At 42.7% G+C, this 72,089-nt stretch overlaps 1 protein-coding gene across 1 annotated transcript; it reads left to right on the top strand.

Annotated features, from left to right (window-relative positions):
• The first annotated feature begins 1,739 nt into the window (after positions 1–1,739).
• On the top strand, positions 1,740–37,043 carry LOC142671116 (uncharacterized). The gene is given in 8 exon segments (XM_075847138.1): positions 1,740–1,885; positions 2,366–2,539; positions 2,624–2,747; positions 16,376–16,473; positions 19,676–19,754; positions 24,277–24,374; positions 24,527–24,641; positions 35,036–37,043. Coding segments are annotated over 8 exon segments (2,247 nt in total). The 5' UTR covers positions 1,740–1,807; the 3' UTR covers positions 36,517–37,043.
• The last annotated feature ends 35,046 nt before the right edge of the window (positions 37,044–72,089 follow it).

Raw genomic sequence — 72,089 nt, forward strand, 5'->3', positions numbered from 1 at the left:
TTTCACCTCTACGTTGATTTAATTCCTGTGAAACGTTTAAAGGGTTAAGAAACTTTCTAAATGCTGTTTTGAATACTTTGAGGGGTGAAGATTTTAAAATGGGGTGACTTTTTGGCCGTTTCTAATATATAAGGCCCTAAAAGCCGCTTCACAACTGAACTGGCCCCTGTAAAAATAGCCTTTTGAAATTTTCTTGGAAATGTGAGAAATTGCTGCTAAAGTTCTAAACCTTGTGACGTCATAGAAAAATAAAAGGACGTTCAAAAAACTATGGCAATCTAAAGTAGACATATGGGTGATGTTAATTAGCAACAATTTTGTGTGGTATCACTATCTGTCTTACAAGCAGATACATTTACATTTAGAAAAATGCTAATGTTTGCAATTTTTCACCAAATTTTGGAGTTTTTCACTGATAAAAATTGAATTTAGCGACCAAATTTTTCCACTATCATAAAGTCCAATGTCTCACGAGAAAACAATTTCAGAATCGCTTTGATAGGTAAAAGCATTCCGGAGTTATTACCACATAAAGTGAAATATGTCAGATTTTAAAAAATGGTCCTGAAGGGGTTAAAGACAAATTGGGAAAAGGTTTTATTTTATATTTAATATTTTGTAGAGAACTAAACGCTTTATTTGAATATTTTTAGCAAATTGTATTACTCCCCTGGGGGACGTGAACTAGTGATGATTAGATCGCTGGTACAATACACTGTAACACTAATGTATCGCAGTATATCGTGATTAAGATGAAGGGGTTAATAGGAGCAGAAATATGGCAGAACTTCATTACCCCCCAGGCTGCGATGACAACCATCCATACCCCGTGATCGTGTCGCGAGGGGCTGATGATCTGTCAGAGAGGACCCCCCCCCCCCTCTTTCTTTCTTACAGCTTAGATTCTGCAGTCGATATTGACCACGGCATCTAAGTAGTTAAATGCCCGGGGTCGGCGTTCCCTCAGGTCTCCGGCCTTTGCAGCAGGTGTCAGGTCTTCCCTATGTCATGTGAACAAGTCCTGAGCGGTAAATGTCCTGTGCAGGAAAGGGTTAAATGAGTAAAATACAAGTTTATACTGAATCTTATTCCACAAAACAATGTATTACTCTGCTCCGCTCCACCTGCGCTGTAATATGATGAAAAGAGATCACACTGCATGTTCCCTATATATAATGTCACCTCAGTTGCTGCAGAACCTCACACCTCATATCAAACACTGACTGCATAGTGTGCACCACGTCTTGTGAGATGTCAGCAATGTCTCCGCAGTATCCGCCATGTGTCAGGTTGTCCGGAGTCAGGTCTTCATTGTCTGGGGGGGAATTTCTTCATTTTACTCTTCTCACCTGAGAGATTTGCCATAAATGTCTGATATATGGGGGTCCCACCTCTATGTGGAGAACGGGGGTCCCCCAGCCCGCCTGGTGAGGTGATGACTACATCCAGGTGGAGAATGAATGGAGAGGTGACCACACATGTGCACGACTCTCTCCATTCACTTGTATAGGAGTTCCAGAAACAGCCGAGCACGGCCAGAGGTGGAGCCGCATCTATCAGACGTTTCTGGCATATCCTGGGGAGAAATGTCCGTGTTGGGAATACCCCTTTATTCCATGTGGTGACGGCTCTGAGAAGATGTTTCCCTCAATGATCAATAAGTGAGGTTCTGTATGTCACACATGATGTTGTCCACTGTATGATCTCCATCTTCTCCTTTCTTCATAAAGACGTCTGCAGTACTAGATCCTCCAGTTTTCTCATCTTCTCCCCCATAACGTTCCTTCTCCTGAATGACCCACCAAGGATGGACAAGGACAGGAATGAGATGAGCAGAAGAATATTAGACTTCACCTTGGAGATCATCTACCTGTTGAGCGGAGAGGTAAACTTTTCTACATTATAGAACAAGTCACACATAGGGAAGGGACAATACATAATAGGAAGAATCCGGTGTCCTGTATAACAGCGTCCAGACCTTCCAAGTGACATCAAGAAGCCACCAGCAGAAAAGCTGAAGATCAGCCACCAATATGGTCAGTTATGTGTCATGTCACCAATGCAGCAATAGTAATGTTGTAGAGCAATGAGAATGACAAGGAACCAGGAGGATCAGGACTACATCTATATAGAAACATAGAAGATGACGGCAGGAGGAGAGCACATGGTCCATCTAGTCCCCCCAATATTATTTACTTTTTAGTTTTGGCCTTGTTCTATATTCTCATTGTCTTTTTGTAGGTGAGGTCTCCAGTATTACAGATGGGGGGGTCACTAGAGCTCTATACAGCGGGGTCACAATCTCCCTCTCTACTGAGGGGGGAATACTGTGTTCAGTTCTCTAAGTGTCTCTCTCCATACACAGGAGTACACAATAGTGAAGAAGACATCGGGTGACTGTACGACTCCCATCATCCATGAGTCAGGAGGATGGAGCAGTAGTCAGAGCCCCATCACAGAGCCTCCCCCTCACTCCTGGATACATGAGAAGAAGATCTTAGAACTGATCTACAAGATGACTGAGCTGCTGACTGGAGAGGTGACACTGCTGGGAATGCTGGGAAATTCTACAGTAACAGCACTGGAGGTGTCTGGGTGATGACTGTATCATTGTGTGTGTCAGGTTCCTATAAGGTGTCAGGATGTCGCGGTCTATTTCTCCATGGAGGAGTGGGAGTATCTAGAAGGAAACAAGGATCTGTACGAGGAGGTCATGATGGAGAACTACCGGCCGCGCACATCACAAGGTAAGAAGATATAGATATTATATTTTGTTTGTTTATTTTTTGAAGTGTTAATTTCGTAATGTGCAGTATATACAGACATGTGATTCCTGATCTCTGATCATACATTCCTCGCTTTGCTGCAGTGCTGCACTAGGTTATGTTCACACGCAGAAGTTTCCATATATCTGAATGTGGTTCTTTCTGCAGTTGGTACATGAATTTTTAGTAACCACGTTCAGATAAGTTGGACAATCACAGAAATTTCTGCCACCATTTCTCCATTTGGGGATAATACAAGGTATGGAAGATCTCGGTTATGAAGAAAGACCATCAAAACTAAATGTATTTCCTGTAGAGAAGAGAAGGCTCAGGGGGAGGGGATATCTTTATATAAATGTGGAAACGTCCCTGTAAAACAATGTAATAAATTATTATTTTCATGGGCCCGCAGAGAACACGGGGTCACTGCTTACAAATAAAGGAAGTGCAATTTCATCACAAAGTCCTAAAGCCGCACATCACTGTCCGAACCGTAAAGTCATGGAACCTGCTCCCACAGTATTTGGTAATGGTACAGTGCAGAGAGATATAAGAAAGGGTTAAAGATCTTCCTTGTAAGACACAATACACAGGGTTACTGGTAGTAATGAGGAATGTGGATCCAGGGATCTGTCCGATTGTAAGTAAAACAGGTTGAACAATGTGTGTGTGGAGATATATTTCTTTATTTATTTTACACTCCGTTACATTTTATTTGAAACATTTTATTGGAATAGAGTTTCAGGGGAATCGAACTCAAGAACAAGAGGAATCCAGCAGCAGGACGCTAGAAATGTAGAAGACCTGGTCAGGGTGGTCATGGACCGTCAAACTTTACTGTTAGGGTATGTTCACACGGCAGCATCCGTTACGGCTGAAATAACGGTGCTGTTTTCAGGAGAAAACAGCACCGTAATTTCAGCCGTAATGGCATGTGCAGGAGTCTTTCGCTGCGTCCATTACTGGCGTAATTGGAGCTGTTTTTCCATGGAGTCCATGGAAAATGGCTCCATTTACGTCTGAAGAAGTGACAGACACTTCTTTGATGCGGGCGTCTTTTTTTACGTGCCGCCTTTTGACAGCGTCGCGTAAAAAAAATGACCGTCGGCACAGTACATCATAAAACCCATTCAAATGAATGGTCAGATGTTTGCCGACGCATTTGAGCCGCATTTTCGGACGTAGTTCGGGGCTAAAATGCCCGCATTACGTCCGTATATAGTGTGTGTGAACCCAGCCTTACTGTGCAGAGAGAAGCTGCCGCTCATTACAAGCCATTCTCCGTGCAGTAACACTACTGTCCGAGCTGTGCGCAGTACTTTTCCCCCTGCATGAACACAGATCCGGACAAGCAGTGAGAGGGTTAAAGAGAGACTTCCCTTGTATTATATTGTTGGGGTTCATGTGATTGGGAGTTGTGTAATATTACATACATATTATGTAATGACGGGGTAGGGAGACAGACAGGTGAGCCGTAATCTACCCGCCACTCAGTCCCTGCCTACTTGCACGGCCCGTCCTAGGCGACGGCGTACAACTGGGTGACGGTCCCTACGCTCAATATGTGCACGACAGACAAACAGACAAGGGTACACAGAAGCTAAGGGAAATGGGGCAGTTGCCCACGGCAACACCGTGAGCAACAAGAGAGGTGAACAAGCCGAGTCAAACCAGGAGTGTACGAGGTACCAACGCAGAGCAGGAGAGTAGTCAGTAAAGCCAGGGTCAATATGAAGCAGAGGTCAATAGTACAAGCAGCAGCAGAGCCAGGAAACGGGCAGAATCACAGGCAAAGGAGGAGCAGGAAATGAAGGTATAAATAGACAGAGGGCGGGAGCTAGCTCCGTCTGGCCAGGCTGTGATAGGCTCTCCCACTTCTCAGCCTCCCAGCCCGAGTGGTAGATGATCGAGTAACTCTATCAGACTTAGGAGCAGGTGCAGACTGATTAACCACGGGCGTCGACACAGAAGCTGTGTCTGGCAGATCCTTTACATATTAATTATGTGACCGCCCGCAGTTCGGTGATATGAGCTGATTCTTGGATCTTTCAGCAGCAGGACCCATGGCGTACGGCTACTCTCTGGACCAGCCTCCTTTTTGAGAAGATTTGTCCAGTTAGAAGGATCCATTTAGTGTGGATGTGTCAGGTCTCTTATGTTCCCCTATCAGAGGGCAGCATAGGATCGGGTGGGTAGACGCTGAGATCTGGGATATAATGTTTTCAATGATATCATTCAGTATTTTCATCTAAAGAACGGTATAAATGCTGCCAGGACTTCTAGAGAAAAGCTGTGAGTCCTGCTTCCCCCGCCCACACAGAATGATTTTCCTTTGTCATCCTGCTCATAAAATCTGAGAGTTTGACAGACGTTCCTGATGGGGTTAATGCCTGAGCTTCAAACAGACGTTCCTTACTTTACCTCCTGTCTGTGCTGAACATGTAAGGAGCGATACTGGAAGGGGTTAATATCGGCCCCCTGTCATTTGCGGTATGAGCTTCTAACCTTGTGTAAGGAGACCAGATGCCCTTAAGATTCTGTTCTGACTTAACTGTATTCTGTTAGGAAGTGTCTGTGTCTTTAAGATTGCCATGACTACTGATGTAGCTTCTGGGGGGTTCTATTTACTTCCGGAGTCTATCCCACTTCTCTGTCTTCTTCCTGTCAGGTGTAGGGTGGGGTATTTATACCTGGCCTCCTCCCTCTTTCTTTGCTTGTGAATTTTCTCCTTTCTTAGGTGTTGTGATCAAGCTCTCACTTACCCTGGGCACTAGAGTTTTGGACTTCTTGGAAACTGACCTCGGCTTGTCTCTCGTTAACCCCTTGTTTTACCGGTTTTGATTATCTGCTCCCGGCTGGTTCTTACCTCTGGTGTACCTGATTTCCACTAGCTCTGTTTTGGACTTGCTGTTTACCCTCTGGCTGTCTGGTTACCTGCTCAGGTGTAGCCTGCATTGCACTCCTTATCCAACACTGAACTCTGTTAGAACAACCTCGGTTCTGTACATCAAAAACCATTCAGCCTTGCGGTGGGCTCTGCCGAATACCTCAGAGTAGCCTTAGATTCTGTCGATCAGTGTTGTGACGGATTTGGGGTTGCGGTTTTATTTGCATGCTTACTCCCGACGGTCTCCAGCAGACTTTTTGGAATTGTGCAACCAGTGATTCTATAACATATTCGGGACGTACAGTTGATTTTATACCATAATTAATAACATAGAAATACATTGATATCGAAACAGTAGAGGTTCACACCTTCTAAGAAACCTTGATCAACAAATAATAACTAAGGGAACCTGTCAGTAAGTTTGAACTTAACCACTAAGCCACCAGCATACCGTTATACAACCGGGTCTAGTGTTCAATACCTGCCTACCTCATAAATAGACGTTGGGGAATAGTTAGTAAAGTAATTTACAACTTACCGAAAGGAGCTCGGGAGCGGCATCAGGCGCATAGGAAGCAGAGGACTGTTCACTGCGCATGCACAGTAAAGTGAGGTGTAGTCTCCTCGGCTTCATATGTGCATGCACCCGATGCTGCTGGACTTCTTCCGGTAAGTTGTAATTTACTTTACTAACCATTCCCTAAATGTCCTTTTTTTTTTTTAGGTAGGCAGGTTTAGAGCGCTAAACTCCAGCTTCATGATGGCATATTGGTGTTTTAGCAACTTCAAACCTACTAACCGGTTCCTTTTAAATGCTATGTACAGCTTTTTTAAGTAATTTTTTATTTTTTTTATTGTTAATTTTCTTTCTCAATGCAAAATTAAGCAACTTTCTAAATAGTCCTTTTTAAAATTTCCTGCCATTTGGCTGCTGTAGTGTTTGTATAACTCCTGTAGACAGTTAATCTGCTGCAAATTCTAACTTAAATCCGTCAGTGCACTGCTCCTGGTGGCTGACTCAAGTGCTCTTCCACCTCCATTCTTTCAGTGTTAGAGATGGCAGCGGAGGGTTGTGATCCCACAAGCTGTTAGTATCGTAGTGAAGATAAGGAGGAGAGCTCACAGGCTATCAAGGTGCTTTCTCTATACTCTGACCTGCTATGTGGCTATTCCATAGTGAAGTTCTCCTACATTTCCCTCCTCCTTTTTTTTTTTTTTCTTTTTTTTTGTTTATCAAGCAATAATGTTAGTAGAAGAGAAGAATTTCTCTTTGTTGTTTACTAAACCTTTTTTTATGAAGTGATAGAATCATGGGAGGAGGGAAATGTAGGAGAACTTCACTATGGAAGGGCCACTTGGTCCATTTTGCCTGAATTTTGAATAATTAAATTATCTTCAGAATTATTATTGAATTTTTGGATTAGAATATTTTGCTTTCTCAACACATTTCATTTTGGGTGGAGCTTTTGTTGGATATTATCTGTGTTTGGATCTAATGCACTGAGGATATGGGGCCACAACTTCTTGTTATCTTTAGTTTCAGACATTGAAAATAAAAAAGAAGTAATGTAGGATCATATAATTTACTGGCTATTAATCATGAGCGGGTGTCATTTAATGTTGTACTACTTACAGGCTATGTACACCTTTCAACCTAATTATTTTTATTGTTTATTTGGTTCCCAAATGTAAAATTAAGCAACTTTCTAAATAGTCTTCATTAAAAAGGTCCTACCACTTGGCTGCTGTAGAGTCTGTGTAACTCCTGTGGACAGCTGGTCTCCTGCAAATTCTAACTCAAATCCCTCACTCTGCTGCTGGCGGCTGACTCAACCACTCTCCCTCCCCCTTTCTTATTTTTAGTTTAGAGTTCGTTGTGGGAGTTTCATTACAGGTACGTATGCATTGTTTATTTTTCTTTTTTGTATTATGAAGTTTCTATGTTTAATACTTCATTTTATTTCATTTTGTTTAGTTTTAAACCTGTACTGATGCCGATGATGGTGTTCAATTAGCAGTATTTGTTTAGATAAATAATGCATTTTTTTTTTAAATAAAAATTTATGTAAATACGGAAATGGCTAGATGTCTGCAAAAATGTACGTATTTCTTCTCCGTTGGTATCTCATTTCTATCATGTGATTTTATATTGTGTAATCTCTGTATTTTATGTTGCGATAGATTACATTTTTATGTCGCTATTGGGATCGCAACTGTCATTTAATCTTGCTGGTTCACCTTCATAGGTTTTAAATCGCCGGAAATATAGCTCCGGCATTTGACTGCACGTCGGAAAAGGTATTTTTGATTAGAGATTCTGTATCTGGTTTCATAATTTGTCTCTACTGATTCGTTTAGTTAGATTTACCCTCCATTGGGGATATATTAGATGAATATTATTACATTGTTTTCTTTAAAGGAACAGTGTCATCACAAATTATTTTTTTATATGTTAAAGATGTTAGTGCTTTATTAAAAACGTTTATATTCATTTGTGTGTTTGTGTTTTACTTTTTCTTATTTTTACACTTTTTCTTCCCTATGGGGGCTGCCATTTTTTGTTCCATTTCTGTCTGTGTCGATTAACGACACATACAGACATGGAATACGGCAGCCACAGTCCCATAGGGACTGCGAACGGCTCCCGTCCCATTGACTTCCGTGTACGGCGTCTGTGTGGGAACTGCGCATGCGCCGCTCCCACACAGTCCAATTCGAAATTGGCGCCGTCCGGCGCCATTTTCCTGTGGGCCGGAAGTCGCGGCCGGACAGTAATATTACTACTTCCGGTCGCGGCTTCCGGATTTGTGCACTTGGACCAGCGGCAGCAAACGGAGCGGACGGGCCGGAGGGAGCCGCGGCGGCAGGAGCAGGTAAGAGATTTCAATGTATGTTCGTGTTTGTGTGTGTTTACTACTGTTTTTAAACCTACTACACTGTGTGTTAGCTCCAAAAATGGCGACACACAGTGTAGGAGGTTACACCGTTCAAACCCCTCGTTTATCCCGGCACTAGCCAGGATAAAGGAGGGGGGGATGCTGAGAGCTCACTAGAGCGAGGGCTTTTAACCCAATGTTGCAATGCTGCAATTTTGGGAATAGCTCCATCTAGTGACCAAAAATGGGTAGTATTATAAATTAGAATTAATTTATAATATTTCCTGACTCGTGAAAAAAATTTGAACAATGTTTAATCACCCACACACTAAATGTTTAATTAAAAAAAAAACAACATTTTTTTCTGGCAACACAATGCCTTTAAGAGACGGTACTTGTGTCACTGGTAATTTGTGTATCAGTCTATGACTTTTGCCTTATTTTGAACAATTCGTAGGTTCAGATTGTTTTTGTTCAGATCTTCCATTTTTTAGTTAATTTTCTTTATTTTACTATATTAATTTAGACTGAATCTATTTTCTCGTTGAGTCCATTTGGACTCCGAGATTCAAATTTGAAGATCCAAAAGGATTCACGTTTGTTCAAAGTAGAAATTCTATTATTTATTTTTGAATTTATTTGTTCGACTGGAGAAATTTTTATGTTATTGAAATTTGATTTATGGTTTTGTAGCAAATGTCTCGATAGGCTGTGTTTCAGAAATCCGTTTTTGGTATTAAAACGGTGATCATTCAATCTACTTCTCAGTGTCTGTTTAGTTCTGACAATATATTGTAGTCCACATTCACATTCAATCATATATATATATTACATGATCGGTTTCACAGTTCATAAAAGTATCTGTTTGGAATGTTTCTTTTGTTACATTAGACATAACTTCTTTTTTCCTGCATTTATACTTAAACAACATAAGCCGTTTCTTTTTCCACATTTGAAAATACCTGTTGGTTTCGGAAGATGGCTAGAGATGGAGTTGGAGGTTTTTGTCCTCAATCTACTCGGTGCCAATATATTTTTGATCGTTCTCCCTCGACGAAATGTTATGCCTGCATTTGAAGGAATGATCTTATTCAAAATTATGTCACTTTGGAGGATACCCCAGTGTTTTTGTAAAGAACCTCGAATGATGTTGTGATCATAATTATAAATTGTTATGAAATTGCTGGAATAGTCCTTCATCGGGGCTCCTTTATTGTGTTATTAAATGATCTTTTTCTATGAGACATGTTTCAGGGGAGGTAACTAAATTTTTCTGAAACGCGTGTTTGATGAGGTTTGAAGGATAACCTTTCTCTTCAAATCTTTCTTTGAGAATTTTTGATAGATATTTATATGCTTCTGTCGATGAACAATTCTTTCTTATCCTTCTGTACTGGCTATGTGGAATGTTTGTTGTCCATCTTAAATAGTGTGCACTTTTGAAATTCAAGAAACTGTTTTTGTATACATCCTTGAAATGTGTTTTTGTTGTAAATTTGTAAATAAAATGACTGATTTCTAGATCTAAAAATACAATATTTTCTTTAGATATGCTCGGGGTGAATTGAATTCCCCATGTGTTGTTATTTAAAGTGTTTACAAAGCAGTTGGCTTCTTCATGCGTACCAGACCATATAAAAAAAGAGATCGTCAATATATCTACGATAGTAGACTATGTTGTTTCTATACAAGTGCTCGTTCTCTATATTTTGGGATTCAAAATGCCGCATAAACAAATTGGCGTAGCTTGGGGCTACTCGTGTCCCCATTGCCGTGCCCCTTATATGCTTGTACAGTTTTGAGTTGTGTTTGAAGATATTGTGGGTGAGAATAAAATGTAGTCCTTTCAGTAGAAAGGCATTTTGTTTCTTTGGTAGCATGCCGTTATTTTCTAAAAAGAATTGAGTCGCCTTTATTCCAAGGGTATGATCTATATTGGAATACAGAGAAGTTACGTCTAGGGTCATCAGGATGTAGTTTTCTTTTCAATTGTACTTTTGAAGATCTCTAATTAAACTCGTGGAGTCTTTGAGATAGGATGGTAATTTGATAACAAGGTTTTGCAGGTGTAAATCAATATAATGTGAAAGTTGGCTAGTAAGTGAATTTATGCCCGATATTATAATTTTGGGCAAGTGATAGAAGAATAGTATTTCCGGATTTGTTGTTGTTAGAAATGATTTTTCTGTTTTATTTATAATACCTTCTTCGAAATGTATTTTTATTAGATTTAGGAATTCCTTCTCGTATCGATCTGTAGGATCAGACTCATAATATTTTGTGTCAGATAGTATTCTATCTGCTTCTTGAACATAAACCTCTCGGTCTTGTATCACAATTCCTCCTCCCTTATCTGCTGATTTTATTCCTATGTTTTTGTTGTTTTGCAAATCTTTCAGTGATTTATTTTTTTTTTCCTCCACTTTGTTGAGATTACTTTGACTGGGTACTATTTTCCTATTAATGTTTTTCATATCATTTGAAACTAATGTATAGAATGTTTCGAGGAAATTGCCTCTGTGGTGTAATGGATAAAAACTTGATTTGCCCTTTACTGCGTGGTGTGTGTAGGGATCTTCTGAATTGATTCTATTTTCCATCTGTTTAGGCTTCCCAGCTTCGATGGCAAAATGACGTTGTAATGTGACTTTTCTAATAAAAATTATTGAGGTCTAAAAATAATTGGAATTCATCTGCTTGTTGCGTTGGGCAGAATGATAATCCTTTGGCAAAGAGGTTTGTCTCTTCCTCTTTGAGGGTGTATTTGGATAAATAAACATTATTGTATTATCTGCCATATACATTGGCACCGTATTATTCATAGTTGATACACATCTTTTACTGGCCCATAGGATTATTTTAATACTTTTGTATATCAGAAATCTTATGGCCAAACCGTGAACCATTACCTGAGGAGTCTCACTGAACCATCTTTTTATCCTTCGTATAGAATAGCGTAGTACACTACACTATTCCTTCCAGCGGGGTCCAGTAAAAAACATGTACCCTAAACATATACTTTTTTTGCAATGGGAGCCTATAGCTGGCAGATGGCACTATATGCCATCCGTCACAGGACTCTGTTAAACGGATAAGGTGAGAAGATCCAGTGATTTAACTGAACAGTTCTCACTGCAGCTTCCCTGGGAGAACTCAATCCTTGCAATACTGTGTATCTCTGCCTCCAAGGATCGGAAGAGGGATAGGCTTGACCTGAGCTTGCTCCTTGAATAACCTTCTCTAGAACAGAGGCAATAGAGCCTGCAGTGTGCATGGTGGATGTGATCCCTTTCTCCTCGCCACACCAGCACAGCAGTATATATCGTGCCCCCGACTCATGCTTAGTCATGTCCACCTAGGTGTGCTCGTGCCGCAGACAAGAACACTCCCCACTTCCGGCCTGTACCTCATAGCTGGGCACAATACATACTCCCCGAATGAGGTGGCTGCAAGAGGGGAACAAACGACAATACATACAGCATAACAGGCATTGTTTCTATGAACTATACATAGTATATGGGGAACAAGGAGGAGTATGGAAGAGGTGAAGGCGAGGTGCGGTGATCACTGTTTACCTCTGTTACACTGACTGCATCTTCCGCATGGGAGTAGTAAAAATCACCCTTTTTCCCCTATACCGTGTATTGTTCAGTGAAGCGCTGCCTGCGGGGGGAAAGGGGCTGCATAGGCAACGTGTCTCATTGTAAGTCTATACAGTGAGATACGTTGCAGCCTTCCGTGGAAGGTATATGTTGGGAGTCCTACTGACGTGTAACTCTGACAGAAGGCTCAAAACTAGTTTTGAACAGAGCCTAAGATATACACCCATCAGCCATGACATTAAAACCACCTTCCTAATATTGTGTATTTCCCCTTCGTGCCAACAAAACAGCTCTGATTCATCGAGGCATAGAACTCCACAAGACCTCTGAAGATTTCTGTTGTATCTGGCACCAAGACGTTAGCAGCAGATCCTTTAAGTCCTGTAAATTGTGAGTCCTCCAAGGATTGGACTTGTTTTACCAGCGCGTCCTACAGAGGATCGATCGGATTGAAATCTGGGGAATTTGTCAACACCTTGAGCACTGAACACTATGAAGTTCGTGAACTCTTTGTCATGTTCTTCAAACCGTTCCTGAATAATCTTTGCGGTGTGGCAGGGCACATTATCCTGTTGAAAGAGGTCCCTGCCACTTGACAATATTGCTGCCATGAAGGGGTTTACTTGATATATGACCATGTTTAGGTAGGTGGTATGTTTCAAAATAACATCTACATGAATGCCAGGATCGAAGCTTTACCAGCAGAACATTGCCCAAAGCTTCTCACTTCCTCAGCCGCTAGCCAATCTGCAATTTGTTCTATAGTAGTTCTTCCCATAATGCATCCTGGTGCCATCTCTTCCCCAGGAAGCGACGCACACGCACCCGGCCATTTGTTTGATGTAAAAGTTAACGTGATCAGATCATGCAACTTTCTTCCATTGCTTTATGGTCCATTTCTGATGCCAATTGTAGAAGCTTTTGCCAGAGGACAGGTATCAGCACTAGGACTAGTCCGCAGTGATGCAGCCCTAAATACAGTGAGCTGAAATGCTCTTTGTGTTCCAGTTTATCGAGGGCTAGATAGCACCAGGTCCTCAGGTGGGTGCATACGTAGGGGCCCAACCCAGTATGGTATGAAGAAGGTACAATACACACCAACGGGAGTAATTTTCAAGGTTCAAGGACATTTATTATTTGCCAGTAGCGTTTCGGTCATATCCTTGACCTTCCTCAGGCACTGTAGTATGCTGGTTCCTGTGAAATGGTGCTTGTGTAGATGCTCTGGACGCAATGAGAGGCGCTTTTGCAAAATGGTGCTTGTGTAGACGCGGCTGGCCACAATGAGAGGCGCTCTGTGTGTTCCGACACCTTTCAATCATAGCCAGCATTATGTTTTTGAACAGTTTATTCTGCAGTAGTTCTCCTGTGGGACCGGGCCAGCCGGGCTGGCCTTTCTTCCCCACGCAGATCAATGACCGTGTCACCAGTTGTCCTTTCTTGGACCATTTTTGATAGGTACTAACCACTGCATACTAGGAACACCCCACAAGACCTTCCATTTTGGAGATGCTCTGACCCAGTCGTCTAGCCATCACAATTTGGCTCTTGTCAAAGTCGCCCAGATTCTTTTGCCTGCCCATGTTTCCAACACATTAACTTTTAAAACTGTTAATTTTCTTCCAAATATCTCCTCCCTTGTCAGGCGCCATTGTCACAAGATCATCAATGTGCTTCACTTTACCTGTCAGTGGTTTTAATGTTATGGCTGATTATTGTATATATTGAGGAGAACAGTGTGAATCGTCTTCATTTAACCCGTTAGTGACCGCCAATACGCCTTTTCACGGCGGCCACTAACGGGCTTTATTCTGATGCATATTCCTTTTTACGGCACTGCATCAGAATAAAGTAAACAGAGCAGGGAGCTGTCAAATCTCCCTGCTCTCAGCTGCCAGAGGCAGCTGAGGGTTGGGGGCGTCCCTGCTCTGTTGGGTGAGATCGATATTAGTATCGATCTCACCCGTTTAACCCTTCAGAAGCGGTGCGCAATAGCGTGCACCGGATCTGAGTGGTTTTTGGAGAGAGGGAGGGAGCTCCCTCTCATCCCACTGACACCCGGCGATAAGATCGCCGAGTGTCTGTCTCCAACGGCAGCCGGGGGCCTAATAAAGGCCCCCAGGTCTGCCTGTAGCGAATGCCTGCTAGATCATGCCGCAGGCATGACCTAGCAGATGCCTGCCCGTGTTAAACGGACAGGCAGTAATACACTGCAATACAAAAGTATTGCAGTGTATTATAATAGCGATCGGATGATCGCATATTAAAGTCCCGTAGTGAGACTAGTAAAAAAGTTTCAAAAAAGTTTAATAAAGTTACTGAAAAAAAAAAAATGAAAAACCCACTTTTTCCTCTTACAAAAAACAAAATAAAGTAAAAAAGTTACGCATATTTGGTATCGCCGCGTCCATAACGACCCCGACTATAAAGCTATTACATTACTTAATCCGCACGGTGAACGCCGTAAAAAATGTAATAAAAAACGATGGAAAAATTGCTGTTTTCTGTGAATCCCGACTTTAAAAAAATGAGATTAAAAAGTGATCAAAAAGTCGCATCTACTCCAAAATGTTACCAATAAAAACTACAAGTCTTCCCGCAAAAAAAGCCCTCATACAACTGCATCGGCGAAAAAATAAAAACGTTACAGCTCTTCAAATATGGAGACACAAAACCAAATAATTTTGAAAAAAAAGCGTTTTTACTGTGTAAAAGTAGTAAAACATACAAAATCTACGGTAAACTGCGTAGATTTAGGACGCAAAAAAGAGTGGCAAAATTTCCGTTTTTTTTTTTTTCTATTCCCACCCAAAAAAAAGTTAAATAATGTTAATCAATAAATAATATGTACCTCAAAATGGTGCTATTAAAAAATACAACTTGTCCCGCAAAAAACAAGACCTTATACAGCTATGTAGACGCAAAAATAAAAAAGTTATAGCTCTTGGAATGCGACGATGGAAAAACGTAAAAAATAGCTTGGTCATTAAAGAGGCTCTGTCACCAGATTTTGCAGCCCCTATCTGCTATTGCAGCAGATCGGCGCTGCAATGTAGATTACAGTAACGTTTTCATTTTTTAAAAACGAGCATTTTTGGCCAAGTTATGACCATTTTTGTAGTTATGCAAATGAGGCTTGCAAAAGTCCAAGTGGGTGTGTTTAAAAGTAAAAGTCCAAGTCGGCGTGTGTTATGTGCGTACATCGGGGCGTTTTTAATACTTTTACTAGCTGGGCGTTCTGATGAGAAGTATCATCCACTTCTCTTCACAACGCCCAGCTTCTGGCAGTGCAGACACAGCGTGTTCTCGAGAGATCACGCTGTGACGTCACTCACAGGTCCTGCATTGTGTCGGACGAGCGAGGACACATCGGCACCAGAGGCTACAGTTGATTCTGCAGCAGCATCAGCGTTTGCAGGTAAGTCGATGTAGCTATTTACCTGCAAACGCTGATGCTGCTGCAGAATCAACTGTAGCCTCTGGTGCTGATGTGGCAGATCTGCACTGCCAGAAGCTGGGCGTTCTGAAGAGAAGTGGATGATACTTCTCGTCAGAACGCCCAGCTAGTAAAAGAAGTAAAAACGCCCCGTTGGACTTTTACTTTAAACACGCCCACTTGGACTTTTGCAAGCCTCATTTGCATAAATACAAAAATGGTCATAACTTGGCCAAAAATGCTCGTTTTTAAAAAATAAAAACGTTACTGTAATCTACATTGCAGCGCCGATCTGCTGCAATAGCAGATAGGGGTTGCAAATTCTGGTGACAGAGCCTCTTTAACTAAATGTAATCATATATTTTTATTTTCTCATTCTTCATAACCGCACCAGGTAAAAGGAAACTTGGTGTTATAAAACCGTAGAGCTTCCTCCAACACCTCAGTGGTTTCCCACCCCTTGTGGAGAGAAAACTTGGAGTAGTTGTTTTCCTTAATACAGGTACTTTGTGTGACTAATAAAAGATAAGTGTCTTCACTGTGGGTTCCCTCTCTTGAAATATAGAATTCCCTAATAAGCAGAGGTGTCATTGTTCCAGGGCGTACCAGGGCACTTTTTTCTTTGGTTGGCAGGGAGCTCTTAATAAATATCCTCTGCAAATATCCTTTAAACTGTATCTGCAATTCTCAGGACGCGACCTTTTAGACTTTGATTATTTAAACATGGAATTGCAGATGTAGAGGGAAGTGTGTGATATATAGACAGATATACAGTAGTCATGTATTCAGTCACTGTGTGTTTCCAACAGATGAATCCAGTAGAAGAAATCCACCAGAGAGATGTCCCTGTCCTCTGTATTCCCAGGACTGTCCAGAGGAAAATCACAATGTGCCAGAGAATCATCAGGTAGATGGCGCTAAGCTTTCTTTAAAATATATCTATAAAGCTGCGGGGGGGGCATGTGCCCTGGGCACAAATAGGAAAGAAGGTAGGGGGGCGCCGGGCTAGGCAGCACGGGCATAGTTGCCATCAATCCTGAATTTGCCGGGAGAGTCCCAGATTTACCGAGACGTGTCCCGGCAACTGCCATGTTCAATTGTATCTGCGTCCTCAGGGCGCAGATACAATTGAATATTATGGCAGAGCAGGAATCTATCCCTGCTCTGCCATTCACTACTCCTGGAGCGGAATTCCTGGCCAGAGAGTTGCCGATGCTTTGGCCAGGTATTCCACTCCTAAAGGGAGCCCCTGACACCCCTGTCCATATATGGACAGTGACATTAGGGACTCCTCCTGGAGTAAAAACCCCGGCCAGATTGTTGAAAACACTCTGGCCAAGGATTCCGCTCTTGGAGAAGCCCCTGACGTCACTATCCATATATGGACAGTGACGTCAGGGGCTCCTCCAGACAGAGCAGGGATTCCACTACTAAAGGGAGCCCCAATGGCGCTATCTACAGGGAGGGAGTATAGCACTATCTACAAGGGAGGTGTTTGGCACTATCTACAGTGGGGAGTGTGGCATTATCTACAGAGGAGCTGTGTGGCATTATCTACAGAGGAGCTGTGTGGCATTATCTACAGAGGAGCTGTGTGGCATTATCTACAGAGGAGCTGTGTGGCAGTATCTACAGAGGAGTTGTGTGGCAGTATCTACAAGGGAGGCTGTGTGGCAGTATCTACAACGGGGGTGTGGCATTATCTACAGGGGGGGTGTTTGGCACTATCTACAAGGGGGGTGTAGTACTATCTACTAGGGGTGTCTGGCAGTATCTACAAAGGGAGCGGTGTGGTAGGATCTGCAAGTAGGGGCTGTTTTTATAGCAGTATCTACAAGGGGGGGTGTGGCAGTATCTACAGGGGGGGTAGAAAAAAAGTACTATGCACACCAATATGGAGTTATTTATCCAAACAAATTATTTATTTATAGCCAGTGACAGTGCGACACTTTGGTCAATACCATGACCTTCCTCAGGAACTATAGAATTAACAACATTTATATAAGTATAGATTTTGTAATAAGTGGTACAGAATGTCCTCAGTAACAATAAAATCAATTATGTACAGATCACAGATGTATATAAATCTTCATATGAAGCAATATCAGTAGTAAGTGAGTACTGTAAGATCTATGTGACACAGGTTACTGTAGTTCAAACAAATAATGAAAACAAGAAAGAAAAAAGTAAAGTTTTCACTGAGTAAAACACACATTGTAGATGTGTATAGTAATCATCTGAAAAGGTGGTAAAGGAAAATACAGGCAAACTAAGAGATATATAGACCAGTATATATAGTTGACAAGTAACAGTGGATGGATCTAGGTATAGAAAGTCTGGTTGATAGTATAGAGATGTAGAGATGTGTTATCAAATGAACCACATAATTATTTTTAAGTCTGCAAAAAAATTGGTAGTAGTTAGTATAGATGATATAGCTAGAATTTTTTTGCAGACTTAAAATCATTGTTCAAGGTTTCTCTGGAAGAAAAATACACTACATACCCATGTATCCTTTCAACCTGACATGGTTCCTCCTAGATGACGTACGGTCCGATTCTATATCCCTCCAATCATCTCTGAATAGATCTAATACTTCCATGCACTCACTCCTGCACTATTATCTCTCTACTACACAAACAAACATTTAGCAACAACATGTTTGAACTGACATTAATTTGTCTTACCTTCTAGTCAGCTGGTACTCCCAGCACTGTGGTTTTCTTCTCCCCGTTCTAACATAGGCAATATGAAAATTAGCCATGTGTACACACACCGGCTACGAGCAGCACGTTGCATATAGCTATGACAACTTCCGGTCTGAAAGACAACATCCGGTCATGGTGCGTTTCACATGTGCGTTCCAAGCACGCCATGTGACTGCACAGCTGGATACATAACAGAGGGGTTTTCTGACATTCCTGTAGCGCCACACTATAGCGGTTACCCGCCAAGCTTACAGCGCCATCCACGCAGGATAAAGCATTGACGAAAGGTAAATTCCCTATACATAATTATGTGGTTCATTTGATAACACATCTCTATACTATGGACCAGACTTTCTATACCTAGATCCATCCACTGTTACTTGTCAACTATATATACTGGTCTATATATCTCTTGGTTTGCCTGTATTTTCCTTTTCCACCTTTTCAGATGATTACTATACATTGCTAATTATTACACATTTACCACCAGCATTTTGTTATTGAACATTTATGTCTTGTCTGATGACCGGCAACCTCTCCTTGCAATGTAAGATTTTTTTTCTGTACAAAACGCACTGTTCTATGCATAGCTGAAAATCTACAATGTGTGTTTTACTCAGTGAAAACGTTACTTTTTTCTTTCTTGTTTTCATTATTTGTTTGAACTACAGTAACCTGTGTCACATAGATCTTACAGTACTCACTTACTACTGATATTGCTTCATATGAAGATTTATATACATCTGTGATCTGTACATAATTGATTTTATTGTTACTGATGACATTCTGTACCACTTATTACGGAATCTATACTTCTATAAATTTTGTTAATTCTATAGTGCCTGAGGAAGGTCATGGTATTGACCGAAACGTCGCACTGTCACTGGCTATAAATAAATAAATTATTTGTTTGGATAAATAACTCCATATTGGTGTGCATAGTACTTTTTCTCTATTGGATCGGGTTAGCCCCCTACTAATGCACCCACACCATTACCTAAGTCTATCCGAACCTTGTAACTACAGGGGTGGGTGACACTATCTACGAGAGAAGGCTGTTCATTATGTCACCATGTAGTCTCATTAGCCTCCGTTATACAATCTGTTGTAGTCCGGCACTGACCTCTTTAAATTATTCTATTTTCATTTATTGTTCTGGTAACTCCCTTCTAGAATTTATATCGCTTGTAAAATGTACGATGTAAAATACTCGAGTTACTTATATAAATGACACCTCATTGATTGGTAGAGAAAGCAATGATGGCGAGGTAGAAAGAGATGTTGGGGGCGGGGGGGGCAAACTGAATCTTTGCCCCGTGTGCTGGAGAACCAAACTACAACTCTGCTATAAAGTCATTGAACCCAGTTTCATTTTACATTTTTTCTTTTTTGTCTGTTTAGGGTGAAGATCTGATTCATATTAAGGTTGAAGTTAAAGATGAAGCACAAGAGGAGACGGATGTAATGGCTGATCAGCAGTGTAAGAGGGGGGGGGGGGACTTTCATTCGTTGTAAAGACAAACCTGTTTTGAGGGTCACCTAGATACTATTCACTGCCTGATAGAACGATTAAAAATAAATTTTATTATTAAATTGATAAAAGATATGGCTCAACCAGCCATTATTCCAGAAACAGGCAAAAGCAAGTGATTGGCGACAGTAGAGGTGTACCAGAGTGAACGAAGTTTCTCAAACACTCCAGGACCACCCTCCCTGCTTATTGTATAGTATTTCGCTACACCCTTGCCAATAGATAACAATCTATCCAGATCCAACGCGTTTCAGCAACACATCAAGAGTGATGCCTCATCAGGGATTACTAGATAGCAAGTTCAATTAGAATTGTTAGATTTCAAAAAGCTGGATAGCACTGTATATGTGCAGATTTTAGCCTCCAGACGCGTGAACGGCTCTGATACAATGACCGCACACGCGCCCGGGAAGCTGCAGGCTTATACGATTGAGAGCCCGCCCTCATTCCAATCGTCACCGGGGCACCCGCCAATCCGCATGTAACACGCACATTGTGACGTGCCGGAGGCGGCGCCTCACGATACAGACGACCAATGAGGGTATCTGGACGACAAGCGTCCATAGTTACTTAGGGGACGCTAGACGCGGCTCCTAAACTGCTGTCAACATCAAAAAACAAGGAATGGATCAAGAACGAATGTCCCTCCTATCACACATAGCACCGTCCCCAAACAAGCGGGGCAGTGTGAGGTGGAAGAGATATGTATCACGGGAGTCGTCAAGAGGAGACTGACCCCCAGTAATTCCATAGTTGCCTAGCAACTTATCGTTACTCTACTAGCCAGGGATCAGACTCAGATAGAGGATGGATATAGCCCATTATCCCAAGGATTCTGCATAGCAGTCCTATACGAGCATCCTCCCAAAAACGGAGGATGCCCGGCAGAGGAGAAACTCCCATACATGGTCGCTCCCTTTACTTGGGTCAAGGACTTGAATCTTTTTGCTAGAAAATTGAAATGGAAAAAGTTTTTTAAAATGCATAATAAACGACAATGTCTTGAGCTGGGCATCATGGAGGAAGATCTCCCACATTTTAGACTATTGGAGGGTTTGTGGGAGGAGGGTCACAGGGAGGAGGGCAAGGGCCCATTTACCGAATTACGGGTTCCATCTACAAAATATGCACCCCTAAGTGACAACACACCGATTTGATGTCTTTGTGAAGGTGGTTGAGGATCAGCTAAAATTGATCAACCAAAGAGAACACTGTTCTAACATTTCTAGCAATGAGATGGCTGGCCTACTATCTCTAGAAAGAGATGATAATATCATTATAAAACCCTCTGACAAAGGGGGGAATATTGTGGTGATGAATCGACCACAATATAGAAAGATGTGCCATGACATCCTTGATGATCGCAATTGTTATGGGGTACTTACCAGCAATCCTACTGCAAACTTTAAAGGTAAACTTTTGAACATCCTTGGTCCAGCGAAATCAGCCAATCTCATTAATGACAGAGAGATGAATTTTATACTTAAGGAGCACCCTCAAATGGCAACATTTTATAGCCTGCCCAAGATACACAAGGGGGTGAATCCCTTGAAAGGTCGCCCCATTGTATCGGGGATTGACAGCCTTACGCAGAATGCGAGTTTGTACCTGGACCAGGTCCTCAGGCCGTTCGTGGTGTCCCTGCCATCATACGTGAGGGACACCATGGATGTACTGAGAAGACTGGAGGGTATACGCTGCGATGGCGATGTTTTGTTGGCATCTTTAGATGTTGAGTCCCTGTATAGCTCCATCCCACATAATCAGGGTTGTAGAGCCATTGAATATTTCCTAATGGATAAAGGGATACAATATCAGGCCCATAATAAATTTACCATTGAACAGTTGAGATTTGGTCTAGAACACAACTTCTTTTTATTTGATCAGAAGATTTACCACCAGCTCAGAGGAGTGGCCATGGGTAGTCCCTGTGCACCTACCTTTGCCAATCTTTACCTGGGGTGGTGGGAAAAAGAGGTTGTGTTCAGTGACCTTATGGATAAATGGTCATCATCTATCTTACTTTGGATTAGATTTATAGATGACATTCTGATTTTGTGGACAGGGACCAGGCGGGATTTTCAGGAGTTTGTGGAGATACTGAACGCCAATGAATTGGGTCTATTTTTTACATCTGAAATCCAAGACACCAAAATTACATTTTTGGATATTCTGATCTCCAAAACTGACACAGGGATGTTACAGACGAATATGTACCGCAAAGAGACTGCGACCAATAGCTTACTGCGCTGGGAAAGCTGGCACCCAATTAGCCTGAAGAGAGGAATACCGAAGGGCCAGTATCTCAGGGCACGGAGAAATTGTTCCACCATTTCGGACTTTAGGGTATCTGCACGTGACCTCGAGAATAGATTCAGACATAGGGGGTACCCCAGGGATGTACTGAAAGGGGCATATCAAAATGCCTTGGGTTGCAACAGGAACGATCTCCTGAACCCTAAACCAAAGATAGTGGAGGAAGAGTCGATCAGAGTGATCGGTACTTTTGACTCTGCCAGTAGAGAGGTGAGGGAAGTCCTTAAGCGGTTCTGGGGCATCCTTAAGGCAGACCCCGATGTGGGGGACCTGGTAGGAGACTCCCCGCTTATTACATACAGGAGGGGACGGAACCTTAGGGACCGATTGGTTCATAGTCATCTACTATCACAGGCACAATGCAGTACTTGGTTGGAGAACAGTCTAAAAGGTACCTATAGATGTGGAACATGCAAAGCATGTGTGTCCATTATATGTAGCAGTAGTTTCAAAAGCACGAAAACTGGTAAAACATTTGACAACAGATCATACATCAACTGTAAAACGAAAGGCATTGTATACATGATTACTTGTAGATGTGGTCTACAGTACGTGGGTAAAACAAAAAGGGAGTTTAGGAGAAGGATCCGTGACCACATTGGGGATGTCAGAAGGAAGGTGGACACCCCGGTATCAAGACACGTATGGTCCTGTCACGATGGGGATGCTACTGCTCTTGGCTTTCAGGGAATTGAATATGTCAGACCGCTCGCGAGAGGGGGGGATCTGGACAAGAAAATTCTACAAAAGGAGGCTGAATGGATTTTTAGGATGCAGACCATTAATCCCCATGGACTGAATGAACAAATCTCCTATTCTTGTTTTCTCTAGTTACTTTGTGCCTCTTATTTCTCATTCCTCTCTGTCGAGCTATGTGTGCCTAGTTGTGACAAGTTGTGATTTTGGTTACTCCCAGTTTTCCCTGAGAATATACCAACATATAGTATTTTGACTGACAATGGCATCTCTGAGAATTTGGGATGTCTCTGTGAATATATCAATATATTATATTTTGACTGATAAATGGTATTTCAGTCCCTGTTCACACTATGCGGTTTCTATTGCGATTTGTGGCTGCATTGTTCTCCACTTGCTGACTTTTTTCCTTTCTATTCACTTTGTATGCGCCTTGAGATCAAGGGAGCAACCATGTATGGGAGTTTCTCCTCTGCCGGGCATCCTCCGTTTTTGGGAGGATGCTCGTATAGGACTGCTATGCAGAATCCTTGGGATAATGGGCTATATCCATCCTCTATCTGAGTCTGATCCCTGGCTAGGAGGGTAACGATAAGTTGCTAGGCAACTATGGAATTACTGGGGGTCAGTCTCCTCTTGACGACTCCCGTGATACATATCTCTTCCACCTCACACTGCCCCGCTTGTTTGGGGACAGTGCTATGTGTGATAGGAGGGACATTCGTTCTTGATCCATTCCTTGTTTTTTGATGTTGACAGCAGTTTAGGAGCCGCGTCTAGCGTCCCCTAAGTAACTATGGACGCTTGTCGTCCAGATACCCTCATTGGTCGTCTGTATCGTGAGGCGCCGCCTCCGGCACGTCACAATGTGCGTGTTACATGCGGATTGGCGGGTGCCCCGGTGACGATTGGAATGAGGGCGGGCTCTCAATCGTATAAGCCTGCAGCTTCCCGGGCGCGTGTGCGGTCATTGTATCAGAGCCGTTCACGCGTCTGGAGGCTAAAATCTGCACATATACAGTGCTATCCAGCTTTTTGAAATCTAACAATTCTAATTGAACTTGCTATCTAGTAATCCCTGATGAGGCATCACTCTTGATGTGTTGCTGAAACGCGTTGGATCTGGATAGATTGTTATCTATTGGCAAGGGTGTAGCGAAATACTATACAATAAGCAGGGAGGGTGGTCCTGGAGTGTTTGAGAAACTTCGTTCACTCTGGTACACCTCTACTGTCGCCAATCACTTGCTTTTGCCTGCTTCTGGAAATAATGGCTGGTTGAGCCATATCTTTTATCAATTTAATAATAAAATTTATTTTTAATCGTTCTATCAGGCGGTGAATATATATTTACATTTTTGAACTACATTTGCTATCTTATACACAGTGAATCACCTAGATACTACTCTCATATCATCCCATGTAAATAATCTATTCCGCCACTGCGTGTTTCCTACAGATGGATCCAGTAGGAGAAATCCACCAGAGAAATGTCCCAGTCCTCTGTATTCCCAGGACTGTCCAGAGGAAAATCACAATGTGCCAGAGAATCATCAGGTAGATGAAGCTGAGCCCTATACCAGATCTATATAGGGGGGTGTGGAGCTTTTTGGTCATGGGGTCATAGATTTTGGTGGTTTCTTATGTTGATCTGTTAGATTCTTCGCACTCTGCTGTATTGTACTGAATTGTTCCATATGTGAAATCAGGGGGAAGATCTGACTAATAGTAAAGCCGAGCATGAAGCAGAAGAAGAGCGGGTGAGGGGCGATCAACCATGTAAGAGTGAAGTGGAGGAGGAAATTCCAGGAGGTGTTACCACAGGTCAGTAATAATGATATTAGAAAGTGAATTGGGAGGTTTGTTAAGGTGGGGTTCCTCCTTAGTTCTACATTACAGTAACACGTCAGACAATGTGTTATACATAGTGCAGGACCTGAGGGAGCTGTGACTGCACATAGAAGTTCTCTACAAGGTGATGTATGAATTTGGTCATACACTAGACTTAGAGCCTGTAAAAATGACAATAATTCAATACATTAGTATGTCTGACGATCGCTGGTCCAAACCCCATGCAGGGACTAATAAAAAGTGTTAAAAATAGTAAATTTTTTTTAGTGGTGTACAAAAATAAAAAAAAACCTTTTCCCACTTTTCCTCTTAAAGTATTGTAAAAAATAAACAAAATTGGTATCACCGCATCCGTAAAAAGTCTGAATTATTACAATATAACATTATTTAAATCACATGGTGAACACCGTAAAAAAAATGAATGAAACCGCCAGAATCGCTGTTTATTTGGTCACTTTAGCGCTAAAAAATAATGTAATAAAAAGTGATCAAAAAGTCGTATGTGCCAATAAAAACTACAGCTCGCCCACGAAAAATAAGCCTTTACTCTGCTCAATCAACAAAATAAAATAAAAATAACCCGCAGGATAAAGGTAACGTGATTTATACAGAACAGTGAACACACATTTAAAACAAAATTGCTGTTTTTTGATCAGTTTGCCTAAAACAAATGGAATAAAATGTGTTTAAAAAGTTGCATGTACCCCACAATGGTATTACTAAAAAGCCCCCAAACCACTACGTCCTATGAAAAAATAAAGATATGGCTCCCATTAGTCGAAGATGAAAAAATATGCAGATGAACCGGTCCGATGGGAACTTTCCTTCTGTATCAGGAGGTGATTATCAGGGCTCTAATATTTGGGAACCACAAAGAGAAGGGCCCAAACATATCTGCTGGAAGCGAGGGCGCCCGTATTATACCAGGACAACACTTTCCCAGCAAAATTCCCCAAACTACGCAGAGGGGGATAAGTAAGGACACCATTTATCAGTGCGACACCGGCCTGTGCATAAAGGATTGCATCACAGCGTAACCCACATCTATGGATAATTGTATTATTTACCCCATTATTATACCCTCTTATTATACCCTGATGTACTCCACACAGTTTATATATACCCTGATGTACTCTGCACAGATTATATATATATATATCCTGATGTACTCCTCACATATTACATATACCCTGATGTACTCCTCACATATTACATATACCCTGATGTACTCCTCACAGATTACATATACCCTGATGTACTCCTCACATATTACATATACCCTGATGTACTCCTCACATATTACATATACCCTGATGTACTCCTCACATATTACATATACCCTGATGTACTCCTCACAGATTACATATACCCTGATGTACTCCTCACATATTACATATACAGTACCCTGATGTACTCCTCACATATTACATATACCCTGATGTACTCCTCACATATTACATATACCCTGATGTACTCCTCACATATTACATATATCCTGATGTACTCCTCACATATTACATATACCCTGATGTACTCCTCACATATTACATATACTCTGATGTACTCCTCACATATTACATATACCCTGATGTACTCCTCACATATTACATATACCCTGATGTACTCCTCACATATTACATATACCCTGATGTACTCCTCACAGATTACATATACCCTGATGTACTCCTCACATATTACATATACCCTGATGTACTCCTCACAGATTACATATACCCTGATGTACTCCTCACAGATTACATATACCCTGATGTACTCTGCACAGATTATATATATATATATCCTGATGTACTCCTCACATATTACATATACCCTGATGTACTCCTCACATATTACATATACCCTGATGTACTCCTCACATATTACATATACCCTGATGTACTCCTCACAGATTACATATACCCTGATGTACTCCTCACATATTACATATACCCTGATGTACTCCTCACATATTACATATACCCTGATGTACTCCTCACAGATTACATATACCCTGATGTACTCCTCACAGCTTACATATATCCTGATGTACTCCTCACATATTACATATACCCTGATGTACTCCTCACATATTACATATACTCTGATGTACTCCTCACATATTACATATACCCTGATGTACTCCTCACATATTACATATACCCTGATGTACTCCTCACATATTACATATACCCTGATGTACTCCTCACAGATTACATATACCCTGATGTACTCCTCACAGATTACATATACCCTGATGTACTCCTCACATATTACATATACCCTGATGTACTCCACCCATATTACATATACCCTGATGTACTCCTCACATCTTACATATACCCTGATGTACTCCTCACATATTACATATATCCTGATGTACTCCTCACATATTACATATACCCTGATGTACTCCTCACAGATTACATATACCCTGATGTACTCCTCACAGATTACATATATCCTGATGTACTCCTCACATATTACATATACCCTGATGTACTCCTCACATATTACATATACCCTGATGTACTCCTCACATATTACATATACCCTGATGTACTCCTCACATATCACATATACCCTGATGTACTCCTCACAGATTACATATACCCTGATGTACTCCTCACATATTACATATACCCTGATGTACTCCTCACAGATTACATATACCCTGATGTACTCCTCACATATTACATATATCCTGATGTACTCCTCACAGATTACATATACCCTGATGTACTCCTCACATATTACATATACCCTGATGTACTCCTCACATATTACATATATCCTGATGTACTCCTCACATATTACATATACCCTGATGTACTCCTCACATATTACATATACCCTGATGTACTCCTCACATATTACATATATCCTGATGTACTCCTCACATATTACATATACCCTGATGTACTGCTCACAGATTACATATATCCTGATGTACTCCTGACATTACATATACCCTGATGTACTCCGCACATATTACATATACCCTGATGTACTCCTCACATATTACATATACCCTGATGTACTCCTCACAGATTACATATATCCTGATGCACTCCTCACATATTACATACACCCTGATGTACTCCTCACATATTACATATACCTGATGTACTCCTCACATATTACATATACCTGATGTACTCCTCACATATTACATATACCCTGATGTACTGCTCACAGTTTACATATATCCTGATGTACTCCTCACATATTACATATACCCTGATGTACTCCTCACATATTACATATACCCTGATGTACTCCGCACATATTACATATACCCTGATGTACTCCTCACATATTACATATACCCTGATGTACTCCTCACAGATTACATATATCCTGATGCACTCCTCACATATTACATACACCCTGATGTACTCCTCACATATTACATATACCTGATGTACTCCTCACATATTACATATATCCTGATGTACTCCTCACATATTACATATACCCTGATGTACTCCTCACAGATTACATATATCCTGATGTACTCCTCACAGATTTCATATATCCTGATGTACTCCTCACATATTACATATACCTGATGTACTCCGCACATATTACATATACCCTGATGTACTCCTCACGTATTACATATACCCTGATGTACTCCTCACAGATTACATATACCCTGATGTACTCCTCACATATTACATATACCCTGATGTACTCCTCACGTATTACATATATCCTGATGTACTCCTCACGTATTACATATACCCTGATGTACTCCTCACGTATTACATATACCCTGATGTACTCCTCACAGATTACATATACCCTGATGTACTCCTCACATAGTACATATACCCTGATGTACTCCTCACATATTACATATACCCTGATGTTCTCCTCACATATTACATATACCCTGATGTACTCCTCACATATTACATATACCCTGATGTACTCCTCACAGTTTACATATATCCTGATGTACTCCTCAGATTACATATACCCTGATGTACTCCTCACATATTACATATACCCTGATGTACTCCACCCATATTACATATACCCTGATGTACTCCTCACATCTTACATATACCCTGATGTACTCCTCACATATTACATATATCCTGATGTACTCCTCACATATTACATATATCCTGATGTACTCCTCACATATTACATATATCCTGATGTACTCCTCACATATTACATATACCCTGATGTACTCCTCACATATTACATATACCCTGATGTACTCCTCACAGATTACATATACCCTGATGTACTCCTCACAGATTACATATACCCTGATGTACTCCTCACATATTACATATACCCTGATGTACTCCACCCATATTACATATACCCTGATGTACTCCTCACATCTTACATATACCCTGATGTACTCCTCACATATTACATATATACCCTGATGTACTCCTCACAGATTACATATATCCTGATGTACTCCTCACATATTACATATACCCTGATGTACTCCTCACATATTACATATACCCTGATGTACTCCTCACATATTACATATACCCTGATGTACTCCTCACATATCACATATACCCTGATGTACTCCTCACAGATTACATATACCCTGATGTACTCCTCACATATTACATATACCCTGATGTACTCCACCCATATTACATATGCCCTGATGTACTCTTCACATATTACATATATCCTGATGTACTCCTCACATATTACATATACCCTGATGTACTCCTCACATATTACATATACCCTGATGTACTCCTCACATATTACATATACCCTGATGTACTCCTCACATATTACATATATCCTGATGTACTCCTCACATATTACATATACCCTGATGTACTGCTCACAGATTACATATATCCTGATGTACTCCTGACATTACATATACCCTGATGTACTCCGCACATATTACATATACCCTGATGTACTCCTCACATATTACATATACCCTGATGTACTCCTCACAGATTACATATATCCTGATGCACTCCTCACATATTACATACACCCTGATGTACTCCTCACATATTACATATACCTGATGTACTCCTCACATATTACATATATCCTGATGTACTCCTCACATATTACATATACCCTGATGTACTCCTCACAGATTACATATATCCTGATGTACTCCTCACAGATTTCATATATCCTGATGTACTCCTCACATATTACATATACCTGATGTACTCCGCACATATTACATATGCCCTGATGTACTCCACACGGTTTACATATGCCCTTATGTACTGCACAGATTACATATACCCTGATGTAATCCTCACATATTACATATACCATACTACTACCAAGCCAAATCCAGGCGCCAAAAGACGCTGCCTCAATACTGAGCCCTACAGTGTGCCCAAACAGCAGTTTACTACCACATATATGGTATTGCTATAACCAGGAGAACCTTTTAACAATTTTTGGGGTGTGTTTCTCTAGTGGCACAAGCTGGGCACAACATATTGGACTCTGAAATGGCATATCTGTGGAACAATTGCAATTTTCACTTTTTACCATCCGGAGCACATTCATTTCAGGAAAACACCTGTGGGGTCAAAATGCTCTACACTCCTAATAGGGATGCACGATGCATAGAAACTTCGATACTGTTCATCCCCAAACGGTTCGATACCGTTATTTCGTGTATTTCGATACTAAGCTCTGCGGCCGCACAGCTCAGTATAGTAATACATGAATGTATGAGAGCGGGGCTGCGGCTGTGTAATACAGCCATCGCCCCGCTTTGAGTCCTGACAACAAGTGCGCGCCGTCAGGATGATGTGATGCTGCCGGCGCTGTACTAATGATTGCCGTCAATGAAGACCGAACATGGCGGGCGCACTGCAAAACACCCCTATGTTCTATCTTGAGTGCCTGCACCGTCGCTCATTAGTGCAGCGCCTGCCGCATCACTTCATGCTGACCGCAGATGCTTTTAATGTCAGGAGCGGGTCAATGCTGTATTACACATCCCCGCCGGCGGAGATCAGGGAAACCTCTTATCTGCACCGTTATTCACCTGAATGCTGCAATCAAAGCTGACTGCAGCATTCAGGGAAAAATGAGCAGGGGGGATGCACTTTGGATCGCGTCACAGGGAATTCCTGTGACGAGATTGAGGGACATACCATATATAGGCAGACAGCCCAGGGTCCATTGAAGGACCCCAGGGCTATCTTACCATATTTCCTGTTGTTAGGACATACCTCAGTATGCCCTAACAACTGCCTGTGTACTATCCGTACACAGGCTAATGTACTGGCATATAGATATATGCCAGTACATTAAAGTTTAAAAAATAAAGTAAAAACATAAAGTAATATTAAATAAAAAAAAATACATACATTATTTTTACAATAAACATTCAACTAAGTCTCAATACATAAAATACACATATTCGGTATTAGCGCGGCCGTAATAACCTCCTCAAAAAAAAATTCCGTCATTTATTATGTGTACGCTGTAAAAAAATAAAATAAAAACTGCTTTCTTTCACTTATTGTGGGGCACGAGGTGTGATGAATTTAACCTCCATGTTCCTCACATTACTAGTAATTAACCCCATCATGTACCTCACATATTAACCAATTATGACTGCGAAACATGATGGGGTTAATTACTATTAATGTGAGGCACATTCAAAATTCAATAACACCTCATGCCTCACAACAGAAAATGGAAGAATTTTTTATTTTTTTAATTACTGTTGGCAAAGTATCGTTTTGGTATCGGTATCGAAGTCCAAATTCAGGTATCGTGACATCCCTAACCTCTGATAAATGTCTTAAGCGGTGTCGTTTCCAAAATGGGGTCACTTTTAGGGTGTTTCCACTGTTTTGGTCCCAAAGGTGTTTTGCAAATGCAACATGGGGCTAGGAAACTAATCCATCAAAATCTGTGCTCCTTCCCTTCTGAGCAGTTTATGAGCACATATTGGGTATTTCCGTACTCTGGAGAATTTTCCTTACAAATGTTGGGGTGCTTTTTCTCCTTTATTTGTTAAGAAAATGAACAATTTCGAGATAAAACTACATCTTATTGGAAAAAATGTGCTTGATTGGGTGGTGTGATTGCTTATTTTTTGTGGGGCGATAGTTTTTATTAATACCTTTCTGGGATACATGTGTATTTTTTTTCACTTTCTATTAGATTTCTTGGGGTGACAAAAAGACAACAATTATGGCGTCTTTAATTACAATTTTTTATTCTTCGTACTGCGTTCACCGTGCGGGTTAAATAACATTAGATTGTAATAGATTACATTTTTACGGATGTGGTAATACCAGTTATGTTCATTTTCATTTTTGTTAACATTACTTTAGAGAACAGGTGGGAAAAGGTTTTGGTTTTTTGTAACTTTTAGTTTTTTATTTTTTACAGTTTATTTATTTTTTTTTTTTTTTTCATTAGCCCCCCCGCCCCCCTCCAGGGAACTTGAACTAGCGATCACTTGCTGTGTATACTGCAACGATAATGTATAGCAGTATATCATTTATTCTTACAGGCATCTGGCAGGACTTCGTGGGAGTACAGAAATGGCAGACCTGGGCGCCTTCATTAGGCCCCCAGGCTGCCATGACAACCATCAGCTTCGTGCAATCGCGTTTCGGGAAGACCGATGAGGTTTTTGAGCTGGCCGGACCCTTTTTCTAATGCCTTAGATGCTGCAGTCGCAATTGACTGCGGCATCTAAGGGGCTAAACGGGCGGAATCAACTGATCTTGGATTCTACCCGTTGCAGTAAGGTGTCGGCTGTATTACACAGCCGACATCCGTTGAGTATGGAGCGTGCTCTGCCCGTGAGCGCGCTCCATACTTCCCCTTAACGCTTTTTACGTACATGTAGGTGACCATGCGTTAGGGTAGGGGTTTATGTGTCATTTTTTCTTCATTTTTGTTTATTTTTTAACTTTTATTTTTATGGCCTTTCCATCAGAAAAGACATTTGGGGAACTTTTATTATTTCATTTTATTTTTTTTACACTATACTTTTCCTCTGTAACTGGCGCTTTACAGCAGGGGAGATCAACCCTGTTATCGTGACTATTGTCACTGATAGGGCTGTGCTGGGTCTAGTTAGATACAGCAGCAGCCTCCTACTACCGGCATCTCGGCGCTCATGTGACTAGTCACATGACCACCGGCATCAAAAGAGGCCGCAGCGCTCATTGAGCGTTGTGTACATGAGTGCAGAGAAGACAAGTGGTAAAAAACAATTTTTGTCTTCTTTTCAGGGTCCCTGGCTGTCTCTGACGACCGGGCACGCGACATTTAGCTGCTCAATCACTCAGGCAGCAAACTTAAACCTGCAGCATACGTACACAGTGGGCAGTCCTCAACTGGTTAAACATCATTTTAAGAGTCAATCGAAATGAAAAAACACATACATTTTGGTCATTTCCTTTATACTTTTGTTATTTATTTGGTTCTTCCATTACAAATCTTGTAATAATAACCGCTGAGAAGAAAGATCCTCATTATAGTTCTATATTTAATATGAGCCTGGGACAATAATTGAGGAGCTATTAGAAAACACACAAGGTCCCCATGACAAATCTGCACACATGTCACAAGGGGGCATGTTGTCTTCAGGATATTTCCGTAGTACAACCTTAGGCTGCAATATCAAGCAATCAGATCTCCACTGTAATCTACTATACACTTTTTGGAACATGTTTTCTTTAAATGGACCCTAACTTTTCAAACAACTTGTGGTATCTAATAGTATTCCTGATATATATCAACTTTGTAATTCACTTACTGTTATAGTTTAGCTGTTTTATCCATGAAAATTTTATGTGAAGTTAGTGCCACTAGGTGAGAGACACACAGACGCTGCTGCTTATAGAAGTCTATGGGAAAGGAAGGGGAAGCAGAATGAGGGAGCAGGAGCACATAGACACAGATGCTGTTGTCAATAAAGGACTTTGAACAGGAGAGGGGGAGCAGAAGCAGAGAGAGTTGACATAGGCCTCTGGTAAGAGTTATATGTCACCTCTGTGCTGGATTTTCCACTACACTGCTCCTTACTGCTTGCTGTATGATGTGCTCCATGCTGCTGCAGCTTCTAAGGGTGTGCTACAGAGAGATAGTAGACCAGGGTGGCTCTCTGCTCTGTGTGCAGTGTATAGAAGACATGATGGCAGTTAAGCTACACCCACTACCTCAGGGAAAACTGAGAATTATAGATCGAGCCTGCAGAGGGAAAACTGCTAAAAGAATGCCATATACAAGTCATGTAATGGCCAGAAATAGTGTTATTCCTCCTGTACACACATATAACAGATTATTCTGAAAAGTCGTCTTAAAATTAGGTACGCTTTAAAGGTCTTTAAGAAGTTTTCAAAGTGGGTTTAAAGATGTGGTTTTTATATTGGATTAAAAAATATATCCATGATTATTAGAAAGCACCTATTTTAACCAGTTGCTGACTGCCCATAGATTATAAATGTCCTGGTGGTCCACACCTATCTCTGCAAGGACATTTTAAAACATCCTGCTGAGTTTTCTCCTCTCCGACTCTCCCACTCCATCACAGTTAAATATATCACTTATTGTATTACACAACGTCGAAGCCCTATATGTTTTGAGAAAAACAAGACCAAATACATATAGGTTGGAGAGAAATAGAACGACAATTTGCTATTAAGTTGTCACATGACTAAAACTTGAATGAGGCCACTTCATTTCATTAGGTTCACATTATCAGTACTTGATAGGACACTCTTTCCCCTTACAACAGCCTGAATTCTTAGTGGAATGATATTACTATGTACTGGAAACCTGTATTACAGATTCTGATTATTAACTTCACTCTGTCTATTCCACTACATCCCAAAGATGATCTATAAAATTGAGATCCGGTGACTGTTCAGCCATTTGGATATGCAGACCTCATTATCATGTCCATGAATTCATCCTTTGATTTGTCTCATGACACATTATCTTGTTAAATGTAGACTGTGGGCAATATTAGACTGTAACAATATTAAGTTAAGATTGTGTATGCCTTATTAGTATTTAAAAGTCCAAATGTGTTAGCAGAGAACAGGCTTCATTACCAGACAAGGTTCTGCTTTTTCCCAAAAATTATTTTATTATGTCGAGCTTTATGTAATAAATTAATAGTGGAGAACTGAGTGTAGACCAGAATCCTGGACTGTCATGTATTGTTATACAAAGCGTTATAAGGCTGGAATGGAGTCAAAAGGCTTGGCTTAAACTTCTTCCTGCTTGATACACTTCTGACTTTGGCTCAAAACACGGCATGTGTGTTTCCAGCCTAACACAAATGTTATAAATTTGTCATCTTTTCTATTGTGAAACAAAATCACAGTTTGTTTTTTTAATCCTAACAGAAAATCCCAGTAAGAACTCTGAGGGAAACTTCACGTTATTGCTAAATTATAAAGTAGACGATGAAGATATCATCCAGCGCTCTTCAGGAGAAAACCTCATTACCCTTAATATACATCCAGGACTTCACAGTAAAGACCTATCATATAATTTCACTAATAATGAGGAACCTTCTACCCAATCACAGATTGTTACCACAAGTACAGCCCAGAAAGGGGGTAAAAGGTTTCAATGTGGTAAACCGTTCAAAAAAATCTCAGGTCTTTTAACAAACAGAAGAATTCACACAGGAGAGAATCCGTATTCATGTGCAGAATGTGGGAAATGTTTTACAGATAAATCAAATCTTGTTATACATGAGAGAAGTCACACAGGAGAGAAACCGTATTCATGTTCAGAATGTGGGAAATGTTTTAAATTTAAATCAAATCTTGTTAGACATGAGAGAATTCACACAGTAGAGAAGCCGTATTCATGTCCAGAATGTGCGAAATGTTTTACAGATAAATCAGGTCTTGTTATACATGAGAGACTTCATACAGGAGAGAAGCCATATTCATGTTCAGAAAGTGGGAAATGTTTTACACATAAATCACATCTTGTTATACATGAGAGAAGTCACACAGGTGAGAAGCCGTATTCATGTGCAGAATGTGGGAAAAGTTTTAAATTGAAAACAAATCTTGTTAGACATGAGAGAATTCACACAGGGGAGAAGCCATATTCATGTTCAGAATGTGGGAAATGTTTTACAAATAAATCACATCTTGTTATACATGAGAGAAGTCACACAGGAGAGAAGCCGTATTCATGTTCAGAATGTGGGAAATGTTTTACAAATAAATCACATCTTGTTAGACATGAGAGAAGTCACACAGGAGAGAAGCCATATTCATGTTCAGAATGTGGGAAATGTTTTACAAATAAATCAGCTCTTGTTACACATGAGAAAATTCACAGAGGTGAGAAGCTGTATTCATGTTCAGAATGTGGGAAATGTTTTATAACAAAATCCTATGTTGTTAAACATAAGAGAAGTCACACAGGAGAGAAGCCATATTCATGTCCAGAATGTGGGAAATGTTTTACAGATATATCAGGTCTTATTGTACATAAGAGAAGTCACACAGGAGAGAAGCCATATTCATGTTCAGAATGTGGGAAATGTTTTACATATAAATCCCATCTTGTTATACATGAGAGAAGTCATACAGGAGAGAAGCCGTATTCATGTTCAGAATGTGGGAAATGTTTTACAGATAAATCAGGTCTTGTTAGACATGAGAGAAGTCACACAGGAGAGAAGCCATATTCATGTCCAGAATGTGGGAAATGTCTTACAGATAAATCAAGTCTTGTTGTACATAAGAGAAGTCACACAGGAGAGAAATTATAGTAGTGTTCAGAATGTGGGAAATGTTTTACTACTAAAGCAAAGCTGAGGGCTCATCGGAGAAACCATACAGGGGAGAAGCCATTTTGATGATCTATATGTGGAAGATATTTGTTTTTTAAAATAAATTTACATTTTGGAACTTTGCAGAGAATTCACATGAAGTAGAAACCATAATCTCGTTTAGAATGTGGGAAATGCTATAAGATAAAAAAAAAAATATTTGAAACACATCAAATTATTCACAGACTTTAACCCCTTAGTGACCCGCCTATTTTAGGCCTTAATGACCAAGCTATTTATTACGTTTTTTCCATCGTCTCATTCAAACAGCTATAACTTTTTTGTTTTAGTCGACATAGCTGTATTAGATCTTGTCTTTTGTAAGGACAAGTTGTATTTTGTAACAGCGCCATTTTGTGGTACATGGAATTTTATTGAATAACTTTTCTAAAAAAGCATTTTTGGGGGGAATCAAAAAAAACAATTCCGCCACACTTTTTTGCATCCTAAATTTACGCCATTTATCGTGTGGTATAAATAACACAATAACTTTATTCAGCGGGTTGTTATGATGGCAACAATACCAAATTTATATTGATTTTGTAGGTTTTACTATGGTTACACAGTAAAAAACAATGTATTTTTTTTTTTTTTAAATTATTTGTGCTTGTGTCTCCATATTTGAAGAGCGATGTCTTTTCTTTTTTTTTTTTTTTCCGCCGATGCAGTTGTATGAGAGCTTTTTTTTGCGGGAAGACTTGTAGTTTTTATCGGCACCATTTTGGAGTACATGCGACTTTTTGATCACTTTTTATCAAATTTTTTTTTAAGGCAGGATTCATAGAAAACGGATTTTTGCATGTTTTTTTTATTTTATTTTTTTATGACGTTCACTGTGTGGGTTAAATAATGTAATAACTTTATAGTTGGGGTCGTTATGGACGTGGCAATACCAAATATATGTAGCTTTTGAACTTTTTTTGTTTTGTCCTTTTAATAATAAAACATTTTGTATGGGGAAAAGGTGTTTTTTTAATTTTTTTCAGGTATACGCTACAGGCAGACCTCGGGGCCTTTATTGGGCCCCCCGGCTGATATAGAAGACACCGGCACTCTGCTATCATGCGCAGGGTGCTGGTGGGGTGGGAGAGGGAGCTCCCTCCCTCTCTCCAAAAACACTCAGATACGGTGCTCGCTTTTTGGGTGACGTATCTGAGGGGGTTAAACTGATATCGATCTGACCCGTTCGAGCAGGGATCGTGAAAAGGCGTATTGGCGTTCAGTAACGGGTTAAACAGCCAATAAGAGTGTTTGTTTATTTTTTGGCTGGAATTAGCCTGGATCTGCCAAACACCCAAATTATATTTACCTGTGCTCAACTGTGACCGGAATCTATGAAGAAAAAGTACTGTGGATATAAAGAAGAAAAGAAGTGCCTGGTTTACTTACAAAGCAGAGAAGCTGAATTGCCACCATGAATCTCGCTTCTTATTACTGTATTCATAAATTCCCCCACACTGAAGGAGAATCCAGAGTGACCGTAAGGACAATGTAAACGTTTTTGTTTTTAACATATATGGACATTTTATATTTGACTTTCATTAAAACAGCATAAAAAGATGAAGGTGATGGAATAGAAGAAAAAAACACTAACAAAGTAACTATCTAATTGAATAATTTACCGGCTAAATCGCGTGTCCATTCGCCACCTATGTGGCTATGTTGTGGTTGCCTTTCCGTCTGTTCTTACCCTCAGGGTAGATTCACTTGTGGCAGATTTCTAGTATAAATTTCTGAAACTGTAAATAGTTCCATACATCTAAGTGGGTTGTTTCTGTAGCATCCAACTGCATCTCAAAGCCAGAAGTGGATCCAGCCGGAAAGAAAAGTCCTTCATTTATATTTCCCAATTCTTTTCATACACTTTTTAATTTGCCTAAAAAAAACCTGTGTGATTCCAGCCTTAGACAGGATCCAGGAGGAACGTGTCTCATTTAACCCCTTAATTACCAGGCCATTTTGCATGTTAATGACCAAGGATTATTTTTTGTTTTTTCACCGTCGCATTCCAAGAGTCGTAACTTTTTTTTTTATTCCGTCGACACAGTTTTTAGATGCTTATAACATATTGATTAACTTTTATTAACTTTATTTTAGGAGAGAATTGAAAATAAGCAGCTATTCCAGCATTGATTTTCACGTTATAAATTTACGCCGTTTACTATGCAGCGTAAATAACATGTTAACTTTATTCTATGGGTCGGCACGATTACGGGGATACCAAATATGTAAAGGTTTTATATGTTTTCCTACGTTTGCACAATAAGCCTTTTAGAAAAAAATAACTTGTTTTTGCATCGCCGAATTCCAAGAGACGTAATTCTTTTTTATTTTTCCGTCAATGTGGTCGTATGTGGGCTTTATTTTTGCGGACCAATGTGTAGTTTTCATTAGTACTATTTTGGGGTACATAGGACTTATAGATTAATTTTTATTTAATTTTTTATGGGGGGAATGGGAGAAAAGAGTTTTTTGCGTTTTTTTTTTACGCCGTTCATCCGGCGGTTTAATTAATGTGTTCATTTTATTGTTCAAGTTGTTACGATCGCGGGGATACCATATATGTGTATGTGTTATTTGTTTTGACACTTTTGATTTTCACTAATTTAATTTTTTTTTTCACGAACTTTATTTAACTGATTTTACATATTTTTTTTTTTTTAATCCCACTAGGGGACTTCACTATGCGATCTGCCAATCGCATATATAATGCTTTGGTATACTTTAGTACACCAAAGCATTATTGCCTGTCCGTGTAAAACTGACAGGCAATCTATTAGGGCATGCCTCCGGCATCGCCTCACAGGCATTTGCTGAAGGCAGACCTGGGGGTCTTTGTTAGACCCCGGCTGCCATGGTAACCCGACGGTGACCCGTGATTTCTTTGCCGGGGCAACGATGGGGTGACAGAGGGTGCTCCCTCTGTCAAACACATTAGATGTCGCTGTCACTATTGACAGCGGCATTTAATGGGTTAAACTGCCGGAATCGGAGCGTGCTTCGATTCCGGCAGCTGCAGCAGGAGCCAGGCTGTGTATAACAGCCGTGCTCCTGCCGCTGATCGCGTGGGTACACTGTCAGCACCCGCACCATCACAGGACGGATATATCCGTTCTCCTGCGCGAACTAGCATCTGCTGAGGACGGATATATTCGGCGTTAAGGGGTTAATCCCCTGATGTTTGGTTTCCCTTTGTTATTGAAATGTCTGGTATCACTATGCCGAGAACCGTAGCGCTCTGAGGCCTTCAGAAAGGTTATGGATGTCTATGATTCAGGAAAGGGAAAATGGCAAAACTATTAGATGTCAATCATTCCACTGTCCAGAAAACAATCTGCATGTGGAAATTTCAGACAACTGCCAATTTGTCCAGGCCAGTCTGTCTCAGTAAGATCAGCCTGAGAGCAGAACACAAGATTCTGAGAGAAGTTTCTGAGAACCCCAGAATTTCTTTAAAGATCTACTGCAGATTTTGATTCTCTTGATGTCTACCATTCCAAAAATGCGGCAAAAATTAAAGCTACATGGGGTGCTCCAAAGCAAAACCTTAGTTATCCAGAAAAAAAACATCAGATCTAGACTTTAGTTTGCTCGTGAACAGCTAGGCAAATAACATGACTTCTGGAACAGTCTGCTATGGAAAGAAGAATCAAAAAGTAATTTGTCCCCCAGTATCAGAAGACATGTTAAATTATGAATATTATAAATTATAGACTGGGTTTCACGAGAAAGAAACCTGTAAATTCCTTGAGATCATGGTGGAGGAAATGTTATGGTTTGAGACTGCTAAACTGCATCAGGACCTGGGCAGCTCATCCTCCTCGAGTCCACTAGTAAAGTGCGATTTTGCTGATTATTATGGTTTGGTCAATTTTCTTTGTGCATTGTTTTGTGTTCTGTATAAAACAGAAGTTAATTATTTGTGTTACTATACTGTTTATCCCATTTAAAATTGTGCTCCATGGACAATGCTACCAGGTGTGTCTTGTGCATGTATGTGTGCCTTGAACAGCCGTTTGAGGGTGAATATCTGTGCACTAGATGCGGCATGTTGTGTATTTGGCAGCCCAGGTATTGGATCTAAATATTCAACGTGCAGCAGTTAGGAGCATTGTAAACCTGGAGAGGAGTTTAGAGCTCACTGAGCAAGCACTGGCTGGGGATTATGGTTTGTATCTGATCGTTGTAGTATAGTTAGTTTATATACATGTAGGAATTTGAGTCTTATATTGACTTTTTTCCAGGTGTATTTTTATGGTATATCCCGTATGTAATTCATCCATACATTTTGTGGATTAATCACTGGTCTTTTTTATCTATTTTTCCACAGATATTCACTTACTGTGAAGCAAATTGGACGTTAGTTGCAAGGGAGCAGAGGCCGTTGATTTCTTTGTATGGTATTCTCCAAAAAGTGGGGTATTATGTCAATATCCATTTCTTTTCACTTCCCCTTCCCTAAATTTTGAGGACACATGTTTATTTATCATTAGGAAATATGATTGCTGTGCATAGAGAGGTTTATTTCCTTGAACAAGTATATGTGGCAACCAATGAGGTTATGATACATACCAGCGGAATTGACTTTACGTTTAAACCTTAAATTCTTTAGGATTTTGTACTATTGAAATCTCTAGGTTTAGAGCTGATATTGTTCCTAGTTGTTGTCACACCACCGTATTTGACAGTTTGGATGGACAACCTGGTTTGGGACATAGTTTCTGTTATGTATCTTTATCTTCATTGGTTTTGCCTTTTGGGATTATCCCCACTGTGTTTTGTAATTTTTACAAACACTTTGGTCCTAGCTGTGATATATATGTCATGCTCCACCGATTTCAATGGAGTATGACATTTCTTTGCAGTGATTGTCCTCTCTCAATTATGTATGTAGAATTAGGGAATTAGCGTCATATTTAGTGCTGGAACGCAAGCGCCGTCGTGCACATGCGCGGTGGTTCTCCTATGACCTGATGCGGTCCATTCAGTCGACCTTCCGGTTTGGGCGCCATCTTGGAGAATGCGCGGTGGATGCGCACAGACGCCACGAATTTGGAGCATTGCAACTCGGTACTGTACTATTCTGAAATTATTTATGTATATTAATTGGCCTCTGCCCCTTTCCAATTATGTCCTGATAGCTGATTATACACTTTTACAGTTGTTGACAGTATATATATATATATATGATTCAATTGTCATATGGTGTTTTATTGTGTATTTTGTACACTTCATCTCACTGACTCTGTGGATGGGTTAAAAATGTAAAGATTTTGTATTTTTATTCACTAATTATACATATAATAAGTATTGATCAATTAGTGTACGGAACAAACAAGTTATAGGAGCTGCACTTTTTGGATTTTTCTACTACATTTGAGTGCTGCCTCTTCTCTTGGATTGTGATTAATTATTGTATGTACTTCCTATATAAACTTGACACTTTGCATTATGTGGTAGCTTGAGAAAGGTTCTGTCTTGAACCGAAACGTCTCTCACTTGAGGTGAATAAAGCAACCGTTTTTCATCTTCATTGAAGTCCTGGTGCCGTTCCTTTGTCCTATGTCTCTCTCTCTATCTATTTATTTATCTATCTACCTATATATATATATATATATATATATATATATATATATATAAAAATTATTTATCTTTATTAAAGCTCCACTGGTATTGGGGGTGGGGTGTTAGGGCATTTTATATGTCTGATTTGATATGTAATGTCTTTTATTGAAAAATACAGAAAAACTTAATGAAGCAAAACCCATGTGGGTTTTGATAATAAAAACAAAGTTTGATAAATGCCTGAAGTTGAGGAACTGACACAAACATTGTAGCTACATATGACTTTCATTAGAAAAATAGAAGTGGAAAAACAGACAATTAAGACTCCCGGGCTCTTAGGGTATGTGCACACGACCTATTTTCAGACGTAATGGAGGCGTTTTACGCCTCGAATTACGCCTGAAAAGACGGCTCCAATACATCTGCCCATTGCCTGCAATGGTTTTTACGATGTTCTGTGCAGACGAGGTGTAATTTTACGAGTCATTGTCAAAAGACGGCGCGTAAAATTACGCCCGCGTCAAAGAAGTGCAGGACACTTCTTGGGACGTATTTGGAGCCGTTTTTTCATTGACTCCACTGAAGAACAGCTCCAATTACGTCCGTAAGAGACGCTGCGAAAAACGCGAGTACATGCAAAAACGTCTGAAATTCAGGAGCTGTTTTCTCCAGAATACAGCTCCGTAATTTCAGACGTATTTTGCACTGTCATGTGAACATACCCTTATATTGGAACTGTGACCTGGATATAGCGCCGGTCTAGTACACAGGATCCTGAGTTCATGTCTCAGCAGTGCCTTGTCCTTTCCATATGGTGAAGATGTTCTAGTAAATAGATTTATATTGGTGTCAGGTGACATTTGTCAGATCAATGTTTACATGTGACAGGTTCATTGTCTGCCAAAAAATCATGTAACGGGGAAAACCCTACTGGAATTGTATTAGAAATCATAAAGACGTTTCACTACTTATTCAGGTGACGTCTTCAGTTCTACTAAATTGTAGTAAAGATTTATCTGCACACGTGTAATATAAACCCTTATTTAACCCGTTAGTGACCGCCAATACACCTTTTCACGGCGGCCACTAACGGGCTTTATACTGATGCATACGCCTTTTCACGGCGCTGCATCAGAATAAATCTGCAACACCGGGAGCTGTTAAAACTCCCTGTTCTCAGCTTCCTCCGGTAGCTGAGAACTTGGGGCATCGCTGCTCAAGCAGGCGGATAGAAATCCGCCCGTTTAACACCTTAGATGCGGCGCTCAATAGTGTGCTCCGCATCTAAGTGGTTATGCAGAGTTGGAGGGAGCTCCCTCTCTCACCCCACCGGCACCCTACATGTGATCGCAGGCTGCTGGTGTCTTCTATGGCAGCCGGGGGCCTAATAAAGGCCCCCAGGTCTGCCTGTAGTGGATGCCTCTGTCATGGTCTAGCAGATGCCTGTTTGTTGTAAACGGACAGGCGGTAATACACTGCAATACAGAAGTATTGCAACGTATTATAAAATCGATCGGACGATCGCATAGTAAAGTCCCCTAGTGGGACTAGTAAAAAAAAGTTTAATAAAGTTATTAATAAATAAGTGGAAAAAAAAAATGAAAAAACACTTTTTCCCCTTCCAAAATGCTTTATTATGAAAAAATAAATAAAAGTTAACAAGTTACACTTATTTGGTATCGCCGCTTCCATAACAACCCCAACTATAACGCTATTATGTTATTTAAGCCACTTGGCGAACACTGTAAAAAATAAAAAAACAAATAATGCCGGAATTACTGTTTTCCAGTACATCCCTCATGACCGCACCACAGGAGGTTGCCCTATTGACCTCTGTAGGGACAGGAAGACAGAGAGGTTAAGAGGCCCCTGCCACCACCCACTTGCCAGTATTCTTCCTGTCCCTACAGGGTCAGGAGCAGAGAGACGTCGCTCCTGTGTTACTGCAGGAAAAAACTCGGGCAGGGGGCAAGATCGGGGTGTCCGTGCACTCCCCCTTCTCTTCCGCCTAAAGCCTAGGCTAACACCCCTGGAACAAGAGGTCCCTTAGCTCCCAACCTAAGACACCTACCGGAGGAATCCTAGGCAGGGTTCCGGTAGTGTGTAGGGTTCGGGATTCCCAAGCAGGCTTCGGCCTGGCCGCGTGACCAGGCGGGGACCGGCAGCTTCATAGGTTTGGACGCACCGGCAGGGATCCTCGCTGCGTCGCATAGCAAGCCTCAGTCGCCGGCTATGAGCGGCTGCACCTCATCGAATAGCCGACCGCAAATGACGTCGGGCTACTTCCAGTCCGCGGCCATCTTGGAAGGCGGGAAATTCAAAACGCCCGCATTTAAAGGGACACGCACAGGTATGTAGTTAGAGCTGATACCTCTAACTTGGATTGATTTTGTGGATTGCATATTGCATTGCCTGTTACCTGTCGCGGTATGGAACTTCCTCGTCCTGAAGGAACTCCAGATATGTCCCAGGGTCACGTGAGTCTCACCCTTGGGGTAAGGGTTATGACTCCTTATGTATGCACACCATACTTTACCTACCTTCTGTTTTCTCTAGGATAAAGATTCCTCTCAGAGACGAACTGATAAAAAGAAGGTTAAAAAATGTGTGACTTGTGCAAAAAAATTGGCAGAGTCACATAGGAAACAATTGTGTCAGGATTGTATTGCAAAAATACTAAAAGAGGAACAACCAACGTTTATGTCTGAACTTAGGGTTATGATTCGTGAAGAAGTGAGTCAGTCAGTAGCCTCCCTCGCCCCTCCTCAAGAAACTCCCTCACACTCCCGGGCAAAAAGACTACGGATGGAAGTGGATCAAAAATATTGTTCTCCCTCTCAGGGGTCTGACTCGGAGCAGGAGTGTTATTACCTATCAGAGGGTGAGTTAGAAGAAAGAGAGGAACTCTTGCCTTCAACTTCTTCCACTCAAGAGAAAAAAAAATTCTTCTCTTCCGAGATGTCTGATACCTTAATTCAGGCAATACGGGAAACCATGGATATTCCCGAAGAAGACCAACCACATACCATCCAGGATGAGATGTTTGGAGTTCTAACGGAAAAGAAAACGAAGGTTTTTCCGGTAAACGAAAAACTCAAAAGAATGGTGACAACTGAATGGGAAGATTCAGAAAAAAGGCTCTTCATTTCAAGAGATTTTAAAAACAGACTTCTCTTTGATCCAGAAGACACTAAACCTTGGGATGAGATCCCAAAAGTAGATGTCCCAGTAGCCAGGGTTGCTAAAAAAAAAACGCAATCCCATTTGAAGATTCCTCGCAGTTGAAGGACGCCATGGACCGAAAGGCAGACGGGCTACTGAAAATAGCGTGGGAATCTTCCTCTGCTTTGATCTCGACTAATATCGCAGCCACATCAGTAGCAAGAGCAATGTTTATATGGTTAAACCAGCTGGAGACCCATTTGATGATGAAGACATCACGACAAGACCTATTAGAATCTCTACCCTTACTAAAGACTGCAACCGGACTCTTGATAGACGTTTCAGCGGAATCTATTAGATTTGCTGCCAGGAATGGGGCTCTCTCAAATGCTTCTAGAAGAGCATTATGGCTCAAAATGTGGTCAGTAGATACGAAGTCCAAGAACAAATTATGTTCTATCCCGTTCACAGGGTCTCTGATGTTCGGTCCTCTCCTGGATAACATGCTGGAGAATGCAGCAGATAGGAAAAAGGGGTTTCCTGAAGAGAAACCAAAAAAAAAACCCTCAGTTTGGGAGGTTTCGCCAACAGAGGGAACCTACCTTACAGAACTACAGCGGGAAAGTGAAGTCCGGTCGCTGGAGTTACCCCAAAGGAAGAAGGGGTCGAGGATATCTCCTTAACCTCAATAATTCATTTCAGCCCTCAAAGCAATGACGCCAAGAGCGTGGGAGGAAGACTCCTACAATTTTATCCCAAATGGTCGGGAATAACCCAGAACCCCTGGGTTCTAAAGATCATAGAAGAAGGGTACAAAATAGAATTTTCCTCCATTCCTCCAGAGAAATTTCTAATAACCCAATACCAAGCAAAAGACCTTCATCAGATCCTTATCCGGGACGTCCAGAAACTACTCAAATTGAGAGCCATTACTCCAGTTCCCCACAACGAAAAATTCAAAGGCGACTATTCAAAAATCTTCTTAGTCAAAAAACCAAACGGTTCCTACAGGACAATAATCAACCTGAAGGTCCTAAACAAGTGGGTGAAATATCGAAAATTCAAGATGGAGTCTATCAGATCGACTATTCCTCTAATAAGGGAAGAGGCATCAATGTGTACGATCGATTTTAAAGGATGCGTATTATCACGTTCCTATCCACCCCACTTACCAGAGATTCCTCAGATTCGCGATTCAGAACGGTCCTTCCATTCTCCACTTCCAGTTTGTCTGCCTCCCTTTCGGCATTTCCTCCGCCCCCAGAATTTTTACAAAAATTATGGCAGAGATCATAGCATTCGTAAGAAGTCAGGGCATAGTAATTATCCCATATCTAGACGACTTCTTGTTGACGGCAGATACTCAGGCAATGAGTGAAGGGGCAGGGCCCTTCTTATAGTCCAGGGTGATCATGGTCAGCCGGGACTGATCTCTCGCACGCTCCCTAGTGGTCACAGCAGGCCAGGACGGGCGCAAATGCTGGCATCTCCGTAGAGGAAGGCGTCAGCAGGTTGAGAGGAGTCTGCGACCGCGGACTTTACAGTATCCCCCCTCTTACACCCTTCTTCTTCTTGGGACCATAGCGAGAGAGGAACTTCTTAATGAGGGTAGGTGCATTGAGGTTCTCCTCTGGCTCCCAGGACCTCTCCTCTGGACCAAATCCCTTCCAATCCACTAGATGGAAGGTTCTTCCTCCTACATTTTTGGTGTCCAGGATCTCCTTAACTTCAAATGTATCTGATGAACCGCAGGAGGTAACTGAAGGACCAGCAGTCCTGGAGTAGCGGTTCAAGACCACAGGCTTCAGGAGGGAAAAATGAGAGGAGTTGGGGATCTTGAGGCTAGGAGGCAGCCAAAGCTTGTAGGAGACAGGGTTGATCTGTTGCAGGATCTCGAAGGGTCCAAGGAACCTGGGAGCAAACTTGTGTGACGGCACCTTCAGCCGGATATTCCTAGAGGACAGCCAGACCTTGGTACCTGGAAGAAACTGAGGTGGCTCTCTTCTCTTTGTGTCCAACTTACGCTTCATGCGGTCGACCGCCAGCAGAATAGAGTATCTGGTTTGCTGCCAGATCTGCAGAGTCAGCTGCGGGCACCTGGGATGTAACTGACACCGGGTGAGAAATTCGTGGGTGTTGGCCGTAAACTATGAAGAACGGTGTGGCAGCAGTGGACTCGCTTGTGTGGTTGTTATAAGAGAACTTGGCCCAAGGAAGAAGCTGCACCCAGTCATCATGCTGCCTGGAGATGAAGTGTCGTAGGTAGTTTTCCATGATCTGATTGATCCTCTCAGCTTGACCATTGGACTGGGGGTCGTAGGCTGAGGAGAAGTCCAACTTTACATCAAAGAGTTTACAGAGGGCTCTCCAGAACTTTGAGGTGAACTGAACCTCCCGATCAGACACGATATGCAGGGGTAAGCCGTGCAGGCGGAAGATGTGTTGGATGAAGAGGTTGGCCAGTCAAGAAGCAGAAGGTAGGCCAGTCAGCAGAACAAAATGAGCCATTTTTGAGAATCAATCCACCACCACCCAGACCGTACTGCATCCAGCAGAGGGCGGCAGGTCTGTGACAAAGTCCATTTCTATATGCTGCCAGGGGGCATTGGGCACAGGCAGCGGCTGGAGCAGACCAGCAGGCCTGGAGTGAGCAACCTTGTTAGATGCGCACACCGTGCAGGACGAGACAAAGTCCATGATGTCTTTGGGCAGCATGGGTCACCAGAACTGATGGGCAATCAGATCTCGGGTTTTACGGGCAGGCACGTGCCCTGCCAGTTTGGAGCTGTGTCCGCAGCGAAGGATTCTCCTCCTGTCTACCAGGCTTACAAAAGTCCTCCCCGGAAGGGTTGTCTCTAACTTGCAGGGGATTAACAGAGATGGTGCAGGACGGATCAATGATATTTTGCGGAGACTCCACGGTGTCCTCTGTTCGAACGACTTGGACAAGGCATCAGCCCTCACATTTTTGTTGGCTGGGCAGTAGTGGAGCACAAGCTAGAAGCGAGCAAAGAACAGTGACCACCTGGCTTGACGGGGGTTCAGCCGTTGGGCCGACTGGAGATAGGTGAGGTTCTTGTGGTCATTATATATCAGGATGGGGTGAACTGCACACTCTAGTAGATGTTTCCACTTCTCCAGAGCCAATTTGATGGCTCATAACTCCTAATCCCCAATAAAGTAATTGTGCTCTGCGGAAAAAAAAAGGTTAGAATAATAGCCATATACCACTGCCTTCCCTTTAGAACCTCTCTGGAACAGAAGTGTGCCTGCACCAACAGAGGAGGCGTCCACCTCCAAAGAAAAGTGTAGAGATACATCTGGTTGAGGGAGGGTTGAGGCTGACGTGAAGGCACTCTTAAGGCTATTAAATACAGATTCTGCCTCTGGAGTCCACACCTTGGCGTTCATACCTTTCTTGGTGAGGGTGGAGATGGGAGCCATTAGTGAAAGGAAGTGTGGCGAATTCCAAAAAGCGCTGTATGGACCTCAAGCCTTGAGGACATGGCAATTTCAAGACGGGCTTTTCCTTGATCCGAGATGATGTAGGGTAGAGTATTTTTCTCAAACACGCACTTCTTCAGCTTGGCATAGAGGCAATTCTCCCTTAGTCGCAGCAGAACTTGACGGACATGTCTCCAATGAGTCGTCTGATCTGGAGAAAAAATTAAAATGTCATATAGATACACCCTAACACAAACATAGAGAAGGTCTCGGAAGGTATCATTGATGAATTCCTGGAAGACCGCTGAAGTATTACACAGACGGAAGGGCATCACCAGGTATTCTTAGTGCCCATCTTGAGTGTTAAACGCCATCTTCCACTTATCACCTTGACGGATTTGAATCAAGTTGTAAACCCCACGCAAGTCTAGAGAAGATCTTGGCTCCTCGTATGCAGTCAAATAGTTCAGAGATTAGGTGTAACGGATATTTGTTTTTGACCGTGACTTGATTGAGACCACAATAGTCAATGCAGAAGAACCCGGCTCCAGCCGGGGAGGAAGACTTCCGTATGAAACCCCTCTCCAGATTCTCCTTGATGTAGATCGACATGGACTGAGTCTCTGGCAAGGAGAGAGGGTATACCCAGCCACGGGGAGGGGACGCTTCATGAACCAGTTCAATGGGGCAGTCATAAGCCGGGTCTGGAGGTAAAGTCTCAGCCTCCTTCTTGCTGAAGACATCCGCAAATTCAGAGTACTGAGGAGGCAATCCTGCCGACGACTGAGGCAAAGGAAACTGGGCCAGATGGATCTGCAACAGACAGCGATTGCGACACTTGGGACCCCATTGGAGAACCTCTCCGGAACTCCAGTCCAGAACTGGGGCATGTAGTCGAAGTCAAGGTAGAGCCGGCTTTGGGCAGAACAAGAAATGAGATTAGCTCAGAATGAAGGGCTCCAACTTGGAGTTTCAGCAGTTTAGTATCCGCTATGATTGAGTCGGGCAGAGGCAGTTCCTTGACCGAGGCAACAGCCAAAGATGTCGCCAGGGGGACTGTGGGCAACTAAAGAAGATCCACTAAGTCTTTCCGTATGAAGTTTGCTGCAAACCCTGAGTCCAGATACGCAGAGAGCGGTGCATCTTTTCAAAAGACACTATGGTCACAGGAATGAATAGTCTCGAGGATAAATTTCTCTCTAGCGCCGTTCCACCTAGGGTTGTCTCTTCAACCAATCCTAGGCACGGGAATTTCGTTTGCTTCTGCGGTCACCAATGCACAACATGGCCTCAAAGGCCGCAATACAGACAAAGTCCTGAAGTCTGTCTGCGGTGTCTCTCCTGGGCTTACAGTTTAAACAGGTCCACCTGCATAGGCTCCTCTGGTGGGAATCTTGCCTCCCGGCGAACTACTTGGGATCGCTCCCGGATCCTCATGTCAATCCGGGTGGCTAGAAGTATGAGGTCATCCAGGGTAGGTGACAGATCATGAGCGGCAAGCTCATCTTTAATTTTAGGAGACAGTCCCTGCAAGAATGTAGCCACCAAGGCCTCATTGTTTCAGGACAGCTCTGAAGGGTCAGCAGAGATGCAGCTGCTGAGGAGACTCGTCCAGGTTCCTCAAAGACCCTGCTAAAAATCTATAGGAAACACTGGAAGTCCTGGGTCTCTGGTCCCTGATGTTCCCAGATAGGATTCGCCCATGCTAGGGCCTTGCCTGTAAGGAGAGAGACAATGAAAGCGATCCTTGCGCCGTCAGTAGAAAATGCTGTGGCATGTAGGCTGAAGTGGATCTGGCACAGAAATCACCTGCAGGTCCTTACATCTCCATCATTTGATGAGGTAGTGGCAGAGAAAATCGTGGGCTAGCGCTGCCAGGAGGTGTAGTTGCGGGGTCAGCACTGCCAGGAGGTGTAGCAGGAGGAACAGCCGGGGTAATCGGAACAGGTTCCTTGATGGCTGCAGCTTGCGCATCCAATTGCTGTGTAATGGAGTTCACCGCCTAGAGGTGCTGGTCCTGTTGTAATTGGCAGACTAGCATATCCGCCTGCATGGCTTGTGATGTCGTCACGGTCTTGGGTTGACCAGCGGGGTCCATGGCCTGAGCGTACTGTCACGAGCTGTGGGTATGTGGACCCACTGGGCCGTACCTCCATAGTGAGATAGCAGCTGGCCAAACAGTGTACCAAGTAAAGTCTATAGTCCGAGCAAAGGTACCTGTGGTAGTACAGAGAGTAGTGATGACTAGGCTCAGATGGGACCTTGGCAGCAGACACCAGGCGTTGTGTAACACAACATGACTCCAACTCTTTTAAGGCACAGGAACAAGGTAGCACAGGATACAGGTAGCAGGAAGGGAAACCCTGGGAACAGGAAAACACTAAGGGACCATTTGCTAGACTGACACGGGAAAACACAACAACGCTCAGGCAATGGATGAAGGGGCAGGTCCCTTATTATAGTCCAGAGTGATTATGGGTTGATTGGACAATTCTAAACATGTGTGCACGCTGGCCCTTTAAGTCCGGGACTGAGCTCGCGTGCGCACCCTAGTGGTCACTACAGGCCAGGACGGCCGCATTTGCTGGCATTTCTGGGGAGGAAGGCGTCGGCAGGATGAGAGGAGTCTGCGGTCTGCGACAGCGGACGTTACAGTACCCAGATGCATAACTTTACATTTATCTACATTAAACCTCATTTGACAAGTGGACGCTCAAACACTCAGTGTGTCCAAATCCGCTTGCAATTCACGAACGTATTCCATAGACTGAACGTTACTACATAGCTTGGTCTCATCTTCAAAAATAGAAATAGTGTTATTAATCCCATCCTCTATATCAGGGGTCTCAGTCAAGCGGGCCGCATGCGGCCCCTGAGGCAGTCATCTGCAGCCTGCAACCCACGGGGAGAGAGTGTTTGGAAGGAGGAGCGCTCCTTCATGACGTCAGTCCTCCGGCAATGCGAACGCATTGGTGAGCTCGCGGGGAGAGGATAGAGCGGTCGGAAGGATGAGCGCTCCTTCATGACATCAGTCCTCCCGCACTGCGAACTCATTGGTGAGCAGTGGCCAGTGGCGAAACTACCGCGGTAGCAGCCGTAGCGGGGGGCCCGCAGCTTGAGGGGGCCCGTGCCGCCAGCCGACACGCCCCCCCATATGCTCGGTGGCGCCGCCAGCAGCCGTTATGACTGCTACAGCGGAAGCGCCGCTACTATGGGGCCCGCGCCGCCGACCCTCCAACAAGTATGGGCCGGGCGACAAAGGCCCTCTCATGCCTGTAGGTGTCGCTAGCACCGGAGGGGGCCCCTGTGGTAGCAACAGCCAAATACATGCATCAGCACCTTACATTGACTCTGATTGGCTAACGGCGCGATGACATCATCGCGCCGCTTCCACGCTTGAAAGGCTCTGATTGTCGGGGCAAGTCATTCTGCCCCGCCAATCAGCGCCATTGGACGACGCTCATTCAGCTCCTGCAGACCCGCTCAGAAGAGAGCATGTCTACATTGCCAGCCAACAGCGTTGGAGCGGGATCATGTGAGTATTTAAAGTTTTTTGGTTTTTTTTCTCATAAAACTGTTAATGGCATTATCTATAGTGGGGGCTCTATCTACAGGGGGGTCTTCTATATGTGGGCCACTATATACAGGGGGGTCTATATGTGGGGCACTAGATACAGTAGTGGTCTGTATGTGGGAATGTGGAGCACAATCTACAGGGGGGCTCCATATGTGGGGATGTGGGCCACTATATACAGGGGGGTCTATATGTGGGGCACTATATACAGGGGAGCTATATGTGAGGCACTATACAGGGGTGGGCTATATGTAGAGCACTATAGGGGAGCTATTTTTTAGGGCACTTTCTATAATGGTGGGCTATATGTGGGACACTATATACAGGGGTGGGTTACTTGTGGGGCACTAGCAATAGGGTGGCTATATGTAGGGCACTGTCTACAGAGGTGAGCTATACGTGGAGCACTATCTATAGGGGAAGCTATATGTAGGGCAGCACGGTGGCTCAGCAGTTAGCACTATTGCCTTGCAGCTCTGGAGTGCATATATGGGCACTATCTACAGGGGCTGTATGTGGGACACTATCTACAGGGGCTTCTATGTATGCCACTATCTACAGAGGCTCTATGGGGGTCACTAGCTACAGGGGGCTATGGGGGCACTACATACAGGGGGCACGGTGTGTGTGTGTGTGTGTGTGTGTGTGTGTGTGTGTGTGTGTGTGACAGTGTATGGTACTATTATAATCAGGGACACAGTGTATGGCGCTATTATAGTTAGAGGTGCAAGAGGTGTTGAGAATTTTAACTTTTGTTTATAGGTGCAGAAAAGTTTTAAAAGTGAGAAGCTGAAGACATCTGAGCGGAAAAATGCAGAAATGGGTCATGGCCGGTAGAAATCCATCATAGATGTCTGGACCGGAGGGAGAAGAAAAGAACTAGAATCTGAGACGTCACCGGTGAGTCACTTAATGTAAATGTTTATTCTGCCTCTAATCAGCACTGTAGTCACTGTAAGATCTGCAACGAGATGATTATGATATGATTTGTTTTTGTTAAAGCATCTCCCAGCATATCCTCACCGTTGTTCGGGCCATGCTGGGAGCTGTGGTTTTACGCCGTACAAGCCTATACGGCAGAGGTTGCACTAAATTGAGCTGTATTTTTTCTGGTGTTGTATATATGTACTGATCTTGGTTCTGATGCTGTATGTAAGTACTGAGCTTGGTTCTGGTGCTGCATATACGTATGAGATTGGTTTTGGTGCTGTGTATATTTGTAATAAGTTTTGTTCTGGTGCTGTATATATGTACTGATCTTGGTTCTGGTGCTGTATATATGTACTGAGCTTTGTTCTGGTGCTGTATATATGTACTGAGCTTTGTTCTGGTGCTGTATTTATGTACTGAGCTTTGTTCTGGTGCTGTATTTATGTACTGAGCTTGGTTGTGGTACTGTATATATGTCAGAGGTTGGTTCTGGATCTGTGGTTATATAGGATATATTTATAATAACAAAATTGCAGGGCAGATGGAATTGTTCTCGATTCATTGTATATTTAATGGGAATCTGTCAGGTAGTTTTAACCCCTTGGACCACCACCATGCGGTAATACATGACCTGACAATATTTCCAAACATTCCTGTAATGATGGGGGTAGGGAAACGGACAAGTGAGCCCTAATCTACCCGCCACTCTGTCCCTGCCTACTTGCAACGACACGCCCTAGGCGACGGCGTACAACTGGGCGGCGGTCCCTACGCTCAGTAAGTGCACGAGACAAACAGACAAGGGTACACAAAGCTAAGGGAAATGGGGCAGTTGCCCACGGCAACACCGTGAGCAACAAGAGTGGTGAACGAGCCGAGTCAAACCAGGAGTGTACGAGGTACCAAACGCAGAGCAGGAGAGTAGTCAGTAAGCCAGGGTCAGTATGGAGCAGGATCAAATACTTAGAAGCTGTAGCTGGGCCAGGAAACCACACGAGAAAAATCACAAGCAAAGGAGGAACAGGAAAGGCAGGTTTAAATAGACAGAGGGCGGGAGCTAGCTCCGTCTGGCCAGGCTGCGATAGGCTCTCCCACTCCTAAGCCTGCCATCCTGAGTGGTGGAAGATGGAGTCAGTCTCAGAGACATAGACTCAGGTGCAGACTTATTACCTATGGGCGTATACACAGAAGTTGTGCCTGGCAGATCCTTTACAGTACCCCCCCTTTTATGAGGGGCCACCGGACCCTTTCTAAGTGGACCTGGTTTACTGGGGAAACAAAGGTGGAACCTCCTGAGCAATACCCCAGCGTGAACATCCCGGGCGGGTACCAAAGTCCTCTCCTCAGGCCCGTATCCTCTCCAATGGACCAGGTACTGGAGGGAGCCTTGGACCATCCTGTTGTCCACAATCTTGGCCACCTCGAATTCCACCCCCTCGTGGGTGAGAATGGGAACAGGAGGTTTCCTCGAGGGAGCCAAGGACGGGGAGCAGCGTTTACGGAGGGAGGCATGAAACACGTCGTGTATTTGAAAAGATGGGGGCAACTCCAGTAGGAAGGAGACAGGATTGAGGACTTCAATGACCTTATACGGCCCAATAAACCGGGGCGCAAACTTCTTGGACGGGACCTTAAGGCGCAAGTTCCTAGACGATAACCACACCAGATCCCCGACCATAAACAAGGGGTTAGCAGAACGTCTTCTATCAGCCTGAGTTTTTTGTATGCTCTGGGATGCCTCTAGGTTCTTCTGAACCTGGGCCCAGACTGTGCACAGTTCCCGATGAACGACCTCTACCTCGGGATTGTTGGAACTACCAGGTGAAACGGAGGAGAACCGTGGATTAAACCCAAAATTACAGAAAAAGGGGGAGACCCCTGACGAGTTACTGACCCGGTTATTAAGGGAAAATTCGGCGAGGGGAATGAATGAGACCCAATCATATTGACAGTCAGAGATAAAACACCTTAAATATTGTTCTAGAGATTGATTAGTCCTCTCAGTTTGGCCATTAGTTTCAGGATGGAAGGCAGAGGAGAAGGACAGATCAATCTCCAACTTCATACAGAAGGCTCTCCAAAACAATGAAACAAATTGTACCCCTCTGTCCGAAACAATATTGACAGGGACCCCATGGAGACGCAGGATGTGTTTGACAAACAAGGTAGCTAACGTCTTGGCATTGGGTAGTTTCTTGAGGGGCACAAAGTGGCACATCTTACTGAAGCGGTCTACTACAACCCACACCACCGACTTGCCTTGAGATGGGGGCAAATCGGTGATAAAATCCATGGAGATATGGGTCCAAGGTCTCTGGGGAATGGGCAAAGAACATAGTAAGCCCGCTGGTCGGGACCTGGGAGTCTTTGACCTAGCACAAACCTCACAAGCGGCGACGTAGGCCTTAACGTCTTTAGGCAACCCAGGCCACCAATAGTTCCTGGCAATGAGGTGTTTGGTACCCAGGACGCCTGGATGACCAGATAGTGCGGAGTTATGATTTTCCCTAAGTACCCTTAGCCGGAATTGCAGGGGAACATACAGCTTGTCCTCAGGAAGGTTCCCGAGAGCTGAACCTTGATCAGCCGCAATTTCAGAGACTAAATCAGTATCAATAGAAGAAATGATTATACCAGGAGGCAAAATACAAGCAGGATCTTCCTCCGAAGGAGGGCTGGCCATGAAGCTACGCGACAGTGCATCGGCCTTAATATTTTTAGACCCAGCCCTATAGGTAACCAAAAAGTTGAATCTGGTAAAAAATAGCGCCCATCGAGCTTGTCTCGGGTTTAGCCTCCGGGCAGATTCTAGGAAAACCAGATTCTTGTGGTCGGTAAGGACCGTTACCTGGTGCCTAGCCCCCTCCAGGAAGTGGCGCCACTATTCAAATGCCCATTTAATGGATAAGAGTTCGCGGTTGCCAATATCATAGTTACTCTCAGTGGGCGAAAACTTCCTGGAGAAGTAGGCACAGGGACGGAGATGGGTGAGGGACCTGGTACCCTGGGACAAGACAGCCCCCACTCCCACCTCGAATGCGTCAACTTCCACGATAAATGGCTCCATTTGGTTGGGCTGAACCAGCACCGGGGCCGAGATAAAGCACTTCTTAAGGACCTCAAAAGCCTGGACAGCCTCAGGAGGCCAGTGGAGGAGATCAGCACCTTTGCGAGTGAGGTCCGTAAGAGGCTTAGTGATGACCGAGAAGTTAGCAATAAATCTCCTGTAATAATTAGCGAACCCCAAGAAACACTGTAACACCTTCAGGGAGGCAGGTTGGACCCATTCCGCCACAGCCTGGACCTTGGCGGGGTCCATGCGGAATTCATGAGGAGTGAGGATTTGACCCAAAAATGGTATCTCCTGTACCCCAAACACACATTTTTCGGTTTTCGCAAACCGTTTGTTTTCCCGAAGGACCTGGAGCACCTTCCTGACATGCTCAATGTGGGAGGACAAGTCCTTGGAAAACACCAGTATGTCATCAAGGTACACTACAAGAAATACCCCCAGGTAATCTCTTAAAATCTCATTTATGAAATTCTGGAAGACCGCATGAGCATTACACAACCCAAAGGGCATGACGAGGTATTCGAAATGACCTTCGGGCGTGTTAAACGCAGTCTTCCACTCATCCCCCTCTTTGATGCGGATAAGGTTATACGCCCCCCGTAGATCAAACTTAGAGAACCATTGGGCCCCCTGAACCTGATTAAAGAGATCAGGAATCAAAGGAAGGGGATACTGGTTCCTTACAGTGACCTTATTCAAGTTACGGTAGTCAATGCATGGCCTAAGACCACCATCCTTGTTCCCTACGAAGAGGAAGCCAGCACCTACCGGAGAAGTAGAGGGGCGAATGTAACCCTTGGCCAGGCATTCCTGGATATACTCTCTCATGGCTTCACGTTCGGGACAAGAAAGATTAAATATCCTACCCTTAGGGAGCTTAGCTCCTGGTACCAATTCGATAGCGCAATCGTATTCTCTATGAGGAGGTAACGCTTCGGATTCCTCCTTAGAGAAAACATCAGCGAAGTCCTGAACAAACTCAGGTAGCGTGTTCACCTCCTCAGGGGGAGAAATAGAATTAACAGAAAAACATGACGTCAAGCATTCATTACCCCATTTGGTAAGCTCCCCAGTATTCCAGTCAAATGTGGGATTATGCAACTGCAACCAGGGAAGGCCTAAAACCAAATCGGACGATAATCCCTGCATCAACAGTACAGAGCACTGCTCCAAATGCATGGAGCCAACAAGGAGTTCAAAAACAGGGGTATGCTGAGTAAAATAACCATTAGCAAGAGGAGTGGAGTCGATACCCACTACCGGGACAGTTTAGGCAAATCAATCAAAGGCATAGCTAGAGACATAGCAAATTCCACAGACATGATATTAGCAGAAGACCCTAAATCCACGAAGGCACTGCCGGTAGCAGACCTACCACCAAAAGAGACCGGAAGGGAAGCAAGATTTTATTACGTTTCATATTTACGGGAAATACCTGTGCGCCCAAGTGACCTCCCCAATGATCACTTAGGCGCGGAAGTTTTCCGGCTGCTTATTCTTACGCCTAGGACAGGTGTTCACTTGATGCTTGTCATCCCCACAATAGAAGCAGAGACCATTCTCTACGTTGTCGGGGGGACACGGATGCCCCGAGTTGCATAGGTACCTCCGAGTCTTCCATGGAAGTGTGAAGCAACGGGACCTCGGGAGGCATCATGGGGGAGTCAGAGGGGAAAACACAAAAACTTTCAAGTTGTCGTTCCCTGAGACGTCGGTCAAGTTGTACCGCTAAAGCCATAACCTGGTCTAGGGAGTCAGAAGAGGGATAGCTAACTAGCAGGTCTTTCAGGGCGTTCGACAGACCCAACCTAAACTGGCACCTTAAGGCAGGGTCATTCCACCGAGAAGCTACGCACCACTTCCTAAAGTCAGAACAATACTCCTCAACAGGTCTCTTACCCTGACGTAAGGTCACCAGCTGACTCTCGGCAAAGGCAGTCCTGTCAGTCTCGTCATAAATGAGTCCGAGAGCAGAAAAGAAAAGATCAACGGAGGAAAGTTCAGGGGCGTCAGGAGCCAAGGAGAAGGCCCATTCTTGGGGCCCTTCCTGGAGCCGGGACATAATTATACCCACCCGCTGGCTCTCAGAACCTGAGGAGTGAGGCTTTAAGCGAAAGGAGCACCTACAACTCTCCCGAAAGGAGAGAAAAGTCCTCCGGTCCCCTGAGAACTGATCAGGCAACTTGAGGTGGGGTTCAAGAGGTGAGGTGAGGGGCACTACCAAGGTAGCATCAGGCTGGTTGACCCTCTGAGCCAGGGCCTGGACCTGTAGGGAGAGACCCTGCATTTGCTGGGCCAGGGTCTAAAGGGGGTCCATAGTAGTGTCAGGGACCAGGGTAGACTAGGTATATGGGCTTGTGATTATGTAATGATGGGGGTAGGGAAACGGACAAGTGAGCCCTAATCTACCCGCCACTCTGTCCCTGCCTACTTGCAACGACCCGCCCTAGGCGACGGGGTACAACTGGGCGGCGGTCCCTACACTCAGTAAGTGCACGAGACAAACAGACAAGGGTAAACAAAGCTAAGGGAAATGGGGCAGTTGCCCACGGCAACACCGTGAGCAACAAGAGTGGTGAACGAGCCGAGTCAAACCAGGAGTGTACGAGGTACCAAACGCAGAGCAGGAGAGTAGTCAGTAAGCCAGGGTCAGTATAGAGCAGGATCAAATACTTAGAAGCTGTAGCTGGGCCAGGAAACCACACGAGAAGAATCACAAGCAAAGGAGGAACAGGAAAGGCAGGTATAAATAGACAGAGGGCGGGAGCTAGCTCCGTCTGGCCAGGCTGCGATAGGCTCTCCCACTCCTAAGCCTGCCATCCTGAGTGGTGGAAGATGGAGTCAGTCTCAGAGACATAGACTCAGGTGCAGACTGATTACCTATGGGCGTATACACAGAAGTTGTGCCTGGCAGATCCTTTACAATTCCCTTGTATTTTTTTTTCAGATGCAGCAAAATTCTTAAAATCAACTTTTAAAACGGCGCACACTATATGCTAATTACTCATTAGAGGGTCATGGGGTGGTGCCGCTATCCTGAGGAGTTACATAGTCCTGCCTCCAAACCCACTTTTCCATGTTTTAGTGACATCTCCCTGGCCGAAACAACTTTCTCGGATGCGCCATTGTCTTGTGGGGGCTGTGCTGCACTTTCTACTAAGGGGGGGGGGCTGTCTGGCACTATATACAAGGGAGGGTGGCTGTGTGTCACTATATACAGTGGGAGCTGTATAGCGCTATATACAGTGGGGGCTTTATGGTGTTATCCACCGTGGGGCTGTATGGCACTATCTAGAGGGGGGGGGGCGCTATCTACAAATGGGGTGTGACACTGTCTATAGGCGGGGCTATATAGGACTGTCTACAGGGGGGCTGTATGGCACATTCTACAGGGGGCACTATTTATAAGGGGGGCTGCTTGTGGCACCCGGGTGGGGGGGGCCCTGGTCAAGAGTTTGCTATGGGACCCAGTCTTTCCTAGTTACGCCCCTGGCAGTGGCCCAAATGTCCCATGTAGTGGAAACCCCCTGTAGTAGCGCCCCACACACCCCACTTTTGACAGTTCTACACACCCCAGTCGAGGAGGGCGTCTTAATGGAGCTACCTACATGGAGGTGGCGTGTGGCGCTGTCAGCAGGGTGGGGTGTGTTGGGCCCATTCTACAGAAAAGGAATCCCAGGCCAGTGCATCGGCATGCTCTGACTTGGGATTCCACTCCTATAGGGGGGATGTGGTACTATCTATAGGGTGTGTGTGTGTGTGTGTGTGTGTGTGTGTGTGTGTGTGTGTGTGTGTGTGTGTGTGTGATGATCTACAGTGGTTTGTGACACTATCTACAGAGGGCAGTATGGCACTACAGAGGGCACTGTGGCACTATCTACACAGGGCACTGTGACACTATCTACAGAGGGCAGTGTGTGGCATTGTAGATAGTACCACACTGCCCTCTGTAGATAGTGCCACACTGCCCTCTGTAGATAATGCCATACACTTCCCTGTGTAGATACAGCCCTCTGTAGATAGTGTCACAGTGCCCTCTGTAGATAGAGGGCAGTGTGTGGCATTATCTACACAGGGCAGTGTGTGGCATTATCTACAGAGTGCAGGGTGTGGCATTATCTACAGAGGGCAGTGTGTGGCATTATCTACAGAGTTCAGTGTGTGGCATTATCTACAGAGGGCACTGTGACATTATCTACAGAGTGCAGTGTTTGGCATTATCTACAGAGGGCAGTGTGGCCATATCTATAGAGGGCAGTGTGGCCATATCTATGGAGGGCACTGGCAACATCTACAGAGGGCACTGTGGCAGCATCTACAGTGGGCACTGTGGCAGCATCTGCAGAGGGCACTGTGGCATTATCTACAGAGGGCATTGTGGCATTATCTACAGAGGGCATTGTGGCATTATCTACAGAGGGTACTGTGGCAGTATCTACAGAGGACCCTGTGGCACTATCTGCAGAGGACTCTGTGGCACTATCAAAAAAAGGGCTGCCCAATCTTGTAATTTGTGTGTCTGCCAAACGCTGCCAACTGAGCTGCCGGACTGCATTTAGCGACACTTAAACTGGAAAACTGGATTGTTGAAATAAGCACGTGGAGAAATCTCTCAAATTTTAAACCTAGCGGTATTATTATAGTAATGTAATATTGTTTATAGTAGTTCAAATAACTAATTGATTAACAATAATTTTGTATTGTATCAAATTTGAAAGTAATGTGGCCCATCAACTTCCCATTTTTTCTATATGTGGCCCAATTAACCGGCCGAGTTTGAGACCCCTGCTCTATATCATTAATAAATAAGTTAAATAGTAGTGGTCCTAGCACGGAACCGTGGGGTACAACACTTATAACTGTGGACCATTCAGAGTAGGAATCATTGACCACAACTCCCTGGATACGGTCCTTGAGCCAATTCTCAATCCAATTTCAAACTATACTTTCTAAACCTATAGTCCTTAATTTACCCATTAGATGTCTATGCAGTGTCAAATGCCTTTGCAAAGTCCAAAAACACTATATCCACAGTGGGCCCCTCTGTCTAGGCTTCTGCTCACCTCTTCATAAAAACATATCAGGTTAGTTTGACAGCTTCTGTCCTTAGTAAAACCGTGCTGGCTGTCACTTATAATACTGTTTTTTTTCCACATAATCTTGTATATAGTCCCTCAATAGCCCCTCAAACATTTTCCCGATGATGGATGTTAAGTTAACTGGTCTTTAATTACCAGGGGAAAACCTAGAGCCCTTTTTGAAAATAGGCACCACATTCGCCCTGCGCCATTCCCTTGGCACTATATCACTAGAGAATCTCTAAATATTATGAAGAGGGGGACAGAAATAACTGAACTAAGCTCTCTAAGAAATATGATATCATACATTATATGCCTCTTATTTCCACTGCTTCCTGCTCTCCCCACCTCTTCCTATCTCTGGCAGGATTGTGTTTCAAATGCTGGGATGCAAATAGATGGTACCATTGTGCCATTGACCTGGTAGCCAATTCTACTCCTCCTTGGGGCAGGGTATATACATTGTCTGTGCCTTACACAGAAGCTATGTCTCAATACATTAACCCCTTCCCGCATTTTCACGTACAGTTACGTGATTGGAGCTGGTGTTTTCAGGCAATTCCACGTAACTGTACGTGAAGGAGATGGAGCTGGCTCAGGAGCTGAGCCAGCGACATAACCGCCGGATGACAGCTATATGTTACAGCTGGCACCCTAAGGTATCGTCCAAGACCGGAGCTAGCCTCCGATCCGACCGATTAACCCCTCATATGCTGCGTTCAATAGTAATCGCAGCATGTGAGGAGTTTATAGCCACCGGCACCCGAGCAACGTGATCGCTGGGTTGCTGGTGTCTGCAAAGGCGATCGGAGGCCTAATACTTACCTCCCGGTCTGCCAGCAACTAAATCCTCCTATGCCCCGTCGTTGGCGGGGCCCAAAAGGCTTCCGGTACCATCGGCAAGATGGCGCCGGCTCAGAAGCTGAGCCGGCATCATCAGAAGTGGGTGTCCGCTGTATGTTACAGTGTACATCCGACTGTAAAGGCAGGAACCGGAGCTAGCTCCGATTCCTGCCATTAACCCCTTCAATGCAGCGATCCAATCCGATCGCTGCATCAAAGTGGTTTGTATCAAATCGGCAGCCTGCCATGCGATGGTAAGGCTGGTGACTGCTACTATGGCAACAGGAGGCCTAACAATTGCTTCGTATCTGCCATTACGGAAGCCGATTAGGCCCCGTGAACAACTGACAGTTTTAATACATTGAACTACATAGGTAGTGCAATATATTCGAACATAAAACAAAAAGTTGGACCTTCAAGTCCCCAAGTGGGACTAAAGAAAAGTGTAAAAAAAGTAAAAATAAAAGTTGTAAAAAATACGATAAAAGTTTCAAGTATTAAAATAAAACACAATCGCCCTTTTTCCCTTATCAAGTCATTTATTATTGAAAAAAATAATAAAGCCATACATATTTCGTATCGCTGCGACCGTAACGACCTGAAATATAAAAATATTATGTTATTTATTCCGCAAAGTTAACGCTGTAAAAAAAAAACTAAAAAATACTGACATAATTGCTATTTTTGGTCACTTTCTCTTCCAAAAATTGAAACAAAAAGTGATCAAAAAAGTCGCATGTACCCAAAAATGGTACCTATAAAAACTATAGCTCGTCTCACAAAAAACAAGCCCTCATACAGCTCCGTCGACGGAAAAATAAAAAAGTTATGCCTCTCACAACTTGGCAACAGAAAAAATCCATTCTCTTTACAAAAGTTATTTTATTGTGCAAAAAGTTGGAAGACATAAAGTTCTATAAATTAGGAATCGCCAGAATCGGACTGACCTGCAGAATAAAGGTAACATGTAATTTATAACGCGTGGTGAACGCTGTATAAAAACAACTAAAAAAATATGCAAGAATTGCATTATTTTTGGTCACCTTGCCTCCCAAATAAAAAAGGATAACAAGTGATCAAAAAGTCGCATGTTTCCCAAAATGGTACCAATAAAAACTACAGCTCGTCCCGCAAAAAAACAGCCCACATACCAATACGTCTATGAAAAAATAAAATTAGTTAAGGCTCCAATTACTCTGGAAAGAAATAATATGCAGTTGTGCCGAGCCGAGGGAAACATTTCTTCTGTTTCAAGTGGTGAATTATCAAGGCCCCTAACATTAGGGAACCAGTAAGGGGAGGGCCCAAACATATCTGCTGGAAGCGAGGGCGTCCGTTTTATACCGGGACAACACTTTCCCAGCAAAATTCCCCAAACTGCAAAGATGCTGAGAGTGGACCAAAAGGAAAAGAAGTAAGAACCATTTATTAGTGCGACACCGGCCTATGCAGAAAGGATTGTGTCACAGCGTAACAAATATCTATGCATTATTTTATTGTTTTTTTTTACCCCATTATTATACCACCTGACTATGCCCCTTATATACTCCGCCCAGCTTACATGTACCCCCACATTATAAACTGAAACACCAGTAAGACTCCAAACAAAACTACTACCAAGCAAAATCCACGCTCCAAACGCCAAATGGTGCTACCTACCTTCTGAACCCTACAGTGTGCCAAAACAGCAGTTTACTTCCACATAAATGGCATTGCCATACCCGGGAGAACCCTTTTACCAATTTTTGGGGTGGGTGTCTCCAGTGGCACAAGCTGGGCACGACATATTTGCCACTGAAATAGCATATCTAGGGAAAAATTAAAATTTTTACTTTGCACCTTCCGCAGCGCAATCATTCATGGAAAAGGCCTGTGGGGTGAAAATGCGGACTACACCCCTTAATAAATGCCTTGAGCGGTGCAGTTTCCAAAATGGGGTCACTTCTCAGCCGTTTCTTTTATTATTTCACATCAGAGCCTCTGCAATTGTGATCCAATACTTTGTAAATTGCCAAATTAGGCCTTAATTTTACATGGTACTCTTTCACTCCTGAGCCTTGTCGAATGTCCAGGCAAAAGATTAGGGCCACATGTAGGGTGATTCTAAAACCGAGAAACACAGCATAATAATAAGAGAGCGGTCTTGTTATGGTGGCACAAGCCGGGCACCACATATTGGCATGTCTATGGAAATAAACCCATTTTCACTCTGCAACATCGAGTGCACACCAATTTCTGCCAATCACCTGCGGGGTTAATATGCTCACTAGACCCCTAGAGGGGTGTAGTTTCCAAAATGGGGTCACTTCTGGGGGGAATCCACTGTTTTGGTCCCACAGGGACTTTGCAAATGCGACATAGCGCCTTGAAACCAATCCAGCAAAATCTGTACTCCAAAAGCAAATGGCGCTCCTTCCCTTCTGAGCCCTACTCTGTGCCCAAACAGCCGTTTATGACCACATATGGGGTATTGCCGTACACAGGAAAAGTTGCTTTACAAGTGTTGGAGTGCTTTTTTTCATTTATTTATTAAGAAAATGAAAAATGTTCAGCTGAAGCTACGTCTTATTGAAGAAAAAGGATTTTTTTTATTTTCACTGCCCAATTCTAATAAAATCTATGAAACACCTGTGTGGTCAAAATGCTCACTACACCCCTAGATTAATTCCTCAAGGGGTGTAGTTTTGTGAATCGAGTCACTTTTGGGGAGTTTCCACTGTACTGGTACCTTAGGAGCTTTGCAAAAGTGACATGGTGTCAAGAAACCAATCCAGCAAAATGTGTGCTCCAAAAGCCAAATGGCGCTCCTTTCCTTCTGATCCTTGCCGTGTGCCCAAACAGCAGTTTATGACCACAAATGGGGTATTGCCGTACTCCAGAGAAGTTGCTTTACAAATGTTGGGGTTGTTTTATTCCTTTATTTGTTGAGAAAATGAAAAATTTTGAGCTAAAGCTACGTCTTATTGGAAAAAAAGGATTTTTTTTATCTTCACTGCCCAATTCTAATGAAATCTATGACACACATGTGGGGTCAAAATGCTCACTACACCCCTAAATGGATTCTTAAAGGGGTGTAGTTTCCTAAATGGAGTCACTTTTTTCTCGTTTTCACTGTTCTGGTCCCTTAGGGGTTTTGCAAATACGACGTAGTCTCCGCAAATCATTCCTGCTAAATTTCAGCTCCAAAAGCCAAGTGGCGCTCTTTCCGTTCTAAGCCCTGCCGTGTGTCCAAACAGCCATTTATGACCAGATGTGGGGTATTGTTTTACTCGGGAGAAATTGCTTTACAAATGTAGTGGTGCATTTTCTCCTTTAGTCCTTGTGGAAAATAGAAAAAATTAGCTAAAACTACATTTTCTTTGAAGGAATGTAGTTTCATTTTCACGGCATACTTCCAATAATTTCTGCAAAAAAACTGCGGGTCAAAATGCTCACTATACCCCTAGATAATTTCCCCAAGGGGTATAGTTTCCAAAATGGGGTCACCTTTGGGGGATTTCCACTGTTTTGGCACCACAAGAGCCTTTCAAACCTGACATGGTGCCTAAAATATTTTCTAATAAAAAGGAGGCCCCAAAATCCTCTAGGTGCTCCTTTGCTACTGAGGCCTGTGCTTCAGTCAATAAGTGCACTAGGGCCACATGTGGGGTATTTCTAAAAACTGCAGAATCAGGGCAATAGATATTGAGTTGTGTTTCTCTGGTAAAACTTTCTGTGTTACAAAAAAAATAGATGAAAAATGAATTTCTGCAAAAAAAAAAAGAAGAAATTTGAAAATTTCACATCTACTTTGCCTTAATTCCTCTGAAACGTCTAAAGGGTTTGGAAACTTTCTAAATGCTGTTTTGAATACTTTGAGGGGTGACGTTTTTAAAATGGGGTGACTTATCGGGGGTTTATAAAATATAAGGCCCTAAAATCCAATTCACAATTGAACTGGCCCCTGTAAAAATAGCCTTTTGAAATTTTCTTGAAAATGTGAGAAATTGCTGCTAAAGTTCTAAGCCATGTAACGTCCTAGAAAAATAAAAGGATGTTCAAAAAACAATGCCAATCTAAAGTAGACATATGGGTGATGTTAATTAGCAACAACTTTGTGTGGTATTAGTATCTGTCTTACAAGCAGATACATTTAAATTAAGAAAAATGCTAATTCTTGCAATTTTTCGCAAAATGTTGGTGTTTTTCACAATTAAATACTTAATGTATCGAGCAAATTTTGCCAGTAACATAAAGTCCAATGTGTCACGAGAAACCAATCTCAGAATCGCTTGGATAGGTAAAAGCATTCCCAAGTTATTACCACATAAAGTGAAACATGTCAGATTTTAAAAAATTGGCTGTGTCCTGAAGGTCAAAACAGGCTGCGTCCTTTAGGGGTCAAAGAGGCTCTGTCACCAGATTATAAAATCCCTATCTCCTATTGAATGTGATCGGCGCTGCAATGTAGATAACAGCAAAGTTGTTGTTTTTTTTAAAAAACTATCATTTTTGCCCAAGTTATGAGCAATTTTATATTTATGCAAATGAGCTTTTCAATGGACAACTGGGCGTGTTTTCTCATTTTACCAACTGGGCGTGTATTGTGTTTTTACCAACTGGGCGTGTATTGTGTTTTTACCAACTGGGCGTGTATTGTGTTTTTACCAACTGGGCGTTGTGAATAGAAGTGCTTTTGGACCAATGGGTTGCTCCCTCTGTGGGAGCGGTGCTGCGGTGGCGGGGGCCGCCATGCGGTGCTGCAGCCGATAGAGTAGGGACCCACTTAAAAGAGGTCGCCGTGAAGTGGCAAGTGGGCTTATACAGTTTGATCAAAATGTTTACAAAGAACCTCACGTTCATGTTTCTAAATTATGCCTAGCGGCTCAGATCAACGTATATATTGTGGATTGTGCGGTCCATGTCTAGTTTCTCACAATGCTGAGAAGTGTATGACGCTGACAAATCAGCATCATACACTTCTCATCGTTCCCACCCAGCTTCTTTCACTGCAGACACACAGCGTGTCGTCACCCACAGGTCCTTCAACCTTGTTGTCGGACAAAGAAGATAAATCAGCTCCAGGCGTCCAAAAGGTTAATATGCTCGTCTCTAGGGAGTTTGCTATGCTTACCTGCACATACCCTGCACTGTACCCTCTGACGCCTGGAGCTGATGTATCTACTCTCTTCCGACGCCAAGGTTGAAGGACCTGTGGGTGACCTCATCGTTCCCACCCAGCTTATTTCACTGCAGACACACAGCGTGACGTCACCTACAGGTCCTTCAACACAGCGGAGCATTTTATAAAGAGAGATTAAAAAAAACTTCCCAAGAAACATCAACTCTTTTAGTTTCACTTTAAGCCATTCCTGTCTAATAAACCTATTAAAACTGTAAAATAACTAAAATGAATCATGCTGCAGTTTTTCCATTTAAAGAAAAATTTCCATCCTCCTCATCAGAAAACTAAGATCAGACCTGTCTCTTTCTGTAAGGCAATTTGCTGCTCATAGAGCCCTACCCCACAGCTCTGTCACTAATCAGAAGCCAGATCCTACATTTTAAACCCTGACCCTGAACTGATTTTCCCAAAAGACGTCAGAAAAAAGCAGCAAGGGTAAAATCTGTGTTGGACAAGTGGATAAAGGCCTGTCCCACATGTAGTCCTATGACCATGCTTCCGGTGTTTATCTCGGATTTGGTTATCTCCACTCCACCTTCCTGTAGAATATGATGTCATACATTATATGCCTCTTATTTCCACTGCTTCTTGCTCCCCCCACCTCTCTGTCAGGATTGTGTTTCAAATGCTGAGACGCAAATAAATCGTGCCATTGTGCCATTGACCTGGTAACCGATTCTGCTCCTCCTCGGGACAGGGTATACCCTTTGTCTGTTCCTGAGACAGAAGCTACGTCTCATACATTAAGGAAAACCTAGAGAAGGATTTCATCTGTAAATGCTCTACTCCAGCTGACAAAAACGTACTTCTTTCTCCACTTTCGTACTGCTGTCTTACTGGATATGTCTAAGCTTTAAAGCTTTGGCAAATAAGGTCAGATTACTTTGTATCTGACTTACTTCTTATAAAAACTCATTGACATTCATATGTTCTCCTTCACTAATCAAAAGCCTGATCCAATATTTGAGGCCTTGCCCCTGAATTACCGTTCCCAAAAGATTTCTGAAAAAAAAATCAACAAATGTGAAAAACACCAAAATTTAGAGAAAATTTGCAAAAATTAGCATTTTTCGAAATGTAAATGTATCTGCTTGTAAAACAGATAGTAATACCACACAAAATACACCGTGTTCAAAATTATTATGCACATTGGATTTAAGTGTCAAACATTTAATTATTAGTTTTTCAATTAAACTCATGGATGGTATTGTGTCTTAGGGCTCTTTGGATCATTGTAATCAATCTCAGACACCTGTGATAATTAGTTTTCCAGGTGTGCCCAATCAAAGGAAAACTACTTAAGAAGGACGTTCCACATTATTAAGCAGGCCACAGGTTTCAAGCAATATGGGAAAGAAAAATGATCTCTCTGCTGCCGAAAAGTGTGAAATAGTGCAATACCTTGGACAAGGTATGAAAACATTGGATATTTCAAGAAACCTTAAGCGTGATCATCGTACTGTGAAAAGATTTGTGGCTGATTCAGAGCACAGACAGGTTCGTTCTGATAAAGGCATAATGAGGAAGGTTTCTGCAAGACAAATGAATAGGATTAGGAGAGCAGCTGCTAAAATGCCATTGCACAGCAGCAAACAGGTATTTGAAGCCGCTGGTGCCTCTGGAGTCCCGCGAACCTCAAGGTGTAGGATCCTCCAGAGGTTTGCAAGTGTGCATAAAGCTATTATTTGGCCACCCCTAAACAATGCTCACGAGCAGAAACGGTTGTAGTGGGCTCAGAAATACATGAAGACTAATTTTCAAACTGTGTTGTTTACTGAAGAGTACTGTGCAACCCTGGATGGTTCAGATGGATGGTTGGTGAATGGCCACCATGTCCCAACAAGGCTGCGACGCCAGCAAGGAGGTGACGGAGTAATGTTTTGGGCTGGAATCATGGGGAGAGAGGTGGTAGGCCCCTTTAGGGTCCCTGACGGTGTGAAAATGACCTCTGCAAAGTACGTAGAGTTTATGACTGACCACTTTCTTCCGTGGTACAAAAAGAAGAACCGTGCCTTCCATAGCAAAATTATCTTCAGGCATGACAATGCACCATCTCATGCTGCAAAGAATACCTCTGTGTCATTGGCTGCTATGGGCATAAAAGGAGAGAAACTCATGGTGTGGCCCCCATGTTCCCCTGACCTCAACCCTATTGAGAACCTTTGAAGCATCCTCAAGCAAAATATCTATGAGGGTGGGAGGCTGTTCACATCAAAACAGAAGCTCTGGGAGGCTATTCTGACATCCTGCAAAGATATTCAAGCAGAAACTGTCCAAATACTCACAAATTCAATGGATGCAAGAATTGTGAAGGTGACATCAGAGAAGGGGTCCTATGTTAACATGTAACTTGGCCTACTATGTTTTTTTTTATTTAAAAGAGCTTTTGATTTCTGCAAATATGACCTCCTGATGCTGCAAATTCAACAAATTACCATTTCAGTTCTCTTTACAACCTTTAAAATGTTTTGATCTCTGTTGTGCATAATAATTTGAAATAGTGCATTTTGAGTTTTTTACTTCTAAAAAAAAACCTGTTATCATTAGATTTGTCCAATAAAATTCACATTATACTCCAACGATTGATGGCTTGAAGATTATACTGACTGTCATTTGCATCGACTATTTAGGAAAATCTGCGAAAAATAACATTTGCATAATAATTTGGAATTTGGTGTATGTATATGTGTGTGTATATATATATATATATATATATATATATATATATATACAGGGGCGGATTAAGGGTACCATGGGCCTCGGGCACTTTTTCAGGTCTGCCCCCCCCCCAGCCGCGGACTCCGAAGACCCTGTACCGTATATATTTGCAGATTTCTGTTTAGGCGGCCACAGACCTGACATGGTTTTAATTTAGCTGTAAAAGCAGAATGAGTTATATAGAATAAAGAAACCAAAATACTTTGAGACACTGAAGTGGTCAGGAGCTTTATAACTTTTTTATTTTTACGTTAATGGAGGGATGTGTGCAGGACTTTTTTTTTGCGGGAGGAGTTCTAGTTTTTAGTGGCACCATGTAAAGTACCATATAATGGGTGAATTGGAAATAACTGAGATTCCTTCATGGTTTTTTTGATTTAGTTTTTACTGTATATATTTACCTTCTCTTAACCCGTTAGTGACCGCCAATACGCCTTTTAACAGCGGCCACTAACGGACTTTATTCTGATGCATATGCCTTTTTACGGCACTGCATCAGGATAAAGTAAACAGAGCAGGGAGCCGTCAGGTAGCTGAGGGCTGGGGGCGTCCCTGCTCTGCCGTGTGAGATCGATATAAGTATCGATCTCACATGTTTAACCCCTCAGATGCGGTGCGCAATAGCGAGCACCGCATCTGAGTGGTTTTGGAGAGAGGGACGGAGCTCCCTCTCCCTCCCACCGACACCTGGCGATAAGATCGCCGAGTGTCAGTGTCTTATATGGCAGCCGGGGGCCTAATAAAGGCCCCCAGGTCTGCCTGTCATGAATGCCTGCTAGATCATGCCTCTGGCATGACCTAGCAGATGCCTGTCCGTTTTAAACGGACAGGCAGTAATACACTGCAATACAGGAGTATTGCAGTGTATTATAATAGCGATCGGAGAATCGCATAGTGAAGTCCCCTAGTGGGACTAGTAAAAAAGTTAAAAGAAAGTTTAATAAAGTTAATTTTAAAAAAAAATGTGAAAAAAAATGAAAAACCCAGCTTTTCCCCTTACAAAATGCTTTATTTTTAAAATCCAAAATAAATTAAAAAAGTTAAGCATATTTAGTATCACCGTGTCCGTAACGACCCCGACTATAAATCTATTACATTATTTAACCCGCACGGTGAACGCTGTAAAAAATTTAATAAAAAAACTATGGAAAAATTGCTGTTTTCTGTGAATCCTGACTTAAAAAAAATGTTATAAAAAGTGATCAAAAAGTCGCATCTACTCCAAAATGGTACCAACAAAAACGACAAGTCTTCCCGCAAAAAAAAAGCCCTCATGCAACTGCATCGGCGGAACAATAAAAACGTTACGGCTCTTCAAACATGGAGACACAAAAACAAATAATTTTGAAAAAAAAAGCGTTTTTACTGTGTAAAAGTAGTAAAACATACAAAAACTATACAAATTTGGTATCGTTGCAATCATAACGACCCGCTGAATAAAGTTATTGTGTTATTTATATCACACGGTAAATGGCGTAGATTTAAGACGCGAAAAAGCATGGCGAAATTTCAGGGTTTTTTCTATTCCCCCCCAAAAAAAAGTTTTATAAAAGTTAATCAATAAATAATATGTACCTTGAAATGGTGCTATTAAAAAATACAACTTGTCCCGCAAAAAACAAGACCTTATACAGCTATGTCGACGCAAAAATAAAAGAGTTATAGCTCTTGGAATGCGACGATGGAAAAACTTAAAAAATGGCTTGGTCATTAAGGTTTAAAATAGGCTGGTCATTAAGTAGTTAAGGTAAAAGTAGATTTAACATATATACTTTTAACTTAAGAGAAGGTAAATATATACAGACCCAGAACCAAGCTCAGCACATATATACAGCCCCAGAACCAAGCTCAGTACATATATACAACACCAGAACCAAGCACAGTACATATATACAGCACTAGAACCAAGCTCAGTACATTAATACAGCCCCAGAAGCAAGCTCAGTACATTAATACAGCACCAGAACAAAGCTCAGTACATATATACAGCACTAGAACAAAGCTCAATACATATATACATCCCCAGAACCAAACTCAGTACATATATAC

This window comes from Rhinoderma darwinii, assembly GCF_050947455.1.
Source record: "Rhinoderma darwinii isolate aRhiDar2 chromosome 1 unlocalized genomic scaffold, aRhiDar2.hap1 SUPER_1_unloc_23, whole genome shotgun sequence".
NCBI lineage: Eukaryota > Metazoa > Chordata > Amphibia > Anura > Rhinodermatidae > Rhinoderma > Rhinoderma darwinii.